This window comes from Phoca vitulina, unplaced genomic scaffold, assembly GCF_004348235.1.
Source record: "Phoca vitulina isolate PV1807 unplaced genomic scaffold, GSC_HSeal_1.0 scaffold58, whole genome shotgun sequence".
Lineage (NCBI taxonomy): Eukaryota > Metazoa > Chordata > Mammalia > Carnivora > Phocidae > Phoca > Phoca vitulina.
Genome location: NW_022589761.1, coordinates 7,615,872 through 7,687,960, shown reverse-complemented (window position 1 = coordinate 7,687,960; position 72,089 = coordinate 7,615,872). Strand labels below are relative to the sequence as shown.

At 38.8% G+C, this 72,089-nt stretch overlaps 2 protein-coding genes across 8 annotated transcripts in view; both read left to right on the top strand.

Annotated features, from left to right (window-relative positions):
- The window catches only part of ZNF875 (zinc finger protein 875), a 26,741-nt gene extending 9,753 nt beyond the window's left edge, over positions 1-16,988 (top strand). The window contains exons 3-5 of one of the 2 annotated variants that reach the window (XM_032390192.1): positions 1,568-1,694; positions 2,169-2,264; positions 13,322-16,988. In XM_032390192.1, coding sequence (XP_032246083.1) covers positions 1,568-1,694; positions 2,169-2,264; positions 13,322-15,003 — 1,905 coding nt within the window. In that variant the 3' untranslated portion in view covers positions 15,004-16,988. Of the gene's footprint in view, positions 1-1,567; positions 1,695-2,168; positions 2,265-13,318 lie in introns of both variants that reach the window. The other variant, XM_032390190.1, reaches the window with a different exon arrangement.
- Positions 16,989-40,723: 23,735 nt separating this feature from the next.
- Positions 40,724-69,039, top strand: ZNF527 (zinc finger protein 527). Of its 6 annotated transcripts, none has more exons than XM_032390240.1 (6): positions 40,724-40,901; positions 42,985-43,087; positions 44,303-44,377; positions 49,369-49,485; positions 50,314-50,409; positions 66,350-69,039. In XM_032390240.1, the coding sequence occupies exons 4-6, from the start codon at positions 49,416-49,418 to the stop codon at positions 67,921-67,923; spliced, it is 1,740 nt and encodes a 579-aa protein (XP_032246131.1). In that variant the 5' UTR covers positions 40,724-40,901; positions 42,985-43,087; positions 44,303-44,377; positions 49,369-49,415; the 3' UTR covers positions 67,924-69,039. The 6 variants fall into 6 exon arrangements, with proteins under 6 accessions (XP_032246131.1, XP_032246126.1, XP_032246130.1 ...); XM_032390235.1 differs by having other exon boundaries at positions 49,369-49,495; XM_032390237.1 differs by lacking the exon at positions 40,724-40,901 and adding an exon at positions 40,906-40,935 and having other exon boundaries at positions 49,369-49,495.
- Positions 69,040-72,089: the final 3,050 nt, after the last annotated feature.

The window sequence follows — 72,089 nt, the reverse complement described above, 5'->3', positions numbered from 1 at the left end:
CCATTTATATTCCCACCCTCCAAAGTATAGCGTTCTAGGTAGCAGAAGGGCATTTGAAACTTTGTTAGGGGAATAATAATAGTAAGTGCACATTCAGTCACCTAAAAATATTTGACTGCTTAGTGTTTGCAGGCTCTGCTTTGGGCACCAGGGCAATAGCAGTGAACAATGCATATAGAACTTTCAGTCTAGTAGGCAGTCAGAAAATAAAAATGAGTAATGCATTATCTAGAGTTAAGGGGGTACATTAAAGCAGCAGAGGGGAATAAGAACCTGAGTGAAAAGAAAGAATTCTAGAACGGCTAGGGAAGTCCTCCCTGAGCACTTACAGTGTGCAACAGTCCTTTGTCTTGAATCCTTACATTTACCAACTTCTCTGATCCTCAGCACAGTCCTATGAGATAAACACTGTGTTTTCTTGGTTCACAGTAGAAACAGAAATGCTGAGAGGTTAGCTAATTGCTGAAGGGTACTCTAGTTGGGGACAGTGTGATTTGAGTCCATAGTCTTTCCAACCACACACTTGCACTCTTCGGGCAGGATCAGGGCAGCTGGAGTGTGAGCAAGGGGGAGGAATGGGTCCTGCTACAAAGTATTGGTGGGTACTCACCCCCCAGAGACTCAGCGGCTTCAAGTAGGTAGAGCATAAATGCTTAGACCAAGTAGTCTCTGATACTCTTCAAGCTCAGTAAGATGATTTTTTTTTACTGTTTAACTTCGTGTGTGTGATGTCTTCCTCTTCTCCCTGCCTAGATTTAAAGCTCCCAATGTGAAGGGACTTGTGTTTTGCTTTCATCCCCGGTAGCAGCTAGCCTAGAATGTTGACAGTAATGGGTGCATAAATGATGCTGGCTGGATAGAGAAAGGAGAATAATGGTCTTTGAACCCTTGGGACTAAGGTCATATAGGAGAAGAAAAAAAAATTGATTTTTCCTCTACGTATTTTGGGTTCATTGGCTGGGGCCTTATAAATTAGACCAACAAAAGACGGAGAAAAGCAAACAGAAGTTTATTAACAGATACACATGGGAGCACTCAGTGATGAGTAACTCAAAGGGGTGGTTAGAACTTGGGCTCATACAGCATCTTAACAAAAGAACAATAACTTTTTAGAGAAGCGACAAGACAAAGGAAAAGCATTTTGAGTTTTGAGGATAGCAAATTGTGGTGGAAGATAAGGGGTAGTTAGTAACGTTTGTTGTGTGGATTCCTTTGGTGCCATCTCCTGGCTGATAAAGGTCTAGAGTTGTTTCCAGAGATTGACTTCCTATTCTTCCCGGTAGAGCCGGGAGGGGAGATACTTTCACAAATTTATGTTCTGCTCTTAGGCAGATAGGGGGAGAGCAGAGAACTTTTCTTGTGTCTCCTTCTTCTCAATGCCTTCAGCCCAAAATAATCCTTATGCCAAAATGGCATAAATTGGAGTGGCATATTCTGCTACCCTTCATTCACAATCCAAAGTAGGGTTTAGAAATATCTACCTCCCACAGGGAAGCCTTTTGATTGCTTATCCTGAGCTGCGAGCAAGGCGCACTCCGGATGAACAGTGCTGTGTTTTGTGTTAAAGGCATTCGTGGCATTCAGGGATGTGGCTGTGGACTTCACCCAGGAGGAGTGGAGGTTGCTGAGCCCAGCTCAGAGGACCCTGCACAGGGAAGTGATGCTGGAGACCTACAATCACCTGGTCTCACTAGGTAAGAATGGTTTCCCTTAGCACTTAAAATCTGCCCCACAGAGTATTTTCTACATATCATGAGGAAAGGCTACCCAGGAAGCAGCTTTGTCCTAGGGTTGGGCTTAGAAACAATAAGCCCCCCCCTCCTCAGGGGAAATCTGGATTTAGTGGAATTGAAAACATGTAGATTTACTCATGTTGCCTTTAACACTGCATTTCCACGCCTCTTTCTCAAGGCTGGGGCTCTCTTTTTGCTTTATCTTGTTTGAAACCTAGGTGATTTTCCTTCACTAAGTGTTAATATGCTGTTTTCCTGACCAGAGTCACCTTTACTTACTCAGCTCTTCTGAGGAGAGTTCACAGTTATAGGTCCTTTGTATCGCCCTTTGGGTTTCCCTACGCATTTTGGCTCTGAGTTAAGAAATGGCCCCTTGAGCCCATAACCAAGAATCTCCTTGTTGTTGTTGTTGTTGTTGTTTTTCCCCATGAGCAGAAATTCCATTTTCCAAACCAAAACTCATTTCTCAGCTGGAGCAAGGGGAAGAGCCCTGGATAAAGGAGAGACAACATCCGCTGGGCCTCTGTCCAGGTGAGTGTGACGCAGGGTAGATGGGACCATCCACAGCTTGGAAGATAGGGAAGGAGGAGGCATCTCTCAGGTACGGGGAAGAAGCTCTTCTCAGGCCTCTTAGGTCATTGGTAAGTCTGCCTGGCATGACCTCCCTTCCAGAATATCATTTTCAGTTGGAGTGGGGGAGCTTTCTTGGTTTCCTTGTTTCTTTCCTCCACCAGGAAGCCTCCCTTCCTTTTACTTGGCTTGCCTTCTTCATCATGTTCAGTCTTTCCTCATTCATGGGCTTCTTTCTCTTCTCTTGATCTTAAAAACTACATCTATCCTATGGACATTAAGTCTGCCACCCTTTAGATACTTTCCAGTTTCCCGTAGGTGAAATGTAATTGATTATTTCTACCTTTCCAATTCCCATAATTTAAAAAATGTGTTACTCAGTAATTAAGATTACAGCAAACTATGAATAATAAAAAAATATGCTCTCATGAGCCAACATCGAAGCTTAAGAAATAAGGCATTACCTAAACAATTGAAGTTCCTATTTCCCCTACCTCCCCATACCATGCCCAAAGGGAACTGTTTTTTCAAAATTAGGGATTTATAAATCTTATGCATGGCCTTTTGCTTTACTTCATATATGTGAATCCCTCAACCATCTACAGTGTTGTTTGACATTTTTAAACTTTCATTAATGTCATCATATTATGTATATCCTCCCGTAGTTTGCTCTCTCCACTGACACTGAGTTTGTAAGATTAACCCATGTTGATATATGTTGTTCTGGTTCATTCATTTTCACTACTATATAGTATTTATTGTATTATATGCATAATTACAATTCATTTATCCATTTTATTTTGTTGGACGTCTATGTTTTTACCAATTCTGGCTATTAAAGAATGCACTGTAGGGGTGCCTGGGTGGCTTGGTTGGTTAAACGTCTGCCTTTGGCTCAGGTCATGATCCCAGGGTCCTGGGAACGAGCCCCGTGTCAGGCTCCCTGCTCAGCAGGGAGTCTGCTTCTCCCTCTCCCTCTGCCCCTTCCCCTGCTCGTGTGCACTCTCTCTCTCTGAAATAAATGAAATCTTAAAAAAATTGTAACTATAAACATTCTAATACATGTGTCCTTGGGCATATAAGCCCTTGTTTCTCTAAGATAGATGCATAGGAGTAGAGTAGCTGAGTCAAAGAGCGTGCACTTGTTCATCCTGCCTAGGTAATGCCAAATTGCTCTCAACAGTTATTTCATTAGTTTGCAAGGCTGCCATAACAAAGAGTTATGTTTCTGACCATCCTTTGGGTATGAAATGGCTTCTCACACCAGTTTTAATTTAATTAGCATTGAGTTTGAGCATCTTTTCCTATGTTCCTAGGTTGATTAGCATTGATGTTCCCTCTTCTGCGAATTTCCTGTTCAGATCTCTAGCCTGCTTTTCTTTTACTTGTTCATTTGTAGAAGTATTTAAATAAATCCTGGAAATGATTCCTTTGTCCATTAAATGTATTATGTCCATCTTCTTCCAATCTGTGGACTGCCTACCTGCTTTATAAAAAGCTGTTTAGGGGTGCCTGGGTGGCTCAGGTGGCTAAGTGTCTGCCTTTGGTTTAGGTCATGATCTCAGGGTACTGAGATCAAGCCCCATGTTGGGCTCCCTGCTCAGCGGGGAGCCTGCTTCTCCCCCTCCTCCCCACTCTGCTCTCTCTCGCTATCTCTGTCACTATCTCTCAAATAAATCTTTTAAAAAATAAATAAAAAGTTGTTTAATTTTGAAATAATTTAAGTCTCAGTTTGTAAAAATAATACAGCAAGTTCCCATCTATTCTTTACCCAGCTTTCTCCAATTTCAAAACCAGGAAGTTGACATTGGTACAATACTATTAAATCCACTACAGACCTTAATCAGATACAGATTTCATCAGTTTTTACATGTACTCTTTTGTTGTTGTTGCATAGTACTGTGAAATTTTGTCACTTACATAGATTGATGTAAGTGCCACCACAGTAAGGATACAGAATGTTCCACCACTAGAAAGAAACTCCTTCATGCTACCCTCCCTCCACCCTTAACCTCTGGCAACCTCTGATCTGTTTCCCATTACTTTCATTTCAAGAGTGTTATGAAATTTACCCAATGTTTTAATGGCCTTTAATAATAATTTCATAAATTTTAATGTGTTTGGATTTGTCAAATTTTTTTGTGTTGTCTGTATGTGTGTCTGTCTGATTTAAGAATTCCTTCCCTCTGTCAAGATCATAAAGACATTATTTAGATTTTCTTCTTTAAATTAAAAAATATTTTTGCTTTTTACAACTTAGGTCTTTAATCTGTCTGGAATTGATTTTGTGTGTGTTGAGAGATATGGGTCTATTTTTATAGATTTCTAAATACGTCACCATCAGACTGGGCCCCATTCATTGAATAATTCATTTTCCCCAATTTTTAATGCCACCTCTCGTATTTTGAATTTCAGTATATGCCTGGATCAATGTCTGAACTCTCTTTTATTCCATTGCTGTATCTGCTTATGCCTACACCAATATCACACTGTTTTAATTTCCTATAGCTTTGTAATAAGTCTTAGTGTCTGGTAGGGTAAGTCTTCCTGTCTTATTCTTGTCTCTGTAGCTTCAGCCCAGTGGGCTTTTATTATCAGCTTGTCAGATTTCATAAAGTCTCCTGTCAGGATTTTGTTGTAGTTGCATTGAATTTATATATTCAATAATATACATATATTAATATATTCATTAATTTAGAGAGAATTGACATCTTTTAGAATATTAAGTCTTTCTCTTAGTGTGGTGTCTTCTTTCACTTATTTATTAATACATCCTTATCACTACCTCTTGCAAGGTTTTATAATTTATAATGTAAATATACATCTTTCTTTAAATTTATACATAGGCTTATTTTTTTTGTTGTTTTGAGAGTTACTTTTATTTTGAGAGTTATGTTTTTAAAAACTAAATTTTTATAATTTTTTGTTAAAATGCAGAACTAAAATTCATTTGATCATAATGAGCATATACCAGCAGCCTTGCTGAATGGTTTAATTAATTCCATAATTTGTCCTGTGTGTGTTCTTTGGAGTTTCATATAGAGACAACTGTTTCATCTGTTTATTTTGCCTTTTTTTTTTTTTTTTTGCTTTGTTCATCATGTCTATTATATTTATTATGTTTGAACTTCTATTTAGTATTTCCTTTCTATTCTTACTTTGGGCTTATTTTACTATTTCTTTCCCAAGTTTTTAAGATGGATGCTTAACATTGTTACTTTTCAGGCTTCCTTCTTTTCTAATATAAGGATTTGAGACTGTACATTTCCTTCTATTCTCTTTTTTTTAAGATTTTATTTTTAAGTAATCTCCACATCCAACATGGGGCTCGAACTTACAACCCCAGGACTAAGAGTCATGTGCTCCACCGATTGAGCCAGCCAGGCGCCCCATTTCCTTCTATTCTTAACACATATTTGGAGCTTCTGTTCCATCTCTGAATCCTAACCCATGGCACCTTGAGCCCATAAGGCTGTGGTATTTCTCCACTGCTGTAGTTGTGTGTGTTGGGAGTGCTTTGTAGCAAGAAAATTCTTACCCCTCCCTTTTTATTGCAGTTTTTTTAGTGTGAACTCTTTACTCCAGCCAGCTTCTAGTCACTTCTGGGTGTTTTCCAGTGGCTTGAAGTAATTATTTATTGTATTTTATCCAGTTTTATCATTGTTTTCTGCAGGGGATTCTTGTGACTAATTCAGTCTGCTGCCATTTTCAGAAGTAAGCTTCATCCTGTATGTTTTTGACTTGACATTTGGAAATTACTTCAAAATTACAGAAAATTTGCAAAAATAAAAATAGTACAAAGGACACCTTTATATCCTCTACATACACACATATGTGGAAAAATATATGGCATATATGTTATTATAAAATGGCATCAGGGGCACCTGGTTGGCTCAGTCGGTAGAGCATGCAACTCTTTTTTTTTTTTTTTTTAAGATTTTTTTAAAAATTTATTTATTGACAGAGAGAGAGAGACAGCTAGAGAGGGAACACAAGCAGGGGGAGTGGGAGAGGGAGAAGCAGGCTTCCCGCTGAGCAGGGAGCCCGATGCGGGGGCTCGATCCCAGGACCCTGGGATCATGACCTGAGCCGAAGGCAGATGCTTAACGACTGAGCCACCCAGGTGCCCCAAAGCATGCAACTCTTGATCTTGGGGTTGTGAGTTTGAGCCCCATGTTGGATGTACTGATTACATAAAAATAAAATCTTTAGGGGTCCTGGGATCAAGCCCTGCATCAGGCTCTTTGCTCAGTGGGGAGCCTGCTTCTCTCTCTCCCTCTGCCTACTGCTCTGCCTACTTGTACTCTCTCTCTCTGTCAAATAAATAAATAAAATCTTAAAAAAAAACACAAAAATCATTAAAAAAAGTAAAATGGCATAATAGCATCACCTATTAATATTTTATATTTGTGTGCTATCTTATATGCATGTTCTCCCTTCTCCTTCCCCCCTCAATATATATGTATATATATTTATGTATATGTATATATGTGTGTGCATATGTTCATATGTGTATGTTTGTTAAAAGGTTTTCTAAGAAGGATAGTAATCTCATATAACCAGAATAGTTATCAACCTCAGTAAATTTAACTTTGATACAGTAATTTTATCTAATATCTACTTACATTATAATTTTGTCAGTAGACGCAATAATATCTTTTTTTTACTCTCCAGAAAACAATCCAGTCCAGGTTTCAGTAGTGCATTTACATGTCATGTCTATTTAATTTCCCTTAATATAGATCATTTCAGTAACCGTTCTTTGTCTTTTATGACACTGATATTTTAGAAATATAGTCTTACAGTTTTGTTTTTTTTTTTTAAGATTTTATTTATTTATTTGACAGAGAGAGAGACAGCGAGAGAGGGAACACAAGCAGGGGGAGTGGGAGAGGGAGAAGCAGGCTTCCCACAGAGCTGGGAGCCCGATGTGGGGCTCGATCCCAGGACCCTGGGATCATGACCTGAGCCGAAGGCAGACGCTTAATGACTGAGCCACCCAGGCGCCCCTAGTCTTACAGTTTTTTAACAACTTCATTGAGATAAAATTTATATACCATAAAATCTAGTTATTGTAAGTGTACAGTTACATTATTTTTGGTAAACGTTTATTGTATGATCGTTACTTCCATTTAACTTTAGAATATTCTGTCATTCCAAAAAGCTCCCTTATGCCCATTTGCATCTGTCCTTCCTCCCATCTGAGCTCTGGGGAACCACTGATAACACTGTCTCTATAGATTTGCTGTTTCTGGACATATTCTATAAATGGTATCGTAAAATATATAGCCTTTTGTATCTGGCGTAATATTTTTGAGGTTCATCCAGGTCATGGCATGTATCAGTAATCCATTTCTTTATTTTCTTTTTTCCTTTTTAAAAATTTTTTTTATTTTTTAATTTTTTTAATTAATTTATTTTTTATGTTATGTTAATCACCATACATTACATCATTAGTTTTTGATGTAGTGTTCCATGATTCATTGTTTGCATGTAACACCCAGTGCTCCATGCAGAACGTGCCCTCTTTAATACCCATCACCAGGCTAACCCATCCCCCCATCCCCCTCCCCTCTAGAACCCTCAGTTTGTTTTTCAGAGTCCATAGTCTCTCATGGTTCGTCTCCCCCTCCGAATCCCCCCACTTCATTTTTCCCTTCCTACTATCTTTTTTTTTTTTTTTTTAACATATAACGTATTATTTGTTTCAGAGGTACAGGTCTGTGATTCATCAGTCTTAACACAATTCACAGTGCTCACCATAGCACATACCCTCCCCAATGTCTATCACCTAGCCACCCCATCCCTCCCACCCCCACCACTCCAGCAACACTCAGTTTGTTTCCTGAGATTAAGAATTCCTCATATCAGTGAGGTCATATGATACATGTCTTTGACTTATTTCGCTTAGCATAATACCCTCTAGTTCCATCCACATTGTTGCAATGGCAAGATTTTGGGTTTTTTTGATGGCTGCATAATACTCCATTGTGTATATACACCACATCTTCTTTATCCATTCATCTATCGATGGACATCTTGGCTCTTTCCATAGTTTGGCTATTGTGGACATTGCTGCTATAAACATTGGGGTGCATGTACCCTTTCAGATCACTACATTTTTATCTTTGGGGTAAATACCCAGTATTGCAATTGGTGGGTCGTATGGTAGCTCTATTTTCAACTTTTTGAGGAACCTCCATACTGTTTTCCAGAGTGGCTGCACCAGCTTGCATTCCCACCAACAGTGTAGGAGGGTTCCCCTTTCTCTGCATCCTCGCCAACATCTGTCGTTTCCTGACTTGTTAATTTTAGCCGTTGTGACTGGTGTGAGGTGGTATCTCATTGAGGTTTTGATTTGGATATCCCTGATGCCAAGCAATGTTGAGCACTTTTTCATGTGTCTTTTGGCCATTTGGATGTCTTTGGAAAAATGTCTGTTCATTCTTCTGCCCATTTCTTGATTGGATTATTTTTTGAGTGTGCACATGTGTTGGGGGGGAGGGAGAGGGAGAGAGAGAATCCCAGGCAGGCTCTGTGCTCAGCACAGAGCCAGAGGCAGGGCCAATCCCATGACCTTGAGATCATGAACTGAGCTGAAATCAAGAGTGGGAAGCTTAACCAACGGAGCCACCTAGGTGGCCTAGTAATCCATTCCTTTTTATTGCCATATAATATTCCATTGTATGGACATAGCACATTTTGTTTACGCATTCAGAGACTGATGGATATATGGGTTGTATCTACTTTTTGGCTATTGTGAATAGTGCTGCTAAGAACAATCATGTACCAGTCTTACTGTGGGCATACATTTTCATTTGGGGGTCGATAAGTAGGTGTAAAATTTCTGGATTGTATGACATGTTTACATTTAACTTTTTAAGAAACTGCAAAATTATTTTCCAAAGTGGCTGTACATTTCTATTAGTATTTCTATTTTACTTTTCTGTTTTCTATTTCTACATTTTCTATTAGCAGTGTGTTTCTCTACATCCTTGTTAGCACTTAGAATTGTCTCTAATTTTGATTACAGACATTCTAGTGGGGTGTGTAGTGGTATTTCATTGTGGTTTTAATTTGCATTTCCCTAGTGACTGATAATATTGATCTTTTTCTTTTTTAAAGATTTTATTTATTTATTAGAGAGAGCATGAGCGGGGGGCGGGGCAGAGGGAGAAGCAGACTCCCTGCTGAGCAGGGAGCCCTATGCGGGACTCAATCCCAGGACCCCAAGATCATGACCTGAGCTGAAGGCAGACACTTAACCAACTGAGCCACCAGGCGCCCTATGTTGATCTTTTTATGTGCTTAGTAACCCTTTGCATATCTTCTTTAAAGAAATAGCTATTCAGTTCTTTTGTCCATTTTTAAATTGGATTGTTTTGTCTTCTTTTTGAGTTATAAGAGTTTTTCATATACTCTAGATACAGTCCTATATCAGATACATGGTTTTCACATACTTTCAACTCTATAAAGTCAAGTTTCAGAAAAAAGACAAGTCTGCGGCTTGTCTTTTCATTCTCTTCATGGTGTCTTTTCAAGCATAAAAGTTTTAAACTTTGGTGATGTCCAACTTAACAAAATTTTAAATGGATTGTGCTTTTGGTGGTGTAACTAAGAACTTTTTGTCTTTTGTTTAGAATGTTTGGTTTGCTCATATTTAATATAATTATTGATATGGTTTAAGTCTGCCATTTTGCTACTTATTTTTTATGTGCTTCATGTTTTTTTATTCCCCTACCTTTTGGGTGTGTGTGTGTATATAATAATAATAATTATTATTATTTATTATATATATAATTTTTGTAGTTATTTTCTTAATTCAGCTCTAGGCATTAAAAATGCATCTAATTTAACATAATCTACATAATTTACAGTTATCATGTTTTATAATAATCTTATGCATTTCAGAGAAATTAAGAGAAGAATGGAGAAAAATATACATATGTAGTCTTTTATATTTACCCACATACTTACCAGTTTTGGTGGTCCTCATTTGTTCCTGTGGATTTGAGTTAATGTCTGGTGTCATTTCTTTTCAGCCTGACAGACTTATTTAGTATTTCCTATAAGGCGTGTTTGCTAGCAACAGATACTCTCTGAGTACTTGTTAATCTGTGAATATCTGTATCAATTTCATTTCTGAAGGATAGTTTCGTGAGAATAGAATTCTTCCTTAGTAGCCTTTTCACCTTTATTTCAGCACCTTGGATAAATCATTCCATACTCCATTGTCTCTGATGAGAAGTTAGCACTAATCATATTGTTTCCTCCTGTGCATGTTGAATCATTTTCCTTTTGCTGCTTTCAAGATGTTCTCTTTTGTCTTTTTTTCTGATAGTGAGCAGTTTGGCTCTGATGTGTCTCTCTGGGGCTCTCTTTATGTTTTTCTTTCTTTTTTTTTTTTTTTAAAGATTTTATTTGAGAGAGAGAAAACACAAGAGTGGGGAGGGGCAAAAAGAGAGGGAGAAGCAGACTCCCCGCTAGGCAGGAAGCCTGATGTGGGGCTCCATTCCAGGACGCCTGGATCATGACCCGAGCTGAAGGCAGACGCTCAACTAACTGAGCCACCCAGGCACCCCTGGAGTATTTTTTTAAAGATTTAAAAAAAATTTTTTTTTAAGATTTTATTTGAGAGAGAGAGTGCACTGCGCACAAGCACAAGTGGTGAGAGAGGCAGAGGGAGAGGGAGAAGCAGACTCCCCGCTGAGCAGGGAGCCCGATGTGGGACTCGATCCCAAGACACTGGGTTCATGACCTGAGCTGGAGGCAGATGCTTAACCAACTGAGCCACCCAGGCACCTTCTTTATGTTTTATGTTTTCTTGCAGTTTGTTGAGCTTCTTGGATTTATAGACTAATGTTTTTCAACAAATTTCAGACTTTTTAGTTATTATTTCTTCAGACATTTTTTTTCTGCTCTTTTCTCTGTCTTCTCTTTCATGCGTTCCCATTACACATAGATTGATTTATCTGATGGTGTCCCACAGGTTTCTGGGGCTCTTTGCTTTACTTCGATCTTTCTTTCACCTGGTTTTTCAGTTTAGGTAATTTCTATTGATTTATCTTCAACTTCATTGTTTCTATTGCAAGCCCAAATATGCTGTTGTATCTTCCTAGTAATTTTGTCATTTCAGTTAATTTACTTTTTAATTCCAGAGTTTCCTTTTTTTCTTTTTAATAATTTTTATTCTTTATTGAGATTTTTCTATTTCTCAAGTTACCATACTTTAAGTTTTTACATGTTGTTTCCTTTAGTTCTTTAAATATATTCATAATATCAGCTTTGAACTCTTTCTTTCCCCCTGTAAATCAACATCTGGGCCACCCAGCAACAGTTTCTATTGTCTGCATTTTTTCCTCAGTATGGGTCACTCTTTTCCTGTTTCTTTGGAAACTGGATATTTTAGTATGTTTTAGCCCCTCTGAGAGCTGATGATGTTTCCTGCCTAGATATTGTTGTTGCCAGTTTTAGTAACTTTTCTAGACTAAATATGTGGAAAAAGTTTTCTCTGTGAAGGTGATGTTTCCGCTTGATTTGTTATTGTATTCTTGTGTTTATTTTTAATCCTGGCTTCCTGATTTCAGCCTTGTGTCTGCAGGGCTTAGTGATCTGCAACAATTGGCAATAGGTTGTGTTCAAAGACTTTGAACCAGTAAGGCTCCCTACCTCTGCCAGTGGATAAATGGGTGGGTTGGGGAGCTCATTCAAATTCAGATAGTTTCCAAGTCTTGTCTGGCTTTTTACTTTCCACTGATCCCTCTAATTTTTCCTCTGTACCTGGTTATAGTCTCTGTGTCAGGCAGGGTTATGTGCATAGCTTGGGCCCCAGCCATCTCCCCTGCTTTTGCAAACAGCCTTCCAGTCAGCCAGGGCTGTGTGGAGAGTTTATCAAGCCCCTCCCTGGCTCTCTCACTTTCAGGTTTTCCCCTGCTGCATTTCTGGATGGTCTACCAGTCTTTTTTTTTCTTCTTCTTGTTCTTCTTTTGGTCCCAACCAAGAAAGACTGCAACCTCAGATAGCAGTCACTTGGTGGCCTTCCCTGTTCGCTTACCACCTAGATCACATTTATTGACAGTTCCACCCAGCATTGGTTTTTCAGCTTCCACTCAAATCAGGTGACTGTCCCCGTAGCAGCAACAGAACTGATGGGTTTTATGACCTGACCTAGTATAACTGCCATAACACCCAAGCTGGGAGATTGGAAGGGTGAGAGCAACTCCAGGCAATCATGCTCCAGATTCCCACTTTCCTTATCCAGAGTTCAGTGTTTTTCATGAATAAATACTTCTTAATGTATTGTATGTGTTGATTGATTTCTGGAAGTAAACTATTTACTCTGTCAAGTATTGTGAAAGTAAGTTTTTGGTATGAGTTTTCTACATTTTTTTTTTTTTAAGATTTTATTTATTTATTTGACAGAGAGAGACACAGCGAGAGAGGGAACACAAGCAGGGGGAGTGGGAGATGGAGAAGCAGGCTCCCCGTGGAGCTGGGAACCCGATGTGGGACTCGATCCCAGGACCCTGGGATCATGACCTGAGCCGAAGGCAGACAGTTAACGACTGAGCCACCCAGGCGCTCCAGAGTTTTCTACATTGCAGTAGGACAAGGGGCCAAAACCTTTTTCTGTAAGGGGCCACCCAGTAAATATTTTAAGCTTCCCAGGTCACATGCAGTCTATTGCCTCATTGGTTTATTTGTTTGTTTGCTTATTTATTTATTTCTCTTTCTTTCTTTGAATCCTTAGAAAGGTAAAATCCATTTTTAGCTGGTGGGCCATACAAAAACAAGTTGCAGGCTGAATTCGGCCTACCTGACAAGTTTGCTAACTCCTGTGATTAAAAATGTAGTGTATAAAGTAAAGTGAAAAATAGCTCTTCTTATAGATGCAAGGATGTCTGAGTGGGAGACAGGTTGTGATATAAACATATTATAAACGACCGATGGGCAAAGCAAAATGGCCCCGGCCACCCTACTTGTGGCTACTCTGACTCAAAATATTCTTTCTTCAGCAGGATCAAAGCTAAACATTCAACCTTGTCCCCACTGCCCACTGGCATTCGCTAGTCAGCAAGGCCTCAGCCAGCATGTGTGGTTCAGTCACCTTCCTCAGCTCTTCTCAAGTTTATGTGCAGGAAACCATCTCCCCCCGGGGAAGCACTATCCAGAAGATCAAAACCAGCAGCAGAAGCAACTCTTTGGTCAAACCTGCTGGAGTGACAAAGCAGAAATTCAAGAGACAGAAGAAGACTCCAAGCCCTTGTTGGGAAGAGTAAGCAAAAGAGGCACTTCAGAGGCGTTGTCCAGCCCACGGCAAGAACAGCCAGTAAGGTCCAAGCAAGACAACACAGCAGTGGACACAGGGCCCAGCCGAGACCAGAGGACAGACCTTGGGGGAACAGACAAAGTGTTGCATGGTGTAGAAGTCTCAGGATTTGGAGCAATCAAATATGGGGAGTTTGGGCTAGGCTTTATGAGGGAGTCAAACCTGCTCAGCCTCCAGAAGATGCACACAGGGGAGACACCTTACATGTACTCCGAGTGGGGACGGAGCTTTAGCAATATGTCAGCCCTCATCAAAAACCAGAGGACACCCTCTGGGGACAAGCCTTATGTGTGCAAGGAATGTGGACGAGGCTTTACCTGGAAGTCAAACCTCATCACACACCAGAGGACACACTCAGGGGAGAAACCTTATGTGTGCAAGGAGTGTGGACGAGGCTTTACTTGGAAGTCAAACCTCTTCACACACCAGAGGACACATTCAGGGGTCAGGCCGTATGTGTGCAAGGAATGTGGGCAGAGCTTCAGCCTGAAGTCCAACCTTATCACACACCAGAGGGCACACTCGGGGGAGAAGCCTTATGTTTGCAGGGAGTGTGGGCATGGCTTTCGCCAGCATTCACATCTCATCAGACATAAGAGGACACATTCGGGAGAGAAGCCCTATGTGTGCAGGGAGTGTGAGCAAAGCTTTAGCCAGAAGTCACACCTTATTAGGCACTTAAGGACACACACAGGAGAGAAGCCCTATGTATGCACAGAATGTGGGCGCCATTTTAGCTGGAAGTCAAACCTCAAGACACACCAGAGGACACACTCAGGGGTTAAACCTTATGTGTGCCTGGAGTGTGGGCAGTGCTTTAGCCTGAAGTCAAACCTCAGCAAACACCAGAGGTCACACACGGGGGAGAAGCCGTTTGTGTGCAGGGAATGTGGGAGGGGCTTTACCAGGAAATCAACCCTTATCACACACCAGAGGACACACTCAGGGGAAAAGCCATTTGTATGCAGGGAGTGTGGGCGAGGCTTCAATGATAAGTCAACCCTCACTTCACACCAGAGAACACATTCAGGGGAAAAGCCTTTCATATGCAGGGAATGTGGCAGAAGGTTTAGCCAGAAGCCAAACCTATTTAGGCACAGGAGGGCACACTCAGGTAGCATACCCTTTGTGTGCAGGGAGTGTGGGCAAGGCTTTTGTGATAAGTTAACTCTCGTCACACACCAGAAGGCACACTCAGGGGGGAAGCCTCACGTGTGCAGGGAGTGTGGGCAAGGCTTCAGCCGGCAGTCACACCTTATTAGACATCAGAGGATACATTCGGGAGAGAAGCCTTATATTTGTAGGAAGTGTGGGCGAGGCTTTAGTCGGAAATCAAACCTCATCAGACATCAGAGGACACACTCGGGATAGAAACCTTGTATGTACGAGTGTAGTGAAATCTTTAACCAAGACTCGTACCTCGTGAGACGCCAGAAGTCACACCTAGGGCTGTGGCTTTAGTAGTAAGTCAGCCATTGCCAGGCACCAAAGTGGAGACATCTTACGTGTGACAGGCGTGTTCACGAGCCTCAGGGTAAGAGTCCACATCTCCAGTCCACACGAAGGAGAACTGCTGGCTCATTTTCAGGAGCTTGGCATTCCCTGATGGGGTTGGTGGGTTGTGGAAGATCTGTCAGGTAACGTGATGGAAGGGGTACTTTTAAGTAGGTTGAAATTAGGGAATGGAGGCTCTTCTAATGTCATTTCCCAAGAATACTTGGACACTCCTTACACAGTAGCCTGGATGTTAGAGAAACAGCAACACTAGAGCTCATCTCTTAATGTCTGCCTTACCTTCTGAGAACAAGAGACTTGACAGAAACCACGGCCGACTTAATCTTGGTTTCCCAGAGCATGACCCAGCAGAGTCAGCTTCAGGGAGAGTTTGGGAAAGGGTGAATTCATGGGATCAGAGATGGTGCATGGGTAGAAGAAGGTTTTATTATGCAAAGAGCTGACTGGTGAGAAAGACTGTGACTATCCTAGCTCTAGGTTTTGGGAAGAAGTATCCATTTTTGCTTGTTTCCTGGGACCGTCTCTGGTTTCCAAGTTGAATCCATACTGAAGATATTTTTATTTACTGGTGTATTTAGACTAGAAATGTATCCTATGCTTTCATGAAGAAAACACACATATACAGAAATAGAAAATGAAATTACTTTCTATTCTTCTTTGAATTACCATACTACATCCCACAGGTAATTCTTTGGTTTAAATCTTTCCAACCATTGTAAAATATATGATTTTTCTGGTTGGGAATACTCTCTTTTTGAGAATGGTGGTGTCCCACAGATTCATGTATAATTCTGAGCCAAGGCCCAATTTTTTTTCACAGAAGTTGACTAAATGATTCTGAGTTTTATTTGGAAAATAGAATTTGAGGAATGGCGGGATATTAAGGACTATATAATAACATGTCTTTTTATCTGTGGACAGATACCTAGAATAGAACCGTATAAAAATAGAAAAACTCACTTGTATATGAGTATTTAGAAAGTGAGGAAGCAGGATTTCAAGTTATTATGAAAATAGCAAGTACAAGATTCAGTGTTTGGGTTATTGGCTCTCAACTGAGGGAAAAAATAAACATAAGTTCCAAAGTCTCAATATCCAAAGTTAGAGTTAGGAAATCACTAGCTCAGATAATATGAGGTACAGAGCTCTTTTTAATTGAATTGAATTTTTTATTTTAAGTAGGCTCCATGCCCAACATGGGGCTTGAACTCACAACCCTGAGATTGAGTCACATGCGCTAGTGACCGAGCCAGCCAGGCACCCCAATGTGTAGGAGTCTTAGTTTTCGTTCAAAATCTAAGTTTCAGTGGAGTGAGAAGAACCTGGTGAAGAATTACGGAATATTATCCTAGATGGAGCTGCTGGTGCGGCTTGCCCTTCTCATTCCTTCCCATGGCAAATCCTGGCCTGCTGCTATTCCTCCTTCTCAATAGAAAAATACTTTGAGAGTTTTAATCTCTTTGCATCTTAGAATTGAATTACTTTTTTCCATAAAATGATGTCACAAAAATAAGGATTCCAAAAGTAAACATGTGTCTTTTTTACTGTTTTATTTTAACTTTAAGAAGAAATATTTCAGTTTTCAATGTAATCAGTCCGTAAATCCAAAAGATCTTGCCTTAAATTATTTAAAATTCTCAACAACAAAAAATAAAGCATTGCTGATATCTGAAGATTCAAAGAGATTCAAAGAGACTCAAACCCGGGGAGGCATTTATATAGAACAGCAACCAAACAGAGACTGGAAATGGTAGAAAGATGCCCTACACTTTGGCCCTACCCAGTCCCCACCTGTACTGATTCTTTTTTTTTTTTTTTAAAGATTTTATTTATTTGACAGAGAGAGACACAACGAGAGAGGGAACACAAGCAGGGGGAGTGGGAGAGGGAGAAGCAGGCTTCCCGCAGAGCAGGGAGCCCGATGTGGGGCTCGATTCCAGGACCCCGGGATCATGACCTGAGCCGAAGGCAGACGCTTAACAACTGACCCACCCAGGGGCCCCCTGTACTGATTCTTAAATCTGCATTAGATCCTCTGCTTAGAACCTCTCAGAAGACAGAATTGGAACAGGCCACCTGAGTTCTCCACTTGGGCCTAGCATTAAAACCTGTGTGCAAGGGTGCCTGGGTGGCTCAGTCGTTGGGCGTCTGCCTTCGGCTCGGGTCATGATCTCAGGGTCCTGGGATCGAGCCCCACGTCGGGCTCCCTGCTCGGCGGGGAGCCTGCTTCTCCCTCTCCCGCTCCCCCTGCTTGTGTTCCCTCTCTCACTCGCTGTCTCTCTCTCTCTGTCAAATAAATAAATAAAATCTTTAAAAAAAATAATAATAATATATTAAAAAAAAAAAAAAAAAAAAACCTGTGTGCAAGTCTGGAAGCTGATTAGGAGGCAAGCACCAGATGGTGTTCATATATGTGAATCTTCAAAATCTTATGGTTTTATTTTTCTTTTTCCAGTCTGTCTGGACTAGCTATCTACCAGTGCCCCATATTTCATATCCTGAGATAGGTAACAGCTCTAGATGTTTAAAACAAACAAAAAGTGCCCGAGCTCAACCACTGCCCATCCTACCACTCCTATGGTTAAGTAATAGACTATACTGCATGAAGAAAAATTTGGAGAAAAGATGATGAACAGTATGAAATAATATCACTTCAAATCCATAAGCCTGTTATGGTCACCATTGAAATCTGTTTCAAAAGGGGGTGGCAGGGGCACCTGGCCGGCTTAGTCAGGTAGAGCATGGGACTCTTGATCTTGGGATTGTGAGTTTGAGCCCCATGTTGGATGTAGAGATTACTTAAAAAAAAAAAAAAAAGTAAAAGAAAAGGGGTGACAGTAACTATTCTGTTTTAACTTATTATGGATTAGTGGTTCTCTAAGTGTGGTCAGAGGATGTTTGGGGGCCCTATTCGGGTGATCTACGTGGTCAAAACAAATTTCATTATAACACTAAGACCTGATTTGCTTTTTTCTCTTGTGCTGAAATTTGCACTAATTGTGCAAAAAGCAGTGGTGGGGAAACTGCTGGGCCTTTAGCTTGAATCAGGACAGTGTTACCAAACTGTACTATAGTTCTTGTGTTCTTTACCACCACACACTTGTGGTAAAAACATGCTAGTTCCACTTAAGAATGTTCTTCATAAAACAGTTAAAATTAGTTTTGTTGAACTTGACCCTGAGTACAAAAATTTTAAATTATACTTTTTTAATTTTGAGATAGTTTTAGATTTACATGCATTTGTAAGAAATTATGTAGAGAGATCCCATGAGCTCTTTGCCCAGTTTACCCCAATGGTAATGTCTTACAAAACTATAATGTTACAACCAGGATATTAAAATTTCTATATATATTCATCTTCTAAGTATTTTATGTGATGAAGAGAGAAAGACACATAAAGTTTTTCTTCATGCTGAAATATCAAGTTGTTTCCAGGAAATGCACTTTTATGATTGTTTGAGTTGTGAGCTGAACTAGCCACCTTTTTATGGGCACCAATTTTACTTGAAAGAGTAACTGACAAATTTTGAATAAGAAGATGAAGACCGGTATATCTGCTAAACATTTTGTCAAAAATGAAGTGATTTATAAAACCTGATAGTAAAGAAAACTGGTAGTAATTTTTGTTAATTTGACTTTCAAACAAAAAAATTAGCCACTGTTAAGCGGCTGCCTTCGGCTCAGGTCATGATCTCAGGGTCCTGGGATCGAGCCCCGCATCAGGCTCCCTGCTCAGTGGGGAGTCTGCTTCTCCCTCTCCATCTGCCTGCCACTCTGCCTGCTTGTGCTCGCTCTCTCTCTGTCAAATAAATAAATTAAATATTTATAAAAAAATAGTGTCTGTCACCATGAACTTGACAGCTTTCTAATACTTAGTCTTTTGTGATGAGATTACTAATGATATTAATGAATGTGATTTTGTAATACCATATAATGAAATATGTCAACATTTGGAAGGTCTGCCTAACTCATTGAACCAGTATTTTCTAAATGATCACTGTGTGATGCTACAAGATCATCTGTGGTGATATTAAAGTATAAGATAGACAAATGGATTTTAATTTAAGAGAAGCTAGGGGTGCCTGGCTTGCTCAGTTGGTGGAGCATGCGGCTCTTGATCTCGGAGTTGTGAGTTCGAGCCCAACCTTGGGGATAGAGTTTACTTAAAAAAAAAAAAAACTGCAAAAAAAAAATTAAAATTAATACCAATCTTAGATAAAGGTCAGATTCCACATTACAGTAACATTTAAGAAGTTACCACTTGTTGATTTTTGGTGTAGTGTCAATAATATTGACAAATATCTGAAAAGGCCATTAGAATACTTCTTCATTTTTAAATTCTGCATGTGTGAGTCCAGATTTTCTTTATCTCGGCAGATTAAATGCAAGAGCACACTGGGATGCCAGGGTGGCTCAGTAAGTTGAGTGTCCAACTCTTGATTTCGGCTCAGGTCATAATCTCAGGGTTCTGAGATCAAGCCCCATGTCAGGCTCCATGCTGGGTGTGGAGCATGCTTGTGATTCTCTCCTTCTGCCCGTCTCGCCACCCCCGTCTTAATAAATAAATAAATAAATAAATAAATAAATAAATAAATAAATGCAAGAGCATATATAAAATACCAGCTGTATTCTGTTACACTTAGGATTAAAGAGATTTTCAAAAATATAAAATAATGCCACTCTTCTCACTGATTTATTTGGTTATTTTTTTTTTTAAGATTTTATTTATTTATTTGAGAGAGAGAATGAGACAGAGAGAGAGAACATGAGAGGGGAGGATCAGAGGGAGAAGCAGACTCCCTGCTGAGCAGGGAGTCCGATGTGGGACTTGATCCCGAGACTCCAGGATCATGACCTGAGCCGAAGGCAGTCGCTTAACCAACTGAGCCACCCAGGCGCCCCTGGTTATTTTTTTTAAGATTGTATTTATTTATTTGACAGAGAGAGACACAGCGAGAGAGGGAACACAAGCAGGGGGAGTGGGAGAGGGAGAAACAGGCTCCCTGCGGAGCTGGGAGCCCGACGCGGGGCTCGATCCCAGGACCCTGGGATCATGACCTGAGCCGAAGGCAGACGCTTAACAACTGAGCCACCCAGGTACCCCTATTTGGTTATTTTTTGGTGGAAAATATTCAAACTCAAGTGGAAGTAAAACACTTTACTTTTCATTTTAAGTGCATTGTTTCTAGATGTTTATGGTCTTGGGGTGCCTGGCTGGCTCAGTATGCAACTCTTGGATTGTGAGTTTGAGCCCCACCTTGGATGTAGAGATTACTTTTAAAAATAAAAATCTTTAAGGGTGCCTGGGTGGCTCATTCGGTTAAGCGTCCGACTCTTGGTTTTGGCTCAGGTCATGATTTCAGGGTCATAGGATTGAGCCCCAAGTCAAGCCCCACATCGCATTCCGTGCACTCAGCACAGAGTCTGCTTGGGATTCTCTCTCCCTTTACCTCTGTGCCTCCCCCTTCTATAACTAACTAAATAACTAACTAAATAAGTAAAATCTTTTTAAAAAATAAAAATCCTTAAAAAAAAGGTTAGGGGTGCCTGCATGGCTCAGTCCGTAGAGCATGTGACTCTTGATCTCAGGGTCATGAGTTTAAGCCCCATGTTGGATATGGAACCTATTTACAAAAAAATAAATAAAAAATGTTTAGATGTTTATGGTCTATATCTCACAGCAAACAATACTTCACATAAATGCCAGGAAAAAAAGTTACACGTTGTAATACTTAACATACTATTAACATCTATGCCTTATATAATTTAAACAAGACACGGGGCATCTGACTGGCTTAGTCAGTGGAGCATGTGACTCTTGATCTCAGGGTCATGAGTTCGGGCCCATGTTGGGTGTAGAGATTACAAAAATAAATAAATAAATAAATAAATAAACTTAAAAAAAATTTAAACTAAGCATAGAAGAAAATTACCAAATAAGCAAAACAAATGCAAAGAAAATGCTTGTTAACACCCACTGACAGATGTAAACCTACAATCTGAAGTATGCTGTTCTATCTGGACACAACACAGACATCTTGGGGAATCTCTATTGCTAGAACTAAATTGTATAATTACTTAATCTCCTCTGTGCCCGTAGCTATGTCTCTTTCTGAATATTCTTGCCAATTATTTTTCTATTTTTTTTATAAAAAAAGCTTTATTCTTTTAATCACATTTTCAATGTGTCTTTTTATTTTATGTTTTATTATTTTCTGTTAATTACTAACCTCTTGAAGCTAATTTTTATTTATTGCTTTTTGAAGCTTATTTAATCATACTTAAGGCTTTTTTAACCCTTTTCCTTTTTTCTTCTGAAAGTCAAGTCAGTTATAATTTTTTTTATTTTTATTTTCTCCTTTAGCCAAGAATTACTATTTCTACAAATGGCTAGATGGATGAGTTCATTTTTAGAATCTCCTAGTGTTTAGTTTTTTTATTTTATAGCTTTATAGTCAATATATTTTGTGATTTCTTCCATTTTAATTCATAAAGTTTAGTTTTAAATCTAATCAAGTTCTGTGAATTTTCATGTTATCTTAAAAAGCAAGTGTTTAACATGTGTATATGTATATTTTAACAATATTATACCAAAATTAACACAAAAGTTTGCAAACTTTGATGTTTTTCTATATAGTTACCTCATCATTCTCTTGTTTTGTGTTGATTATGTCTTTTATTTATTAATTTATATTATGTGCTTAACACATGTAAAATTAGATTTGTAATGTAAATGTAGATATAAGTAATATTAATAGAACAAACACCATTGTATTCACCCCAGCAGAAGAAATTAGCCTTAATTATCTTTAAAAACTTAGCACTTCCATTTCTGTAAGTGGTTATAATAAATAAATTTATGATCATGTTAAGAAACTTTTCTCCAGGGCGCCTGGGTGCCTCAGTTGGTTAAGCGACTGCCTTCAGCTCAGGTCATGATCCTGGAGTCCCGGGATTGAGTCCCACATCGGGCTCCCTGCTCAGCGGGGGATCTGCTTCGCCCTCTGATCCTCTTCCCTCTCGTGCTCTCTGTCTCTCATTCTCTCTCTCTCAAATAAATAAATAAAAATAAAAAATAAAATCTTGAAAAAAAAAAAAACTTTTCTCCAGGTGTTTCCTTCAAAGTTTGCTTAATACATTTCAAAGCTATTTTATTTAGATCTATAGAAATTAATGACATTTCTTTTTTTTAAATTTTATTTTATTATGTTATGTTAATCCCCATACATTACATCATTAGTTTTTGATGTAGTGTTCCATGATTCATTGTTTGTGCATAACACTCAGTGCTCCATGCAGAACATGCCCTCTTTAATACCCATCACCAGGCTAACCCATGCCCCCACCCCCCTCCCGTCTAGAACCCTCAGTTTGTTTCTCAGAGTCCATAGTCTCTCATGGTTCGTCTCCCCCTCGGATTCCCCCCTTCATTTTCCCCTTCCTACTATCTTCTTTTTTTTTTTAACATATAATGTATTATTTGTTTCAGAGGTACAGGTCTGTGATTCAACAGTCCTACACGATTCACAGCGCTCACCATAGCACATACCCTCCCCAATGTCTATCACCCAGCCACCCCATCCCTCCCACCCCCACCACTCCAGCAACACTCAGTTTATTTCCTGAGATTAAGAATTCCTCATATCAGTGCTGAGCGAAATAAGTCAATCAGAGAAAGACATGTATCATATGATCTCACTGATATGAGGAATTAATAACATTTCTTCTTGATGGATTTTCTCTTTTAAAACCATGGAGCAACCTCAAGTCCCATTCAGTGCTTTTAATTAGTCTGTTCTCAATACTGTTTGCATTTGCCTTTTTTGGTAGTATTTGCTTTACTCACTTTTTCATTTTCATCTTGATATTCTTGTTTTGTGAATAGAGTGTCCTATTCAAGTACTGGGAGCCACAGTCAGAACAAGTAAGTAAGAAAGAAATAAAAGACATCTACATTGGAAAGGAGTAAGTAAAACCATCTCTATTTGCAGACATTGGTCTATATATAGAAAATCAAAGTGAACCCACAAAGAAACTACTAATAAACAAATTGAGCAAAGTTATAGAATACAAGATCAACAAACGAAAATCAGTTGTATTTTCATACACCAGCAACGAACCATCTGAAAAGGAGAGTCGGGAAACCATTTCATTAACATCAAAGAGAATAAAATACCAAAGAATAAATTTAATGAAGGAGGTAAAAGACTTGTACACTGAAAACTGCAAAATATTAAAAAAAACCTTTAAGACCACAAAATTTAAGAAGACCTTAGGGCACTTGTGAAGAGCACTGGGTGTTCTATGAAGTGATGAATCACTAAATTCTACTCCTGAAACTAATATTAATTTAGATTTCTAGACTTTAAATATAAGAACAAAAGTTAAAAAGTTATTAGCAAAAAACAGGAATATATGCATGACCTATTTGGCAATAGATTCTTAGATTTGACACCAAAAGTATGAGCAATACAAAATTTAGATACATTGAACTTCATAAAAATTAAAAACAATGTGCAACAAAGGATATTATCAAGAAAGTGAAATGACAATATATAGAGTGGTACAAAATATTGGCAAATCATATATCTGATAAGGGTTTAGTATATTGAATATATAAAGGATTACTACAACTTAGAACAAAATAATGATACAATTTAAAAGTGGGCAGGGGTGCCTAGCTGGCTCAGTAGGTTAGGTCATGTGACTCTTAATCTCTGGGTCCTGAGTTCAAGCCCCATGTTGGGCATAGAGCCTACTAAAAAAAAGGTGGGGGGGCAAAGATTGAGGTTGAATCAGTCACCAGTGGCCAATGATTTCATCAACTGGTCCTATTAATGAAGCCTCCATGAAAACCCAAACAGATGGGGTTCAGAGAGCTTCTGGGTTGGTGAATCCATGGAGATTTGGGAAGACTGGTGCTCAGAGAGAGCATGGAAGCTCCAGGCCCTTTCCTCATACCCTGCTCTATGCATCCCTTCCTTCTGACTGTTCCTGAGTTATATCCTTTCATAATAAATCAGTAGTCTAAGCCAAGATGGAGCTGTACCTGCCTGGGGTGCCATATCAGCAAACTAAAACTTAGATAACTTTTGTGTCCCTGTAAATACTCTATTTGACCAGAAATGCAATCCAGTCAGCTAATCCTCAAATGCCAAGCCAACTCTGGGCCTTCTCACTCCCAACAAGGTTGACTATGTGGCCCCAGCCAATCAGATATTTTCTATTTGTCTCTTCCCTCTTCTTTATTCTTTATCTTATAAAAACTTCTTGCCTTCCAACTCATTTTGTAGTTCCCTGAGACTGCACATGAAGTGTTAAACTTTGTTCCTATCACTAAATAAATAAATAAATAAATAAGTATGGGCCAAGTTCTTGAGTAGACATTTCTCCAAAGAATGGCTAAGAAACACATAAAAAAATGTTCATCATCATTGGTTATTAAGGAAATGCAAATCAAAACCCCAATAAGATACAACTTCACACCCATTAGGATACCTATAATAAACAAATAAAAAAGGAAAGTAACAAGTGTTGGCAAGGACATGGAAAATTGGGAATCTTCATACATTGCTGGTAGCAATGTAACATGGTGCAGTTACTATGGAAAATAATTTGGCAGTTCCTATAAAATGAAACATGCAGTTACCGTATTATCCAGCAAATCCACTTCTGGGTATATACCCAGAAGAAACAGGTACTCAGAACAAAATCTTTCTATTTTATCATTTTATTTTATTTTATTTTCATCATGATAAAAGTACTTTTTAATCCCCATCACCTATATCTCCCTTCCCCCCACCCACCTCCCCTCTGGTAACCATCAGTTTGTTTCCTATAGTTAAGAGTCTGTTTCTTGGTTTGTCTCTCTCTCTTTATTTTCCTTTCCTTATTTGTTTTGTTTCTTAAATTCCACAAATGAGTGAAATCATACGGAATTTGTCTTTCTCTGAATTATTTTGGTTAGCATTATACTCTCCAGCTCCATCCATGTCATTGCAAATGGCAATATTTGCATTGCATTGCATTCCCACCAACAGTACAAGGGGGTTCCTATTTGTCCACATCCTCACCAGCACCTGTTGTTTCTTGTGTTGTTGATTTTAGCCATTCTGACAAGTGTGAGCCTGTATCTCATTATAGTTTTGATTTGCATTTCCCTGGATGATGAGTGATGTTGAGCATCTTTTCATGTGTCTGCTGGCTATCTGCATGTCTTCTTTGGAAAAATGTTTATTCGTGACTTCTGCTCATTTGTTAATTGGATTATTTGTTTTTTGGCTGTTGAGTCATAGAAGTTCTTTATATATTTTGGATACTAACCCTTTATCAGATATGTCATTTGCAAATATCTTCTCCCATTCAGTTGGTTACCTTTTAGTTTTGTTGATCATTTCCTTTGCTATACAGAAACTTTGTATTCTGATGTAGTCCCAATAGTTTATTTTTGCTTTTATTTCCCTTCCCTCAGGAGACATATCTAGAAAAATGTTGCTATGGCCAATGTCAGAGAGATTACTGCCTATGCTCTCTTCAAGGATTTTTATGTTTTAGGTCTCACATTTAGGTCTTTAATTCATTTTTAGTTTATTTTTGTTTATGGTGGAAGAAGGTGATCCAGTTTCATTCTTTTGCATGTGGCTGTCCAGGTTTCCCAGCACCATTTATTGAAGAGACTGTCTTTTTCCTGCTTGCTTTGTCAAAGATCAATTGACCATATTATTGTGGGTTTATTTCTGGGTTTTCTATTCTGTTTCATTGATCTATGTATCTTTTTTTGTGCCAGTACCATACTGTTTTGGTTGCTACAGCTTTGTAATATAACTTGAAGTCTGGAATTTGCAATACCTCCAATTTTGTTTTTCTTTTTCAGGATTCCTTTGGCTATTCAGGTTTTTTCTGATTTCAGACAAATTTTAGGGTTGTTTTTTCAAGTTCTGTGAAAAAATGTTTGATAGGGATTTCATTTATCTGTAGATTGCTTTGGGTAGTATAGACATTTTAACAGTATTAATTCTTTCAATCCATGAGCATAGAATGTCTTTCCATTTCTTTGTGTCATCTTCATTTATTTTTTAAGATTTTATTTATTTAGGGACGCCAGGGTGGCTCAGTCAGTTAAGCGTCTGCCTTTGGCTCTGGTCATGATCCCAGGGTTCTGGGATCGAGTCCTGCTTCAGCCTCCTTGCTCAGCAGGAAGCCTGCTTCTCCCTCTGCCTCCCACTCCCTCTGCTTGTGCTAGCTTGCTCTCTCTCTCTCACAAATAAATTAAGATTTTATTTATTTAGGGGCGCCTGGGTGGCTCAGTCGTTAAGCGTCTGCCTTCGGCTCAGGTCATGATCCCAGGGTCCTGGGATCGAGCCCCGCATCGGGCTCCCTGCTCAGCGGGAAGCCTGCTTCTCCCTCTCCCCCTGCTTGTGTTCCTGCTGTCGCTATCTCTCTCTCTGTCAAAAAAAAAAAAAAAAACTTAAAAAAAAAAAAAAAAAAAAAAAAAAGATTTTATTTATTTATTTGTGAGAGAGAGACAGAGAGAGAGAGGGCACACGAGTGGGGGGGAGGGGCAGAGGGAGAAGCAGGCTCCCTGCTCAGTGGGGCTCAATCCCAAGACCCTGAGATCATGACCTGAGCTGAAGGCAGCTACTTAAACGATTGAGCCACCCAGGCACCCCTCATTTTCAAGTTTTTCATCAATGTTTTATAGTTCTCAGAGTGCAAGTGTTTCACCTCTTTGGTTAAGTTTATTCCTAGGTATTTTATTATTTTTGGTGCAACTGTAAATGAGATTGTTTTCCTAGTTTCTCTTTCCTCTGCTTCATTATTAATTTATCGAAATGCAACAGATTTCTGTACATTGATTTTGTATCTTGCGACATTACTGAATTCATTTATCAGTTCTAGTAGTTTTCTGGTGGAGTCTTTAGAGTTTTCTACATATAATATCATGTCATCTGCAAATAGTGAAAGTTTTACTTCCTCCTGACCAATTTGGATGCCTTTTATTTATTTTTCTTGTCTGTTGCTGTGGCTAGGACATCCAGTACTATGTTGAATAAAAGTGGTAAGAGGGATTAAGGAGTGTATTTGTGATGAGCACTGGGTGTGGTACGGAAGTATTGAATCACTATATTGTATACCTGAAACTAAGATTACACTGTATGTTAACTAACTGGAATTTAAATAAAAATTTTCGTAGAAGTGGTGAGAGTTGACATCTTTGTCTTGTTCTTGACCCTACAGGAAAAGCTCTCAGTTTTTTCCCATTGAGGATGATGTTGGTGTTTCATATAAGGTCTTTATTATGTCAAGTTATGTTCCCTCTAAACCTACTTTGTTGAGGGTTTTTATCATGAATGGATGTTGTACTTTGTCAAATGATTTTTCTGCATCTATTGAAATAATCATACAGTTTTTATCCTTTCTCTTATCCTTTCTCTTCACATTGATTTGCAAATGAATCACCCTGCTTCCTGGGAATAAATCCTTCTTGATTGTGGTGAATGATTTTTTTAAAGTATTGTTAAATTTGATTTGCTAATATTTTATTGAGGGTTTTTGCATTTATGTTCATCTGAGATATTGGCCTATAATTCTCTTTTTTTGTGGTGTCTTTATCTGGTTTTGGTATTAGGGTAATGCTGGCCTCATAGAATGAATTTGGAAGTTTCCTTTCTCTTCTTTTGTTTTGAATATTTTGAGAATAGGTACTAACTCTTCTTTAAATGTTTGGTAGAATTCTCTTGTGAAGCCGTCTGGTCCTGGACTTTTGTTTGTTGGGAGTTTTTTGATTACTGAGTCAATTTCTTTGCTGGTAATTGGTCTGTTCAAACTTTCAATTTCTTCCTGCTTCAGTTTTGGTAGGTTATATGTTTCTAGGAATTTTTCCATTTCTTCTAGTTTGTCCAATTTGTTGCCATATAGTTTTTCATAATATTCTCTTACAGTTGCTTGTATTTCTGTGGTATCGGTTGTTATTTCCCCTCTTTCATTAATTTTGTTTTATTTGAGTCCTTTCTCTTCTTTGATGAGTCTGGCTAGAGGTTTATCAATTTTGTTGATCTTTTCAAATAACCAGCTCCTAGTTTCATTGATCTGTTCTATTGTTTTTTTTTTAGTTTCTGTGTCATTTATTTCTGCTCCAATTTTATAATTTTCTTCCTTCCATTAGTTTTGGGTTTTGTTTGTTCTTCTTTTCTAGCTCCTTTAGGCACAAGGTTAGGTTGTTTATTTGAGATTTTTCTTGCTTCTTGAGGTAGGCCTGTATTGCTATAAACTTCCCCCTCCACACCAGCTTTTGCTGCATCCCAAAGATTTTGGATCATTCGATTTTCATTTTCATTTGTTTCCATGTAATTTTTAAATTCCCTCTTTGATTTCTTGATTTACCCATTTCCTGTTTAGTAGCGTGTTATTTAACCTCCATATAGTTGTCCTTTTTCCAGATTTTTTCTTGTGGCTGATTTCCAGTTTCATAGTGTTGTGGTCAGAAAAATGCATGGTATGACTTCAATCTTTTTGAATTTGTTGAGAGTTGTTTGTGATCTAATATGTGATCTGTTCTGGAGAATGTTTCATGTGCATTTGAAAAGAATGTGTATTCTGCTGTTTTAGGATGGAATGTTCTGGACATACCTATTATATCCATCTGGCCCAGTATGTCATCCAAAGCCACTATTTCCTTATTGATTTTCTGTTTAGATGATCTGTCCATCAATATAAATAGTGTGATAAAGTTCCTTACTATTATTATATTACTATCAGTTACTTCCCTCATGTTTATTATTAATTGTTGTATGTATTTGGGTGCTCCCATGTTGGGTGCATAAATATTTACAATTGTTATATCTCATTATTGCATTGTCCCCTTTATTATTATATAGTGTCCTTCTTTGTTTCTTGTTATAGTCTTTGTTTTAAAGTCTATTTTGTCCAATACAGGTAATGCTACCCCAGCTTTCTTTTGATATCCATTTGCATAATAAATGTTTCCCCATCCCCTCACTTTCAATCTGCATGCATCTTTCAGTCTGAAATGAGTTTCTTGGAGGCAATATATAGATGGGTCTTGTTTTTTTTTCTTAATTTTTCTTTTTTTAAATTATATTTCATTTTATTTAAATTCAATTAATTAAGATATAGTGTATTATTAGTTTCAGAGGTAGAGTTCAGTGATTCATCAGTTGTATGTAACACCCAGTGCTCACTACATCACATGCCCTCCTTAATGCCCATCGCCCAATTACCCCATCCCACTACCCCCCTCCCCTCCAGCAACCCTGTTTGTTTCCTATGATTAAGAGTCTCATGGTTTATCTCCCTCTCTGATTTTATCTTGTTTTATTTTTCCCTCCCTTCCCCTATGCTTCTCTGTTTTGTTTCTTAAATTCCACATATGAGTGAAATCATATAATTATCTTTCTCTGATTGACTTATTTCACTTAGCATGATACCTTCTAGTTCCATCCACGTCATTGCAAATGATAAGATATCATTTTTGATGGCTAAGTAATATCCCATTGTGTGTGCACACACACACACACACACATATATATACACACACATCACATCTTCTTTGCACTTTTTTATTGGGGTTGTTTGATTTTTTTTATTTTTTTAAAGATTTTATTTATTTTTTTGAGAGAGAGCACGAGCAGGGGTCAGAGGGAGAAGCAGGCTCCCCACTGAGCTGGGAGCCTGACGTGGGACTTGATCCTAGGACCCTGGGATCATGACCTGAGCCAAAGGCAGGTGCTTAACCGACTGAGCCACCCAGGTGCCCCTGATTTTTTAGTTATAGGAATTGATTATATATTCTGGTTATAAGTCCTTGCTTGGTAAGAAATGTGTATTTTGAACACTTTCTCCTATCCTGTGGTTTGCTTAATCATTTTCTTAATGGTATCATTGGAAGTTTTTAATCTAATTAAGTCTAATATATCACATTTTTCTTTTTTTGTTATGGCTTTTTTTGTCTTTGCCTAACCCCACGTCATAAATATATTCTCCTATATTTTCATCTAGATATGTTAGGTATCTCAAATTAATTTTTGTGAATGGTGGGATGTAGGGGTTGATTATTTTCTTCTCTTTGGACTATCCAGTTTTTTTTGTACAATCTTTAAAATATTATCCTTTATCTATTGCATTGCTTTTTTGCAGCTAATGGGTGAATTTTTCCTACCTACTTCTCTTTGCCTTTCCCACCTTATTGGGATAGGTAGCTGAACAGACAAAAATAGTATAGCATCCCAAGTGAGCTCTCTAATACTTTTTGTATCTTGATTTTACCATAGACTTCACTCATCATGTGACCATATTGGATTACTGCATAGGATTTTATTTTCCTTGATTTAGGTAAGGTGAAATGTACAATATAAGTATCAGAAAGTCACATTTGTAGAGTGCTTTGGATAGATAACTAAAAAATCAATGTTAGCTATAACAGAAAGTAACTCTTCCCTCTTTCTTTCCATTCTTCTTACCTTCCCTTCTTCCTTCCTTCCTTCATTTATTTTTTTAACCGGGTGGGTGGGTGGGTTGGAATAGTGGATATACTTCAGGGAGGTCCTCTCTATCCTGCTCATATTTTTAAGTTTCTTCTTCTAGAGTACCTCAAATCACTATCATCAGGATTCGGGACCCCTCCCCCCCGAGGGTAATTGTTAATTCAACAATTAACCCCTTGAGTGTGCCACAGGGATAAGATGGGTGTTTTTCACTATAACCCTGAAGATCAAAATACATTTTGGCAACAGAGGCATAGGCAGCACCAAAGACATTTTGTAGGGTCCTTGTGAGCCTTTTTTTTTTTTTAATGAATGTGATCTCAGCATGCCACACAAAAATTGTTCTTGTCTGCATGAGTGACCACCCAATATGTAGGGTATCAGTCTTCCCCCGGAGCACTCTATAGAATGGAAACAAATGCCTGGTTGAGACACACAAACAACAATCAGGTGAATTATGGTACAATCATTCAATGGTATAACGTGCAGCCATTAAAAAAGAATGATGTCAACTCTATTTATGCAAATGAAATAGTCATTAAGATAACAGTAAGTGAAGAAATCAAGGGCAGAATAGTATGGTATCATATGCTGCCATTCAGAGAAAAAAGAACATAAGTATATATTTCAATGAATATTTAAGTATTTATATATGCCTCTGGGAGGAAACTCAAGACACAGGTAACATTATGTTGTGAGCTGCACTCTCTGTTGACAATTGAATATTCCTGCTACCCCATATTATGCTCTCCAGAGGAGAAGCTGTGAATGACATTCCTCAGAACCATCTTTCCATATGGCTCCTAGTTAGAGTGTCAGAGAGACACTTGCACAAGATTTGGAATGTGGAAAAGAAGGGAGAAATTGAGAATTCTGGTTTCTTGAGGGAATCCTGGCTGATAGGTTGTCTCTGAGTGGCGAATTGGGTGACTATGGGATATGAGTATTATATATCCTTTTTATAACTTTTAATTCAGTTTCCTAGATTTGGCCAGTGGGAGCCCCTTTAAAGCTGGCTCCTGTGTCTTTTTGACATGTCTCCTCCCCCAACTTTTTAAAAAGATTTTATTTATTTATTTATTTGAGAGGGAGAGAGAGCACGAGTACGGGAGAAGGGCAGAGGGAGAGGTACAAGTGAGCTCCCTGCTGAGGATGCGGGGCTCAATCCCAGGGCCCTGGGATCATGACCTGAGCCGAAGGCAGTTGCTTAACCAATTGAGCCCCCAGTGCCCCTACCCATCATTCTTTAAGCATCTCCTTAATTTCTCACAGAGAGAAACTGAAGGCTCATTTTGTACTTTTTCCCAGCCTCAGCCCTGGAATTAGCTATTTCTCCAAGAAACTATGGTTACTTTTAGTGGAGAATGATATTAAGAAACCAAGACCTAGGCAAGAATTGTGCTCATTGTTCTTAAGCCATCTCTGCCGACAGAGCTAGAAGATTTATATGTGTGTGTGTATACACACATATCTGTCTATTCCCGGAAAAAAAAAAATCTGTTCATGTGGGTACTTCCAATTTTAATTCAACATCACAGTGTTCATTCTTTTTTTTTCTTTTTTAAAAGATTTTATTTATTTATTTGACAGAGACAAAGCGAGAGAAGGAACATAAGCAGGGGGAGTGGGAGAGGGAGAAGCAGTCTTCCTGCGGAGCAGGGAGCCTGATGTGGGGCTCGATCCCGGGACCCTGGGATCATGACCTGAGCCGAAGGCAGACGCTTAACGACTGAGCCACCCAGGTGCCCCCTCACAGTGTTCATTCTAATCGTCCTTTCCACATCTATAATCCCTTTTCTTATAGTGAGAAACCTGGTTCCCATTATCCATATTTGCTTATTTGCTCAGTCTTAGAATACACATTAAGTAGTTTCAGAATTGCTAATGCATACAACTGTGATAAGCAAACCCATTCACTAGAGTTTATTATTTTTGTAGATCTTTTTGTCTTTGGCCTGAGGACAAATTACTGCATTTGAGAGTTACTCAAGTTAGTTCCTTCTCCCCCCGCCCCCCACCTTCAGTGTGGTTATGTTATTCGTTTGAAATAGAATTAATTTCTGTTTGTATTTAATTTGGGGATTCCCTCCATCTTTGCTGTTGTGAACACATCTTAGGGTATCTCCTATGATTCTCACTCCTAATACCACACTATTGGGTAATACCCTCCCCTTGAGTGTAAGTGGGAGTGTGAGCAACTTCTAACCAACAGAATATGGCAAAGGTTATGTGATTATCACTCTTGTTTTTATGTTAAATTGTATGGCAAATGTGAAGGGATTTTGCAAATGTAATTAAGGTTCCTTAATCAGTTGACTTTGAGTTAAAGGAAAGGTAAATTATCCTAAGTGGGTCCAACTTAATCTGGTAAATCTTTATAAGAAGGCCTCAGTCTTCCCTAAAGTGAGACTCTCAGAAGCAAAGATTTTCTCTTTATTGCTGGCTGAATTCTGTAGCCACAAAGAAACCATTTCTGCGAACTACCTAAAAGAGCTTGGAGGCTAACCCTTTCTTTGTCAAGCCTACCAATGAGACTGCAGCCCAGCTGACACCTTGATTTCAGCTTTGTAAGACCCTGACAGAGAATCCAGCTAAGCTGTGCCCAGATTCCTGACCCACAGAAATTATGAGATAATAAATGGGTCTGTAGTAATTTGTTACATAACAATAAAAAACTATATTTGTTAATTTTATCTATTTATAATATATGTGAAACGCTAACATTTCTAAGAGTCTAAACTACACTAAATAGTTCACTCAGGGAAGTGTAACTCCCTCAATCACTTCTTTTCTCTCCCCTCCCCATATGCTCTTCCTCTTCTGGATTTGAAGTCAAGGCATCAGAATGATGTCTAGCTGTGGGCTAATGTGCCAAAGCCCCAGTAAATAGATGCTGCAAGAATTAGGTTCTGTCCATCAACATGCAGAAGCAGCAATGAAAATTAGGTCAAAAAAAGCTGGGTGGCGCTTGAGAGAAGAAAGAAAGTCATAAATGAATATGCATTTAAATATTTTAGGATAAAACTTAAATGTTTTTAGTATGTATCATTTTTCATGATTTCCCACTAAAACCAAAATTTTGCAATTAACCAATTGCATTTGATAAAAGTTATCCACTATGAAAATAAATGATATAAAATACTTTTGATATAATTGTTTAGCTGTTAGCCAACTGAACTTCTTGCCATGTGGAGAAATAAACACCTTTATTGTAAAAGCCACTTCCAGCTGGGCATTATATAACTTCCAGCTAAAAGCATCTTAATTGAAAAATCCCAAATTCTTACTCCACTACCAACCTTTCCACTGAGCTACACACATGGCTAAGTGCCTACTTGATATCACCTCTTTAACATTCAACAAGTATCTCAAACTTAACATGACCCCACCCCCACTCCCACCCTAGACACCTGCTACATACTCGTTGTTTACTATCTTAGTAAAGGAAACTACCATTCATATAAAAGTTCAGGACAAAAATTTAAGCATTATATTTAATTTTGGTCTTTCTTTCATATTCACATCCAAGCATCAGCCACTCTTGTTACTTCTACACTCAAATTATATCATTTTGACCATTTCTTATTGCCTCTAACATTTACTACCCTAATTCAAAGCACCCTATCTTAACAAGGTCAGTGGTTTCCAAATAGATTGTATACAAGCAAACCCGTGACTGACATTTAGAGACCTGGGTCAACAGTACAAGTGGTCCCCAGCCAGCTCCCTTTTCTTAATCAACTCCACTTCTGTCCCACAACAAAAGGGGCCTCATGTTCACGTGTGGACACCCCAGCTTGTATGTCTAAGCTGTCTAGTCTCACCATGTAGCTAACACTTGGCCACCCTGTACACATAGGCAGCATGTTTGCCTTTCAGAGGGCAGATGAAGGGAGAGAGCTTAAGACACAGAAGAGGCATAGGCTCTGGAAGCAGGCTTGAGGCTACTTGAGTGGAAAATTCTCAGATATCTAGAGCATGGTCTAAAGGAGGTTGTGGGCTTTGGACATGTAGGTATCTTTGCATATCGATTTCTCACCAGGAAGAAAAGGGGCTTGGCCAAAGGAGAGCCGAATGGTGACCCTTTGTATGTTTAATAATTATTAAAATGTTAAATATATTTGTTATTTTGATCGACTGGATACCAAAATTATAATAATGACTGAATTTTTAAAAATCTTATTTTATTTAAATTTAATTAATTAACATATAGTCTATTATTAGTTTCAGATGTAGAGTTTAGTGATTCATCAGTTGCATAAAACACCCAGTGCTCATTACATCACGTGCCCTTTTTTTTTTTTACAAGTTTTTAAAATGATTTTATTTGAGAGAAAGAGAGCGAGTGAGCACAAGCAGGGGGAGGTGCACAGTTACCCCATACCACCACCCACCTCCCCTCCAGCAACCCTCAGTCTGTTTCCTATGATTAAGAGTCTCTTACGGTTTGTCTCCATCTCTGATTTTTCTTATTTTTCCGTCCCTTCCCTTATGATCCTCTGCTTTTTCTTAAATTCCATGTATGAGTGAAACCATATGATAATTCTTTCTCTGACTTATTTCGCTTAGCATGATACCCTCCAGTTCCATCCACGTGGTTGCAAATGGTAAGATTTCATCCTTTTGATGGCTGAGTAATATTCCATTGTGTATATACATATATATATTACATCTTCTTTATATGAATGGATAAATAAATGAATCTTTAAAAAGCTTTTTGACACTTATAGAGTGTTTTGGTCACAGGGAAAAATTAAAATTTCATTTTTGTTGCTGAGAAGTAAAACAAGGTAATTAGTAAAAGACTTTTAAGGATAGGCAATTATTACATTAAGGTAAAATTCAGTGATGAAAGTGGAATGGAAATGATTTCAAGAAAAAGGCCCAGTGCAAGATTTCTAAATTTAAATTTTAAAAAAGCTTGTGTATGTTTAATTAATGATGCTGTAGAAAATATGCTAGAATGGTATCTTTGCATCATTTAAACTTATGAAGAATATCTTGTAGATGTTAATTTAAAAATGTAAAAGGGGAGGGGCGCCTGGGTGGTTTAGTCAGTTAAGCATCTGACTCTATCTCAGCTCAGGTGTTGATCTCAAGTTCATTAGTTCAAGTCCTGCTTTGGGCTCCATGTGGAGCCTACTTTAAAAAAAATGTAAAAGGGGATACATTATTTTTTGAAATTGTTTCAAGGGGAATGTAGCAAAACCTTTCAAAGACCACTGCTCTGATAAAGGAGATCAGGTTTAGTAAATGATGTATCAAAGTGTACCATCACAGACATGTGAGCCTAAGGAGAAGTAAATAAGTTTGACTCCTATCTAATCTGAACTTTTATAAATTGTCACATTTTTGAGTCCCCCAACTGTAAACTGGATAGGAATATTTATTTGTAGTATTGTGAAGAACAAAGGAAATAACATATACAAAGGAAATTACACAGTTCTTGGATCTTATAAGTTACCCATTAAATGTAAATTCTCTTCCCCAGAAATTAGCCATCGGTTTTTTATTTATCTGGATTTGACATTCATGAATTATGGTGTGAGGAGGGTCTTCACTAGCATTAATAGTAGGGTACGGACTCTTTCCAAACGCCTCAGGAAACAGTGCTAAGTAAGCCCTGGTAAAATTGTGCTTTATCCTTCCCTAGGCAGGGTTATAAAAAAATACTCTAGTTTTACATATTCTAGTGTAAAGAATATGGGCGATCAATCAAAATAACTAAGACAAGAAATCATTCTGGGTTTCTTCATTCTCAATTTTATTTATTTTTATTTTTTAAAGATTTTATTTATTTATTTGACAGAGAGATAGAGAGCACAAGTAGGCAGAGAGGCAGGCAGAGGGAGAGGGAGAAACAGGCTCTCCACTGAGCAGGGAGCCCGACATCAATTTTATTTATTTTTAAAGATTTTATTTATTTTAGAGAGAGCGAGCACACAAGTGGGGGGAGGGGCAGAGGGAAAGGGAGAGAATCAAGCCGACTCTGAACTGAGCACAGAGCCCAAAGTGGGGCTCAATCCCATGACTTTGAGATCATGATCTGAGCCAAAACCAAGAGTCGGACTCAACTGACTGAGCCACCCATGCATCCCCTCAATTTTATTTTATTCTCAATTCATAATGGCTGCCTTCAAATAAGAAGAAACTAAAAAAAAAAAACAAAAACAAAACCACATCAAAGAGGGGCACCTACCTGGCTCAGTCAGTAGAGCATGCAATGCTTGGGGTCATGAGTTCAAGCCCCACATTGGGCTTACTATGAAAAAATTTTTCTTAAAAATTAAAAAGTTAGGGTGCCTGGGTGGCTCAGATGGTTAAGCGTCTGCCTTCGGCTCAGGTCATGATCCCAAGGTCCTGGGATCGAGTCCCGCATCGGGCTCCCTGCTCCTTGGGAGCCTGCTTCTCTCTCTCTCTCTCTCTCTGTTTCTCATGAATAAATAAATAAAATCTTTAAAAAAAAAAAAATTAAAAAGTTAAAAAAAACCACATCAAAGATACAGAACAGATTGGTGGTTGCCAGAGATGGGGTAGGGGTGAAGGTGAAATGGGTGAAGGGGGTCAAAAGGTACAAACTTCCAATTATAAAATAAATAAATCATGGGGAGGTAATGTACAGCATAGTGACTATAGTTAATAAAACTATATTGCATATTTGAAAGTTGCTAAGCGTTAAAAGTTCTATCACAAGAAAAAAAGTTTTGTAACTATGTATAGTGATGGATGATAACTAGACTTATTGTGGTGATCATTTCACAATATATACAAGTATTGAATCATTATGTTGTACACCTGAAAATAGTATACTGTATGTCAGTTACATTTCAATTAAAAAAGAGATGACTAATATAGCTAACAGTTTATTTAAAAAAAATCACATACTGTGATTCTCACACTTGTTAGGATATTGAGAACTGTTTTTTGTTTTGTTTTGTTTTGTTTTTAATTTATTTGAGAGAGAGAGAGAGAGCACAAGCAGGAGGAGGGGCTGAGGGAGAGGGAGAAGCAGACACCCCGCTGAGCAGGGAGCCTGTTGCAGGCCTCAATCCCAGGACCCCAGGATCATGACCTGAGCCAAAGGCAGACGCTTAACCGACTGAGCCACCCAGGTGCCCCAGGATATTGAGAACTGTTAAGTCATGGGTGTGATTAGTGGTTCACCATGAAATATTTATATTAGATAACACAAAATTAGAAAACATGTAAATCTGTATTTTTATCAAAATTACAACAAAATAGGTTAAAACATGAGTTCATCCAAATAACTACATATTAAACTAGACAATAGCTATTTCAGAATTTGAATTGCTTTGTTATTAAGATGCATTGTTACTAAATATGCACCATTTTTTGTCATCTAATAGGATTCCTTTATAAGGAATTAGTAACATTGTTAAGACAAGTTTCTGAGAAGAAAAATAAACTTGGAAAATTATACGAATTAATTTATTTTCCAGCAAACTGAAAAATGATCATATGCTAATCATTTCCCTGTCATCATTTCAGCTTCAAACATGCCTTTCTCTATTCTGTGATACTGGAGCTGGAACTCTGACAAAGACATATCCCAGTCTCCCTTGCTACTGTTATAGTTTGCCAATGGAGGCATTAAAGGGAGATTGGAAGGCAGAAAGGGAGAAGGAACTCACTTCCTATTTTCCAGTTCTTTCAGTATCTCTAGCAGCAGAAGAGGGCTATAGCTTGCCTGCAAATTCTTTTTGCTTTCCCAGCACCAGACTACTAAACCCCATTAACGGCCAGGCTGAGACTCCTCTTCAGAGCTCTTAGGTTCTGGTAAATCCATCCCTTTCCCTTTGTTCCCCAAACTCTATGGTATTAGCTGTTTCTTAAGTTACAAATCTGTCCCCTTTTTGCTCTTTCAGTCATTCAACATTGCATAATCAATTTCCTGTAATTTAAATATCCTGTTTGAAATTACCAGTGTAGTTCTGCTTTTTTGATTATATCTTGATGGATATAGTCCTACCACAATTTGTTTTAGCATTGCAACCACTAACTTGGTTGACATACTTTGAGTACTACTTACCTGCTCTGCTGGAGATGATTAGACTCAAACCAGTGTTGGACTTGGTGGTATGAGATAAGAAAAATAAATAAAGGACAAAAAGTCTTCCTACGATCAATTACTGACATATGAAGAGATAGTCATACACATTCAAAGTTTCTCTGAAGGTATACTGTGCCAGTCAAGAAGGGAGTGTAACAGCACTTTAGTATGAAATGTCCCAAGATGATCTCTAACCTGCATTGATAATCAAAACCAGGGAAGAGCTGTTCAATGTACTGGTCAAGTAGCAAACCACAATTATCATCCAAAGAATACTTACCTAGTACATTTCCCCATTAAAGCAAACCAACTATTAAATGTTTGTAGAGTCTTAAAAAAAAAAAAAAAAGTGCTTGCCTTATTCTGTAAGTAACAATGCCCAATTTCACAGAATAAACAGCAAATCACTTCAGCCCTATTAGCCAGACTCCTTTTGTTCAAGACTCTCTGGCTTTAGCTATTAGAGGTCTCTTTGTGTGTGTGTGTGTGCGGGGGGGGGATTGGAGGGATTATTCTCCAAAGATTGGTTCTCATTTCAAGAACTTCCCCCTTGTTTCCACATACCCCTACTTACCAAACTCTTGACTTCAGTACACCTTCCAGATCTTCCAGGGTCTGGGAATGCGGATGAATGTTGCTTTGTTCAGAATTTTAACTGTCAAATACCTTCTCCTTGATCAAATTTTAGTTAGGCTCCTCTGGACCCTCTTCTCAACTATGAGGCTTCAACCTTTGGGTTTCAGTGTTTCTCTTTGCATTACCCGGTTTTAGTAAGAATTCTGTCAACTCAGTTTAGCCAGAGCCCTTGATATCTGACTACTCTTCCAGTCTAATTAAACTCCTCATCCATCCAGGCGGTATCTGATCACCCTGGACTGCCCTCAGCAAGAATTCTGTTGGTCAGTCTAGCAAGAATTTCCCCCTACCCTTGATGTCTCCCCTTAATTTTCCATCCACTGACTGCCCTGCCCCAACTTGCTCTTTGCACATTTTAAACCCTACTTGTTCTTGCTGTATTGGAACTGAGCCCAGTTCTATGTTGAAGTTCCTTCTCCCCTACTGCAGTTGTTCCTGAATAAAATCTTTAAAACAAAAAAAACAAAAAAAAAAACCTCTTTAACTACCATTCAGCTGTGGCTTTCTTTAACATCACTCAGGAGCTCACATTCTTGTCCTCCTGACTGATAGTCTTCTTGAAGCTGGGCCCTAACTGAAGTTGTAAGGTGAAAAGGTGGAAGCATCACCAAGAGAACCCCCGGGGCTCCGGTTATCACATTACAAAGGGCTCTGGTGCAACGAGCGTCTTCCTAACAAACGGAATCTAATTACCCTTCTGTGATATCACATTAGGTCTAAGTAGAGAAAGGATATAAAAACGGAGGTAACAGTGACCCGGCCCATGGCCGGGGCTGAGGGATGGCACAGGCGTGGGAGAACAGTTAATCTGGAGTCAGTCACACACAAAGGCACACAAAGAAACCTCTCCCACCCGCTCCACGCTAAAGGCAGGCCCAGAAACAAGTAAAGCCCCACCGCGTGTCACAGGTAAACTCCTTCGATCTCTGGGGTAAGAACACAAAGAAATCGTCGCCCAAAGTCAGCCACAGTCCCTCTCACAAATCCACAAACACTCTCACATTCTAGGCGTCACACAACGACCCACAATCACGGGACGTGATTTTAAATACAGAAGCTCACTGCACTGACAGAAACCTTTGCTCCGTGGTGCGCAGTCATAAAAGTGTGCAGCGACGGTCACACACAGATCGCCACACCTGAGCATTCAATAACAGTCACGGACGCGCGGAGCTTCACGGTTTCCTCACACACAGGCGGCCACCAGCACTTGAGCGCCCGAGATCTACTAGGGCGGCACACGGCTCTCAGACACCCTCAGCCGCGGACGCCTGCGCAGGCGCGGAGTAGAGGCGGGCCTTGGGGGTCCTCTGGGAAATGTAGTTCAGCAAGGAAGGCCGCGGCGCAAAGCGTTCTGGGACTCGTGGTTCGCGGGGTCGTAAAGAGAAACAGCCGCGTCCAGTCCAGCTGGATGTTTCCCCAGCCGAGTTCGAGGTCCCGCGCGCCTCAGTCCCTGCTCAGCTTCACCCCGCGGGGGATTCTGGGAGGGGACGTCGCGGCTCTCGGGTCGCTGGGCGGGTTTCCAGAGCCCGCGGCGCCGGGAGGTGAGTTGGGCCTGGCTGCGCGCGGGAGCCGGAGGTCAGGACTGGGCTTAGGGTGGACCGGCAGGGACAGGGGTGGGACCGGGGTGGGTGCCTCTGGGGTTACTGTCGAACTAACTATGTAGAGGCCGTGCTGTGACAGAATGTGATCTTGTCTGTCACCGCGTGTGTGCTTATGTGCGACTGTATGTTTCAGGTGTAAAACTGTGTGTGTGTCTCTGCAGGTATAACTGTGTGTTACTGTATATGGGTTTGTGAGAGACTGCGGGTGTGACATTGTGTGTGTCGCAGTCTGAGTGTGTGTGATTATGTTTGACCACTTGTCTCTGTGGATATTACAGTGTTTGTGTGTGACAGCAGGTGTGATTATGTACCTGTGTCCATCTTCTCTCTGCAGGTGTAAATTTGTATGAGTAATGATGACAGGATGTGTGACCTTGTGTGGTATGTCACTGTGTGTGAGATTGCGTGGGACTGTCTCTCTGAGTAATTGTGTGTCATTTATCTTTGCGTTAATTCCACTACATAGGTATTTGACATTACAGATGAGCTTGTGTAACCATGGATAGTGTGTGTGTGTGACTGGGTGAAAATTTGTATGAGTATGTGAGATGGAAAGCTTGACTGTGTGGGACCTAGTGTGTGGTTGTGGGCACAGAAAGATTAAAATTACTTGCCCAAGTTCAGACAGTTAATTAATGACAGAATGGGGTCTCGAACCTAGGCATTTTGGCTCCAGAGTCCTTGCTTTTATTTATTTATTTATTTTTAAATGTTCTATTTATTTATTCATGAGAGTCAGAGAGAGAGAGAGGCAGAGGCAGAGGGAGAAGCAGGCTCCCCGCCTAGCAGGGAGCCCGATGCAGGACTCGATCCCAGGACCCTGGGATCATGACCTGAGCCGAAGGCAGATGCTTAACCATCTGAGCCACCCAGGCGCCCTGAGAGTCCTTGCTTTTAATCACTAAACTCTCTTGATCTTTCCCATATTGTGAGAATGAAAAATGGGGGCCCTGAGTTCTAAGGGTTTTGGAGAGGATTGTCCATGATCTTGGACTAGGAACCTCTAGGATATGGGATCTTGATGTGGGTCTCTTCCTTGTGAGTCACAGGACCCAGTCCAAAGACACTGTAGTGAGACCATCCTCAAATTGACTGCCTCTGGGGGAGGAAAGCTCAATCTGAAACCCAGTCTTTCTCTCCTTAGGCCATGGACTTTGAAATTTTAGATTTGTCTTTGTCAAAACTCTTCCATGTTTGGTGCTCAGAGAGGCTGATCCATGGCTCTTTTTCTTATGTACCAAGTGAGCTAAATTTTGGTTCTGACTTTCTCAGTTAATAAAGAAAAATGTTCTCATTTCCTTTGCAAATGTGTGTATAAAATGTAGGCAGGAACAAGGGTAGCACTTCTCTATGCCAGGAATTGGCTCATGCAGTCTTGACAGTGAGGAAAGAAATGTTCTGAGAGATGGAGTATCTTGCCCAAGGGCATGTAGCCAGTGAGTGAAGGAGTGGAGAGTTAGCATGTGCCTAGGGGTTATATAAAACCCAAGTCTTTAAAATCAGCTTCTTTCAGGGACTGATGTTCATCTCAAACTTGGAAAACATTACCCAAGTGATACACAGCTATTTGCAAACAGAAATTTAAAAGACATTTCTTTTATGCAGATGCTACATAGGGTTCCCAAATGCAGAGAATACTTCATTGATTCTTCTCTCAGGTTGCAAAGGCTTTTATGGACAATTTGAAGCTGCATTGCGCTAAGGAAATAAATTTTTTTTTCTTTTTTTTTTTTAACGATTTTATTTATTTATTTGAGAGAGAGAATGAGAGACAGAGAGCATGAGAGGGAGGAGGGTCAGAGGGAGAAGCAGACTCCCCGCTGAGCAGGGAGCCCGATGCAGGACTCGATCCTGGGACTCCAGGATCATGACCTGAGCCGAAGGCAGTCGCTTAACTGACTGAGCCACCCAGGCGCCCGGAAATAAATTTCTTAAACAGTGAGTTGGCTAGTGCAGAGTAGCCCAGAATTAGGGGGTCATATATCCTAAATTCTAGGTCAAACACAACTATGCTCACTTTCAGAATGAAGAAATGTTGGCTCTGAGGGGACTGTGCAATTTGTTACTGGTTTGTATTAAAAATGAGCAATGCCTGCCTCAAGCTGCATTCCCGTGAAGTAATAAAGGTAATATCTGCCAGCTCTGAAGATGCTTCTCTAGTAAATATATAGCATTGATTCCCCAGGTTATGTTACATATTTCATTCAGACATTGTAGGCTCTTGAAAGAGGACCAGTTTTTGAGTCTCATTGCAGTTTTAACTCTTAATGACTGAGTTAGTTGTTTAAGCTTTTTGAACCTCAGTTTTACTTGTTGGTAAGATGGGGATAATAATACTTATCTTTGCAGTTTTGTGAAGATTAAGTAAAATAATGACATATACAATATATGTAACATTGCCATTTATATTACAGGAGGCACAGCAAGATTTATTTATTCATTTAACAAATATTTTTTGAGCCCCTGCAAAGATTCTGGCATTATTCTAACACCAGAGATACACCAATGAACCAAATGAATCCTAGTTCTATCAGATCCTACACTATTGTTTGGGGAGACAACAATAAAGAGAAAAAAAACATGTCCAATGGTGTCAGATGCTAAGAAGAAAAATAAATCAGGATAAGGGAAAAGAGGAGGGAGGTTCTCTTTAGATAGAATTTTCAGGAAAGTTCCTCTGGTGTGGTGACAACTGAGCACAAATAGGAATGAAGAGAGGGAGTGAGCCATGTCCAGGAAGAAGGAAAAGCAAAGGCAACAGCCTTGAAGAAGGAGTGTGCAGTGTTTGAGGAACTGTAAGAAAACCCCTGTGCCTGGAGTAGGGTGAGCCAAGGGGGATGAGGGTAGGAAATGAAATCTAAGGGGCAGCCAGGTGGCAGATCATAAACCAGCTTGTTGGCCATTTAGATTTTGTTGAGTTTAGGCTACATGTTTTTTTTTATTTTAAAGATTTTATTTATTTATTTGACAGAGAGAGACACAGTGAGAGAGGGAACACAAGCAGGGGGAGTGGGAGAGGGAGAAGCAGGCTCCCCGCTGAGCAGGGAGCCTGATGCGGGGCTCGATCCCAGGACCCCGGGATCATGACCTGAGCCGAAGGCAGACACTCAACCGACTGAGCCACTCAGGCGCCCTAGGGTACATGTTCTTAATATCAGTCAGGACTTCAGGGGTTAAATTCAACTCTGGCCTTTTTGTCAGATCTTGGAAGAGGATAGGGCTGGCCCATGTAAGGAGGCTGTGGAGACCTTAAAAGGACAAGAGTTCTATCTTTGTGAATCTCAGGTCAGCAACATAGGGCTGGTCTGCCATTTTTTTTCCCTTTAATTCTCCCTTCTCAGGACCTTGTTCTCCAAAAGAGAAGATTGAAGAAGGAAGGAAGAATGGCTGTTGGACTTTGTAAAGCCACGTCCCAGGTAAGTTGATGTTTTCACTTTGTTTCCAGAAATTCCACCTCATTTTTAGGGACTTTGGGACCTCAGAGAGTCAGAAATAGCCCAGTGAGCACTCTCCCCACTTCTCTCCCTTAACTATTTCATATGATCTCTCTACAAATCATTTACTATCTTTTTTGCTCAGTGCTGTGCTGAAATATGTGATGGAAAAGAACTATCCTCTTTAGATGGATCATGATTTGTCATGCTGGAGATCAGTGCAAATGAAATAAAGGACAGAGGTGTGATTATTGAGTGTCCTATTAAATAGGGAGGTCCAGGATGGCCTCTCTGAGGAAGTGACATTTAAGCTAAGAAAAGCCTCAGTGAAAGTAGGGGGTTATTAAAGCCAAAAAAAGGGGGCACCTGGGTGGCTCAGTCGTTAAGCGTCTGCCTTCGGCTCAGGTCATGATCCCAGGGTCCTGGGATTGAGTGCCACATCGGGCTCCCTGCTCAGCGGGGAGCCTGCTTCTCCCTCTCCATCTCCCTCTGCCTTTCCCCCTGCTTGTGCTCCCTCTGTCAAATAGGTAAATAAATAAAATCTTTAAAAAAAAGGGAGGAGGAATAGCAAATATGAAGTTGCTGTGGTGGGAAGATGTCTGACGTATTCTGGGAATATCACTGAGCCAGGATCCTTAGAGGGAAATGAGCACTATGAGATCAGAGGAGTAGCTGGGGAACAAGTTGTGTGGGCCCTTGAAACCATGACCAGAACTTTGAGTTTTGTTCTGAGGGTGAAGGAGAGTCATTGGAGTGTTTGTGATTTAATGTGATTTCTATTTTAAAAGGAAAATGGAAAGGAAGTAAGGATGGAGCAGGGAGATCAGTCGGGAGACTACTACAGTAATCCAGGTGGAAGGTGGTAGCTGCCTGGGCCGTGGTGGTGGCATTGGAGCTGGGGGGATTTGGGGTATGTGTTGAAGATAGAAAATACGGGATTTGGCCAGGGACTGGTTGTGGAGTGTGAGAGAAAGAAAGTCAAGGATAACAACAAAGATTTTTGACCTGGGCAACTGTACAAATGACCTTACCATTTACTGAGATGGAAAGACAGGGCAGAATGATGAGATGGGAAGAAAAATTGAGTTCTTGATCTATTAAGTTTGAGAGACCTGTTGGATATCCAAGTGCAAGAGTGATTAGATACCTGGAGTCAGGATTGGAGGTATGCATTGGAGAATCATTAGTATATTTAAAGCTATAGGACAGGATAGGATTATCTGGAGGGTAGGATTGTGAGTGTAGATAGGAAAGATGCCCAAGGACTGAGTTTTGAGGATTCAATATCTAGAGGCTGAGAAGAAGAGGAGGAACCAGCAAAAGAGACCGAGAAGGACTGATGTAGAAGGAAAACCAGAAGAGTATGGGTCCTAGAAGTCAGGAGTACAAAGTGTTTCATAGAGGGTATGATCAACTGAATTAAATTCTTCTGAGAGAGAGTGAGGAAGATGAAGACTGAGAAGTGACCATTGGATTTGGTAACATGGAAGCTACTGATATTCTTGACAAAAGCTACTTGATAGAATGGTTGGGATGAAAGCATTGCAGTGGGGGCACAAGGGAATAGTGGGCCTAAAAGATAGGAATAGAGATGAGTTTAGACCTGTGCTGTCCAATAATGTACACAGTAGCCACATAAGACTGCTGTGAATTAAGACACGCTATAAGTATAAAATCTATACCAGATTTTAAAGATTCAGTACAAAAAAGAATGTAAAGCATCTCATTAATAATTTTTATATTGAGTACATGTTGAAATAACATTTTAGATATAATGGATTAAATATATTAAATTTGCTTCCTTTTTTTTAAGATTTTATTGATTGATTGATTGATTGATTGCAAGAGCACAAGAGCAGGGAGAGGGAGAAGCAGACCCCTTGCAGAGCAGGGAGCCTGACTTGGGGCCTGATCCCAGGATACTGGGATCATGACCTGAGCCAAAGGCAGACACTTAACTGACTGAGCCACCCAGGCAGGCGCCCCTAAATTTACTTATTTCTGCTTACTTTCTTTTTCTTTTTGCAATATAACCTAGTGATTCAGCATGACATTTGGTCTTAAACATCTGTAAAATGGGTTTCATCCTTTTTTTTTTTTAACAAGTTTTACAATGAGATTAAGATAATATCAATAAAATGCTCATTAGGGTGTCTGGCATGTAGTAATTGGTCAATAAATATAGCAGTTATTCTTATTTTGTTTTCATCATTAAATCTATTTACTTTTTAAATGTAGCTACTGAAAAATTTTAATATGAGGTTTACATTGTTTTTTATTGGACATTGCTGATTTAAACAACTCTTTGGAAGAATTTTGTTTTTTGTTTTTTTTTTTTAAAGATTTTATTTATTTATTTGACAGAGACACAAGAGAGAACACAAGCAGGGGGAGTGGGAGAGGGAGAGGGAGAAGCAGGCTTCCCGTGGAGCAGGGAGCCCAATGTGGGGCTCAATCCCTTGACCTGAGCCGAAGGCAAACGCTTAACGACTGAGCCACCCAGGCGCCCCTGGAAGATTTTGTTTTTAAGAGGAGTAGAGAAATAGGACAATAACTACAGTGAGCTTATGGAAGGGAATTTATCTGTCTATTTATAAGATGAAAGATATTACATCAGTTTGTATACTGATAGAAATAATTTAGGAAAGTGAGAAAATACTGATAATATAAGAGATATCTGCTATTTCCCTGATAATTACAAGGGAGAGAGGTGACAGTGTCTTTGTGTGGACAAGTGGAGGGAATGGCCATAGATAGGAGCCTAGAGTTTCATGCATAGTAACAGAGGGAAGACAGAATATATGAATATAGATATAGTTCAGCAAGGACCTGTGGTGAGCAAGATGAGGAAGTTCAAAGTGGGAACAGGGAAGGAATTGGTGGTATTTTGAGAGAGAGGCAGAATCTATGAAATAGTCATGGGAGAACGGGAAAGTGGATTTATTAGGGAAGTGTAGTGGTGCTTTTGTGGAATCTCTGGTCATATCCTAGAAGTACATTGGATCAATGTGTTTATCAGTTAGGGTTCTGGCAAGAAACTCAAAAGGGAACTGTTTCCAAGTTATGAATCAGTATATAGAGAACTGTAAAGGATAGTGCTATACCCTGGGACTTATAATAGTAAAACTTAGACCTGAACCCAGGGATAGAGAGATCTGAGTGGGAGGGCCTCTGACAGGCATTGTGACCTATGATCGAAGGACAGACACCACACAGGGTAGTGCTGCAAGGAGGGTGCCAGGGGAGTAAATATTGTGCTTCACTTGCCTCCCTCCCATCTCCTGCATGTGGCTGAACCCAACTGAAAATGGGGTCAGGTAAGGGAGTCTATTAATACAGTCAATAGAGGTCAGCGTCCCAGGACACAGAGAAGTGTAGAGGGGCACATGGGAGTTATATAACAGTATGTAGTTGTGTGAGGTTTTTTTCTCTAGCCACATTCATCCGTATTTCTGCTATGTGGAATAACCATATTTGTCTTTTTTTTTTTCAATTTGACAAACAGCTATATACTTTTAATTTGAAAGCACAAGCAAAAGAGATTTCCTAGGTAAATATAAAATATAAAAACTAGCTCAGAAAGTAGAAAACTAAATAGACCAATTCTCAAAAAAGAGTTAACATAGCAGGCCTGAAGATGCTGTGTTTAGAAGAATCCACTTGCAAGTTGGCTTTTGGCTGGCATCTGAGATTTTGGCACTAGATCTGTTCTCTGCGCTGATAGATATTTCATGATTTTTAATAAAAAAATGAGACCATAATCTGCAAAATGGAACTCTGCCATTTTAAAAATTGAGTACTCTTCCTTCCTATGGATATATTATAGGAAAGTTTACCATTTATTCACTGAGTGGCAAATATTTACTGTTTACAATGTGACAGGTTTTATATAGACACCAGATATTCATGAGCTTGTAAAACAGATATCCTTCCCCTCATACAGCTTATAGTCCAGTGGTGTAGGCTAAACTGCTTTTTATTTCATTTTATTTTATTTTATTTATTTATTAAAAATATTTTTATGTATTTATTTGACAGAGAGCGAGAGGGAGAGAGCACACAAGCAGGAGCGGCAGGCAGAGGGAGAGGGAAAAGCAGGCTCCCTGCTCAGCAGGGAATGGGGCTCGATTCCAGGACCCTGGGATCATGAACTGGGCTGAAGGCAGACACTTAACCAACTGAACCACCCAGGCGCCCCTTTATTTTTAAAAAGATTTTATTTTATTTATTTTAGAAAGAGAGAGAGCATGAGCAAGGAGAGGGAGAGTAGCAGACTCCCCTCTGAGTGTGAAGCCCTATGTGGGGCTCGATCCCATGACCCTGAGATCATGACCTGAGCCAAAATCAAGAGTCGGATGTTCAACCCATTGTGCCACCCAGGTGCCCCTAAACTTATTTTTTGACATTAAAGTTTTTTTCCAGATTTTTCATATAATCTTCCAGTGAAAATTCTATCTAAATCACTTCACATATACTTCATTATTTCTTCAGGACACATTTTGGCAAGTTTCTCCTTATATATAAAGTCTAAGTTTCAGACCATACCCTTTTGTTAAAGCCCAATTCAAGGCCTTCCCTCACTACTCTGATTCATCCGATATCTCAATTTGGGGAGTATAATGGAATCATTCCTATGAGAATTTATTGGTACGTAGTATATGTAATATAAAATAGCCTTGCTCACATACTTTCATGTTATGAACTCATGTTTCATGTCATAAGCTAATTTTTTTCCTGTATATATGTCTTTTTTTATTCACAAAAATGTGAAATTTTCAAGGGGTGAGTCTATTTCTAATATTTCTCTTTCTCTCAAAATATTTGACAAACCTGGGCATGTACTTGCTCCCCAATAGTTATTTTCCTTGGACCATGTAGAGCTTTGAACTCTGGCAGAATTTCATCTTTTCTGCTAGAACCATGTGGGAGCACTTGGCAAAGGAGATCTTTTTTTTTTTTTTTTTTAATTTCAGGGTCTGGTGACCTTCAGAGATGTGGCTCTAGATTTTTCCCAAGAGGAATGGGAATGGCTGGACCCGTCTCAGAAGGATTTATACAGAGATGTCATGTTGGAGAACTACAGGAACTTGGTATGGCTTGGTAAGGATGTCTCCCCCATAATTCAGAATCTTCCCTCTGGGGTATTTTTGTTTCCTCCATTGGGAATATCTAGGTCATTACTTAAGTGCTTTAGCTGAATTTCTACTTCCTGCTCCCAGGAAATAATTTGAAGTAGTTTCAAAGAGTTAGAAATTAGTAGTTCCCATTGCTGTAGAATGAGGTAGGAATTTGTTAAATTGCAAATTATGGGGTCCCACTCTAGACCTATAGAATCAGAAACTCAGGAAATAGGCCCAGTAGTCTGGGTTTTAATGAGCCCTCCAAATGATTCTGATGCCCATTAAAGTTTGAGAACCACTGTGGTTTCTGATTCAGTAGGTCTGGGTTGAGGCCTAAGACTTTGCATTTCTTTTTTTTTTTTTTTTTTAAAGATTTTATTTATTTGACAGAGAGAGAGCGAGAGCAGGAACACAAGCAGGGGGAGTGGGAGAGGGAGAAGCAGGCTTCCCGCCGAGCAGGGAGCCCGATGTGGGACTCGATCCCGGGACCCCGGGATCATGACCTGAGCCGAAGGCAGACGCTTAACGACTGAGCCACCCAGGCGCCCAAGACTTTGCATTTCTAATAAGATCCTAGGTGGTGGTGCTTCTGCTCTAGCACTTTGAGAACCACTGCTATGGAAGAAGCTTCATCTTCATCCTTCATACAAGCATCATTCCATTCTCTGGCCCTTCCTCTAATTTCTTTTCTTGCCTAATGAACAAGAAATTGAGATTGAGTCCTAGAAAGGCTATAGCAAGTTAATTGTCTCCCTGTTTGTCTCTTTCTTGCTCTCATTTTTCTTCTCCTGTAAACAGGACTCTCCATTTCTAAGCCCAACATGATCTCCTTATTGGAGCAAGGGAAGGAACCTTGGACGGTGGAGAAAGAGATGTCAGATGGTCAGTGTGCTGGTGAGTGACAGGGAACTGGGCAAGGAGGGCTGTTGTAGGGTGTCAGGCCAAGGCCAAGAGGTCATGAGAAGGCTGCCCTGCACTTGAGGAGGCTGCCCTGGGCTTGGCGGGGGTGGGTTTCTCCCTATTGTTATCAAATTACACACTTGTGATTCTTCTGCGTATAACCTGAATCTCAGTCCTTCCCAGCTCTTCTTTCCCCTTTAGGGTCAGAAATATATACATTTCCAGATTAAATTTTAGAGTTTTTATTTTTATCAAAGTTGTCAAACTTATGCATGCACATTGTTTAAAGAATCAGGTAGTTTTACAAGGCTATTCCCTTAAAAAAGGCAGTCTCTTGTCCTCCTCCTCAATTTCCCTCTCCTTAGAAGGATTGACTTTCTTTGCTTTTGCAGCCTTTTTTTTGATGTTTCCTTCATTTCTTTAACAAATATATTTATGTTGCTATTTCTTAATTGTTTTTCCAGGTTTAGTCCTCATCCAATATCTTTTTAAAAAAATAAGAATTTAGTACTTTCTTACCCTGAATAAAATATGTGTGTGCAGGTGCTCACATGTACCTACACACACTTCTCATCTGCCTGTCATAATTTTGATTGAATCACTGTTCAGTGTTTACAATATTATGGCTATTAAGTGCTAGTCACAGCCGTGCTGTGTATATACCAAGATTGCTTTTTCTATGTGATTTTTTATTTTTCCTGGGGTTAATAATTTGGGGGGATTATTTGTTTTTTTTCCCTTAGTTTTCTGTATACATATTCCTAACTCAATTCCCAACTCCCCATCAATTGTCTAAATCTCTTAAGACACTCAGACACATTAAGGTAATCTGTTGATTTTATTGTCTTGGAGAAATCTCTCCCAGAGTCTTCAGATATGCTTCAATCTGGATAAATGGCTCATTACATCTGCTTGCACCCTATTTGGGTTTATCTGCTGTTTTGTCATGATTAGATGGAAGTAATGCATTTTTGGAAAGAGTGGCATGGAAATAACGTTATGTTCCTCTCAGTGCAACATACCAGAGGAGTCATAATATTGATATGTCTTACTATGGATGATAATTTTGATCACTTGGTAAAGGTGGTGTCTGCCTGATTTCTCCATTGTAAAGTTATTTTTCTGTTTGTAATTAATAAATATCTTGGGGGAGATACTTTGAGACTATTCAGTTTCTTCTGAAACTTTTGCCTACTAATTTTAGCATCCATTGGCCCAGTGGGTCTTGTCTGCAACAGTTAATTAATGTGGTGTTGGCCTAATATTGATTTTTCCATTTCCCTTCTTTCTTTATGTATATTAATTAGGATTGTCCTATAGAGAAGAGCTGTTCCTTCTCTATTTATTTATATATTCAATTATCTTTTTATAAATCATGGATTTTAATTTTTCCTGGCTGAGGTAGATCCAATGAATCATTTTTTGCTCAAGTTCTTCTACTTTGCCCATTGGGATCTCCTTCCAGTTGGTTTCTTTGACCTTTTAACATGCTCCCATCCATTTTTGAGCACTTCTTTCCTTCCTGGTTCCTGGTATTCTGGATTCATCTTGTTTTCCTTACCCTAGCCTTGAATCAACTGTTTCTCCTAGGAGCTCTGGTTCCTTTTATTGGGAAATGATGTTTAGAAACCAAGGTCTGGGTGCTATGTGTGCTCATTGCTACTGGGATGTCATTGTTCCTAGGCCCTCACAGCAGATTGAACTGGAAAATATATGTGTGTATACCAATACACACAGGTATACACATTTCTATATTTGTTTCTGCCTTTGTCTTTTTTTTTTTTTTTTTAAGATTTTATTTGACAGAGCGAGAGAGCACAAGCAGGGGGAGTAGCAGAGGGAGAGAGGGAGCAGGCCCCCCGCCAAGCAGGGAGCCCGATGTGGGGCTTGATCCCAGGATCCTGGGATCATGACCTGAGCCGAAGGCAGACGCTTAACCTGACTGAGCCACCCAGGCGCCCCTGCCTCTGTCTTTTTATATATTAAAATTATCAGTTTATTTTGATATCTTGATTTTAGTCCTACTCCCACAGGGTTTATTTTAGTCTTTCTCCTTTACTTATCCATAGTTTCTTTTTCTGACAATGAGAAACAATGTATTTACTTACTTGCTCATTAGTATACACATTAAGTAGTTTCAGAATTTCCAAGCTATTCCTCTGTGAGAAACAAATTTACTAACTAGATTACATTATTTGTATATGGTTCTTTTTGTCTTTAGTCTTACAGTATTCAGTCAAAATACTATTTTCCAAAGTTGCCTAGGTTAGCTCTTTTAGGTTCATTTGTTACTATTTGTATTCTGTTTTGGGTTCCTACCACATCTTGGTTGGTTTTAATTATTTATTTATTTCTGTATCTGAAACATTACTATGCTTTTAAGAATCAGAACTATAGGAAAATATCCTCAGAAATGTGTTAGTGTCTGCTCATCCCCACTATCCTATTTCTGTTCCCTAATTTATTCCTACCCCTTTCTTACCCACTTCTTATAGATTACCAATCTCTTTATTTTCAGGTTTGTCCTTTTTATGTTTCTTTTGTACAGATGAGCCAACATATATGTAGTTTCTTGTATCTCTTTGTATGCTACATAAAGGATAGCATACCATAGATGCTCTTTGCATTTTGCTTTTTTCACTTAACTATAAATACACTCCATATTAGTCATGGAGATCTTCCTCATTTTTTTAACAGCTGCAAAATACTCCATTATCTGGATGTTATGGTAATTTATTCAACTACTCTTTGACATGTGGACTTTTAGGATGTTTGCACTATTTTACAATTAGGACCAGTGCTTCAGTAAATAACCTTGTATGTATGTTTTTTCATATTGTCGAGGATGTATTTTCAGGATAGATTCTTGGATGTAGGATTGCTGAGTAAGTGCATATGTAGTTTTGATAGGAATTGCCAAATTCCCTTCCATAAAGGTTGTAGCAGACTGCTTTCTATATTAGATTTTTATTGCTGCTGTAACAAATTACCACAAATTTACTGGCTGAAAATAACATGAATTTATCATCTTATAGCTCAAGAGGTCAACAGTTGAAAAATGGGTCTAATAGGACTAAAATCAAGATGTCAGCAGCCTGCCTTACTTGTGAATGCCCTAGGGGAGAATCTGTTTCTTGCTTTTTCTGCTTTTTTAAGATCTTTCTTCATCCTTTTATTTTCAATTTTTAAAAATCACTTTTTTTTTAAGATTTTATTTATTTATTTATTTGAGAGCGCGAGAATGAGAGAGTGAGAGAGAGAGCACATGAGAGGGGGGAGGGTCAGAGGGAGAAGCAGACTCCCTGCTGAGCAGGGAGCCCGATGCGGGACTCTATCCCGGGACTCCAGGATCATGACCTGAGCCGAAGGCAGTCGCTTAACCAACTGAGCCACCCAGGCGCCCCTTTAAAAATCACTTTGAAGTGTGGCATTTATATGCAGTATAGAATTGAGTTTTGCTCTGTGAACCAATCTGAATATCATTTTTCAAGTTAATAAGTGAAAGTCCAATTACATTTTTGATATGTTTGGGCTTAATTCTGTATATTGTTTTATATGACATTTTCTGGTTTTTACAGTTTTTATTATTTTTTTTTTAAAGAGAGATTTTTCCATTTTATTTTTATTTTTTTATTATGTTAGTCACCATACAGTTTTTGATATGGTGTTATAACAATGAATCATGGTTTTTACAGTTTTTAAAAAAGACTTTCACTTATCTATTTCCCTAGCCTTTTATTTTGGTCATTTACTACTATAGTTTTTGTAATAACTAGGAAGGTTTTTCTTTTATTCTAGTATTAGAGTGCTCTGTTTCTGTAGACAATATTTATTCCTTCTATTACTTGATTAGTTGGCTTTAAAAACTAACCTTTGATTTTTTACCTATTACAGATGAGTCAGTAAGTAGGCTTGTTTTACCTCCCACCTTCTCTTCCCAAATTTTGTTAGTTGTACACTTTTCATATTGTCAAGGCATATTATACTTACATGCTCTTCTGTCACATTTATCCCAACCTTTCATTTCATCCTCATTCTATAGTTAAATATATTCAGTGCTTTCCACAAGGTCCTTTTGCTGAAATTTCTCTAGATATCTCTCGGTTGGCTGAAGTTTGTCCTCTCGCAGTTTCTTCACAAAGAGTTCACGCCAGGGCGCCTGGGTGGCTCAGTTGGTTAAGCGACTGCCTTTGGCTCAGGTCATGATCCTGGAGTCCCTGGATCGAGTCCCGCAAGGGGCTCCCTGCTCGGCGGGGAGTCTGCTTCTCCCTCTGACCCTCCCCCCTCTCATGTGCTCTCTCTCTCATTCTCTCTCTCTCAAATAAATAAATAAAAAATCTTTAAAAAAAAAAAAAAAAAAAAGAGTTCACGCCAATAATGTCCCCCCAAGTTCTACCTTGTTCATAATTGGCCGCTCTTTGCTAAAGTTTATTGTAGTATAGTATTAATGTTGAATAGTGTTATGAAGAAGTCTGATACCAATTTGATATTTTCCTTTATGTATAATTAGCTTTATATTTTGTTCTGGTCTCCTAGTAGGTTCTTTCTTTAATTTTAAAGTTATTTTGTTAGAGTACATCTCAGTCTTGACCATGTTGGATCACTTTTTCCTGGCACGTGTATTATCTTTCAGGATGGAGAATCAAGTTATTATTTCAGGAAATATTTTTGTTCTTTTTTGTTGACAAAGTTAAGAATATAGGAAAGTAAAGGGAATGATACAACAAATGCCTACCACCCAGAATTGATCATTATTAATATTTTGACATACTTTCATTTTTTGATGAAAGAGATATACTGTCTTAAGCACAAAGTCTGTTTCTCATTCTCAGTTCACTTTCCCTCATCTACCTCTTGCTCTGAGAAGCAACAACAGTCATCAGTCATAAATCATATGTCCTTCCAATTCATTTTTAAGCATATTTTGTAAACATTTATGCATCTGTTTAAAAAAGGGTTTTTATTTTTTCAGAGGTAGTATTCTTTACATTTTGTTCTGCAACTTGCCTGTATTACTCAACATTTTTCTGAGATTTGTCCTTGGTAAATCTGTTATGTAATATAGTTCCATTTTTTAAACTGCTATCTAGTGTTTCATGTTTTGAATTTGCCACATTTTATTTAACTCTTTCCCTACGACTGATGGCCATTTAGATTGTTTCTATTCTTTGCTGTCTCATGTAGTAGCCGGGTATGTTTCTATGTACATGCACATAAGAGTTCGTCAAGGATTTGTAATAAAATTGCTGGAGCATAGGAGTGCACACTTCATTTTACTAGATACTCAAATTGTTCTTGAAAGTGATAGTATCAGTTCATACCTCTAGTAACAATGTCTGCGATTTTCTGTTTCCTTATTCTCTTGATATTCTCCAATTTAAGTTTGTGATACTGCCCTTGATAATTTTTTGCCAGTATGATGGAAGAGAAATGCTCTTGAAATTGTTTTAATTTGCCTAGTAAGACTGAGCATTTTTCCGGAAATGAATTAACTGTTCAGTTTTTCTCTTGTGTGAATTACCTGCTCATATTTTTAACCCATTCTTTGAGCTAAGGTTATTTGTCTTTTTCCTATCAACTTGTAGAACTTCTTTATATATTGAGCATTAATTATTTTTCTATAATGTGTGTTTTTGTTATCTTTTCCCAGACTGTCCCTTGCCTTTTACCTTTGTAGTGCCTTCTCTCACCCAGAAGTTTTTCATGATAGTGTCAAATTCACCCATCTTTTCCATTACTGTTTGTTCTTTACTGTAGTCTTGTTTACTAAATCTTCCCCTAACAGAGGTCATAAAGATATTCTCCTGTATTATTTTTTAATAGTTTTAAGGTTCAGTTTTTCAGTCTTCTCCTATAATCCATCTGGACTTTAATTTTAAAATATGATGTATTAGGCTTTTTTTTTCCACATGGAGTTTTCCCAGTACTGTATATTAATCCATTTCTTCTCTATTGATTGTAATGCCACCTCTGTAATATGCCAAGTCCTTATGTTTGCAAGAATCTTATTTCTGTCCTCTGTTTTTTTGTTCCACTGACCATTTACTTATTCTTAAGCCAGTGCTATGCTGTTTTCCTTACTATATATCTTTATTTCCTTTTCGATGTTTGGTTATTGTTGGTATATAGAAAAAGTATTTATTTGCATATATTCATCATCTGTCTGGGCAGTTTATTGTACTCTCTTACTCAATTGTCTGAGTGTATTAGTCAACATAAAGCTAATTACTTTAACAAAGCCTCAGTGAATAAAAACAATAAAGATTGTTCCTTGTACATGTCACAATCCTGTGTGAGCTTATCTGGGGCTTCTGTTGTGTACTGTCATTCAGATATGCAGTCGTATTTCCTCTGTTGGCTGCATCATCCCTTAGGACTCACCATTGCCTTGAAGTCCTGTGCTGAATCCTCTGAAGCCAGCCAGTGAAAAAGAGAGGGAGGAGATAGAGACAGACAAACACTCAGCACACACACACACACACAAAGATAAAAATGGATGGGGATCTCTAAGGACATTTTTAACGGACTAGTTTGGAAGTAGCATTTGTGACATCTGTTACTTCTGATTGGCCAGAATTCAGTCACTTGGCTGCACAGGAGTCTGGGAGATAGAGATTCCTCTGTACCTAGATGGATAAGGCAAAATTTTTGCTGGATGTAGCGACCTTTCCGTATTTATGTTCCCTCTTACCTTTTCTTGTTTTCAGTTCTACTTTATCAACTACAGTTTCCATATCTATGTTGAACAATTGCTATAACTTTTTTCTTTCTGATATCACAGGACATTTTCAGGTGTTTCACACTAAATGTACCTTTTTTTTTTCCTATTCCTAGCTCTATGTATTGTACCTATGGGTGTATATATTTTAAGCATGAGAGGCTTTTGGATTTTATATATTTTCAGCATCTTTTAAGGCAATTATTTTTTTTCTCTTCTTTTACATTTTTTCTTCCATAAAATTTATAGAAGAAAAATTCTGTAAGAATTTATAGTAAAGATTTCCTATTGCTGAACTATTTTTGTATTTCTGAATTGCATACTTGATCATGTGTATTATTCATTAAATATGCTGCTTGATTCAATTTTTAATATTAAAGAATATTGCCTGTTATCCATGGGGGAGATTGGTCTGTTATAAGGGTAGTGAAATAGATCAGTGGAACAATAGAAAAAGTACAGAAATACACCCGGGTGTATATGAGAACCTAATATTTGATAACAAAGTGGTTTTTAAATTAGTGGTGTGAAGAGATTTTCTTAAAAGTTAAGATAGTATTTGTAGAATACTGAATTTTGGAAAGTCTTTCTTAAAATGACATCAAGACCAGACTCTACAGTGGAAAAATGGGAGATCTGACTTCATAACGTGTTTTCAAAAATTTTATTGAAAGCACTGTAAATGAAGATGACATGTGACAATAAAAAGTGATGACTTGAAAAAAAAAGTGATGATCTGAGGGAAAAAAATACTATAAAGCCTTAATGCCCTAAATTTATAAATGACTTCTATAAACCACTTAAAAGAAAATGCTAGTGCAGGGCGCCTGGGTGGCTCAGTCGTTAAGCGTCTGCCTTCGGCTCAGGTGATGGTCCCAGGGTCCTGGGATTGAGCCCCACATTGGGCTCCATGCTCCGTGGGAAGCCTGCTTCTCCCTCTCCCACTCCCCCTGCTTGTGTTCCCTCTCTCGCTGTCTCTCTCTTTGTCAAATAAATAAAATCTTAAAAAAAAAAATGCTAGTGCGTTTAAAATATGTGTAAAAGATACAAATAAATAATTCACCAAAGAAGAAACCACAAAATACAAAGCTGGTACATATACATGTATGAAAATGCTCTATTTTACAATCAGAAAATTGTAAATTATAAAATAATGAGGTACTCTTTACTTACAGGGGCAAAAATTTTAGAATGATACCAATCAGTGTAGATTAGTTTGAAGACATGTACTTTATGTTCTGGTAGGTATGCAGGTTGATAAAAATTACCTTGGAGGGCAGTTTGACAATGGATATTAATATTTAAAATATTTACATTTAGGGGCACCTGGGTGGCTCAGTCAGTTAAGCAGCTGCCTTCGGCTCAGGTCATGATCCTGGGGTCCTGGGATCGAGCCCCATGTCCGGCTTCCTGCTTGGCGGAGAGCCTGCTTCTCCCTCTCCCTCTGCCTGCCACTCTGCCTACTTGTGCTCTCTATCTATCTGTCAAATAAATAAATAAAATCTTAAAAAAATAAAATAAAATATGTACATTTATAGTTTTATTTAACACTTTTTTTAGAAATGTATCTTATAGAAATATAAAATTACGGGCGCCTGAGTGGCTCAGTTAGTTGAGCGTCCAACTCTTGGTTTTGGCTCAGGTCATAATCTCGGGGTTCTGAGATCGAGCCCCATGTGGGGCTCCTCGCTCAGCGTGGAGTCTGCTTGAGATTCTCTCTGACCCTTCTCCTGTGTCCTCCCCTCCCCCCCTGCTCATGTGTGCATGTGTGTGCTCTTTCTCTCTCAAATAAGTAAATAAAATCTAAAAAAAAAAGAAAATCCTATCCTGTCCTATAGCTTTAAATACACTAATGATTCTCAAATGCATACCTCCAATCCTGACTCCAGGTATCTAATCACTCTTGCACTTGGATATCCAACAGGTCTCTCAAACTTAATAGATCAAGAACTCAATTTTTCTTCCCATCTCATCATTCTGCCCTGTCTTTCCATCTCAGTAAATGGTAAGGTCATTTGTACAGTTGCCCAGGTCAAAAATCTTTGTTGTTATCCTTGACTTTCTTTCTCTCACACTCCACAACCAGTCCCTGGCCAAATCCCGTATTTTCTATCTTCAACACATACCCCAAATCCCCCCAGCTCCAATGCCACCACCACGGCCCAGGCAGCTACCACCTTCCACCTGGATTACTGTAGTAGTCTCCCGACTGATCTCCCTGCTCCACCCTTACTTCCTTTCCATTTTCCTTTTAAAATAGAAATCACATTAAATCACAAACACTCCAATGACTCTCCTTCACCCTCAGAACAAAACTCAAAGTTCTGGTCATGAGTTTCAAGGGCCCACATAACTTGTTCCCCAGCTACTCCTCTGATCTCATAGTGCTCATTTCTCTCTAAGGATCCTGGCTCAGTGATACTCCCAGAATACGTCAGACATCTTCCCACCACAGCAACTTCATATTTGCTATTCCTCCTCCCTTTTTTTTAAAGATTTTATTTATTTACCTATTTGACAGAGGGAGCACAAGCAGGGGGAAAGGCAGAGGGAGATGGAGAGGGAGAAGCAGGCTCCCCGCTGAGCAGGGAGCCAGATGTGGCACTCAATCCCGGGACCCTGGGATCATGACCTGAGCCAAAGGCAGACGCTTAACCGACTGTGCCTCCCAGGCGTCCATTCCTTCTCCTTCTAAAGCTCTTTTCCAGATCTCCACAAAACCTCCCCCCTACTTTCACTGAGGCTTTTCTTTTTTTTTTAAAGATTTTATTTATTTATTTGACAGAGAGAGACATAGTGAGAGAGGGAACACAAGCAGGGGGAGTGGGAGAGGGAGAAGCAGGCTCCCCGCAGAGCAGGGAGCCCGATGTGGGACTCGATCCCAGGACCCTGGGATCATGACCTGAGCCGAAGGCAGTCGCTTAACCAACTGAGCCACCCAGGCGCCCTCACTGTGGCTTTTCTTAGCTTAAATGTCACTTCCTCAGAGAGGCCATCCTGGACCTCCTCCCTATTTAATAGGGCACTCAGTAATCACACCTCTGTCCTTTATTTCATTTGCACTGATCTCCAGCATAACAAATCATGATCCATCTAAAGAGGATAGTTCTTTTCCATCACATATTTCAGCACAGCACTGAGTAAAAAAGATAGTAAATGATTTGTAGAGAGATCATATGAAGTAGTTAAGGGAGAGAAGTGGTGAGAGTGCTCACTGGGCTATTTCTGACTCTCTGAGGTCCCAAAGTCCCTAAAAATGAGGTGGAATTTCAGGCCTGACGAGGGGCTTGATCCCCAGACCCTGAGATCATGACCCAAGCCAAAGGCCTATGCTCAACTGACTGAGCCACCTAGGTGCCCCTGAGTTGTTTTTTATTTGAGTAAACTCCATCATCCTGAACACACCTAGTTGAAGGGAATCTCATGGAAAAAACACATGGAATCTGCATCTAGATTGATATGGAAATGTGCAGTTAAGGACCAGCAGCATTAGGGCTGCTCTATAATATTTTTCCTTTTTTCTTTTTTTAAAGTAATCTCTACACCCAGTGTGGGGCTTGAACTCACGACCCTGCGATCAAGAGTCTCATGCTCTACTGACTGAGCCAGCCAGGCACCCCTTTCCTTTTTCCTTTGAAATAGAAATAATATTGTTAGAAAATATTCAAGCAATTAAAAAATGTATAAAGTAGGAAGTAGACTCTTCTCTCAAGATATCATCTAAAGACCTGTATTGTGCATGGTTGGATCTATATCTTTTTAGAATTTCCCTTGCACAAATACACACACGCAATTTTTATATGCATCTATTTACAACTTGCTTTTTAAAAAAATTTTTAAACTTAGAACATTGTATTGGTTAGGATGTGGGGGAAAAAGGAACCGTAGTCTATTGCCGGTGGGAATGTAAACTGGTACAGCTACTGTGGAAAACAGTGTAGAGATTCCTCAAAAAGTTAAAAATAGAAATACCATATGATCCAATAATTCCACCAGTGAGTATATACCTGAAGAAAACAAAAACACTAACTCAAAAAGATGTATGCACCCATATGTTTATTGCAGCATTATTTATAATAGCCAAGATCTGGAAGCAGCCTAAGTATCCATCGATAGACAAATGGAGAAGTAAGATGTGTATATATACACAATGGAATGTTACCCAGCTATAAAAAGATGAGATTTTGCCATTTGTGACAACACTGATGGACCTCTAGAGGGTACCTGCTAAGTGAAATAAGACTGAGAAAGACAAATACCATATGACTTTACTCATGTGGAATCTAAATAAACAAAACAAATGAATAAACAAAATGCAGAATCAGACCTGTAAATATGGAGAAGAAATTGATGGTTGTGAGAGAGAAGGGGGGGTAAGGGATGAACTACAGAGCTCTTTGTTCTCCTCTGCATCCCATAAATTTGTATGCTTCAGGTGTGTTTCTCTTGACATTTCCCCATAATTAAAGAGAATTTTACAAATCACCTTGGTTGAGACCTTTCATAGGGATTTTAATGAAAGGAAGGTATAAAATGCAATACTTAGGTCATATTACTGGTCCTAGAATTTTTTTCTTTAGAATTTTCTTTTATATTATTGCTCATCTTTTGTCATCCATCCTTTAAAATAATTGAAGTTCAGAGATAAAATCCTTGTGGAGTTCTGATTGAAATTGACCTGATACAAATTAAGTTGGGGTAAGCAAGCATGTGTATGTATGTTTTCCTTTTTGTACAGTTATGTCTTACATTTTTGTTCACTTAAATCTTCTTTGAAAAAAAAACTCCTTTGAAATAATTTCATACCATTTTATAGGACCTTTTCAGTGTTTCTGTACACCATACTACCTTCTGTCTTCCAATTACTTGTATACCAATTATAATCTCCACTCATTGCCTTTACTTCAAATTCTCTTACATTGCCTCACCACTTACAGTCTGGCTCTGCTCCCTCCAATTTGGCTAAATCCAGGTGCCTTTCTTTGTTTTTCTATTCATCAGCTTCCTGAGATTTATAAGATATTTCTGACCACTATTCATTTTCTCTGTTCAAAGCTCTATTCTGTTTCTCTCTCCCTTTAACTGACTGATGCCCCTATTTTTCTGTTTTTTCCTCATTCAACCATAACATCTTTGTCATGTTACTTTGGATCTCTGTCCAGTGACATCTAGTAGAACATTCTGTGATTGTGGATATATTCTATATCTGTGCTTTCCAGTATTGTAGTCACTAGCCACATTTGGCTACTGAGCACTTGAAATATGGCTAGGTATTATTGAGAAACTGAATTAAAATTTTTTTTATTTTAATGAATTTAAATTGCCATATGTGATTAGTGGCTACCATATTGGACAGCATAGCTCTATACAGTTTTTTAAAGATGGAGATCCAGTCTATAAGTCTGTGGGTCATTGTTCAGGCTATTCATGGGAACATGAATTCTGGGCTTTGGCAGTAAACTTTCTTCTTCTTAAGATTTCTCCTTAGGTCCTGTCCTTTTTTCCCAGACTTCCTACTAGAATCTTCTGGGTTTCATGCCAGGAGATTATTTACTTCATCAGGAAATCTTCCAGTTTGTGTACTGCTCATCAGTTCAGCATGTGGGAGACTCTACAGTCTAGTAAGACCTTTTCCTCTTCCAACTTATAATAACTATGCTTACTACTTTCTGTGCAGTTCTGATTGGATTCCAAAGTTCATCATACTTTGATTTTTAATTTCCATCCATTTATAGATTATAATCAGTTGGAAATTACACATCTCTAATTGCCTGGATATATTTTAACCCCAAAGGGTTTACTTCTCCCATTCTTTGTCTTGCCATTTGACCATCAGTCTATTTCATAATCCCTTTTTGGACATAAATGTAATTTCTAAGAGTACTAATGGTGTAAGTATAAGAAAAACTTAATGAAGGGGCGCCTGGGTGGCTCAGTTGGTTAAGCGACTGCCTTCGGCTCAGGTCATGATCCTGGAGTCCCGGGATCGAGTCCCGCATCGGGCTCCCTGCTCAGCAGGGAGTCTGCTTCTCCCTCTGACCCTCCCCCCTCTCATGCTCTCTCTCTCTATCTCATTCTCTCTCTCAAATAAATAAATAAAATCTTTAAAAAAAAAAGAATAACTTAATGAATACATATTAATTTGTTTCATTTTAAAATGTTAAGTGTCACTGAATACATATAATGAAATAGACACTCCTAGATATTTTCTAAATGTATTCTTTTTTTTTTTTTTTAAGATTTTATTTATTTATTTGACAGGGAGAGACACAGCGAGAGAGGGAACACAAGCAGGGGGAGTGGCAGAGGGAGAAGCAGGCTTCCCGCCAAGCAGGGAGCCCGATGTGGGGCTCAATCCCAGGACCCTGAGATCATGACCCGAACCGAAGGCAGACGCTTAACGACTGAGCCACCCAGGCGCCCCTAAATGTATTCTTTATTCTTATACCATACTTGTAAGGTCACCTCATTTTGCCTACTAAGAAACTGACGCTCAAGAGTTGGGTTAATCAATTTGTTAATTTGTTAAAGTTAGAATAGCTAGGTGAAGAAGTAGGTTTTAAACTCACCTATGACCCCAAACCCTGTGTTGTTTCCACTGTGCCACATGGATGCCCATTTGACTCTCTTCCACTTTGCCTGAATCCATAACTTCCCTTTTCCCCTCAATCACTGATATGGGTGAATTGTCTGTCTTCTCCTTTTTGCTGAATGCCACCATAATACCTTAATACCATTGACTTCTAGGTATTTCTGTACTCCAATCATTATGAATATGTCTTCCACATATACAATACTTACTTCCTGCTCTGTACTTTCCCAGGCTATACTCTATACTGTCCCCTGGAGTCCCCTATATGGAATTCCTTCCCCTATAGTATTCATATGCCTACGTACAGAGTATCTTTTTTTCAAAGAGTTTTTGGAGCTCCAGGCATCTCAGAATACCTGAATTTGGAAAATATCTAGTCTTCTCCCATCAGTCTTCTTTTACTCAGCATTACAGTAGGTATTGTATAAAGCTGCCATTTGCCTGGAGTAGAGAAAAGATTTATTCTTGGTAAGAGGGAATGTAGTGGCCCTGGGTGATGAACATAGGAAAGAAGGTTCTAGGAAAGTTGGTGAGGGAACAATGAATTTCTACCAAAAAAAAAAGAACAATAGTGTAGACCTAATAGAGGATAAGTGAACAAATCCCTCTCGGGCCTTGGTTAAGATAGAGCCTGAAGTAAAAGAAAATCCATGGCTGTGCATAGGAGGGATAGGTAGGGATGAGGCTTTCCTTGGGTGGAGGGTGTATTGGAAAGAAGAAAGATACAGATGCATAATGTATTCTTTGCTTTTCAACTTGTGCTGACCTGGCCTGGAGGCAGCTTTTCTTTCAACAGATGGGATGCTGTTATGGAAAAGACTATATCTAATTAACTGAAAAACGCTACCATGTGCAGTTCTAAAATAATCTCCATGCATATCAAAACATGAAAATGAGGAGTGCCTGGGTGGCTTAGTCGGTTAAGCGTCTGACTCTTGATATCAGAGTTGTGAGATCCAGCCCTGGGTCAGGCTCCGTGCCGGGCATGGAGCCTGCTTAAGATTTTCCCTCTCCCTCTCCCCTTCCCCTTCACCCCACCTCATGCTCTCTCTCTCATTCTCTCTCTCTCTAAAAAACAACAACAAAAAACAAAACATGAAAATGACTGTTACTTGAATAATCACTGCATTTTGGAAGCATGATCATAGCCTTGACAATCAAGCTCAGATTCTCCAGGAATTATTCCTTAACTAAATTAGTGAGTTTTGATCTCTGTTTTTCTGACACTTATACTACTAATAATCTGTATCATATTAACTAGTCCTTCATTATGTGTCATATTGAATTTTTGTATGTTCAAGTTTTATCTCCTTCGAGTTTAAAAAAGAGAAGGGGGTGCCTGGGTGGATCAGACAGTTAAGCATCTGACTCTTGATCTCATCTCAGGTCTTGATCTCAGGGTTGTGAGTTTGAGCCCTGTATTGGGCTCCGTGCTGGGTGTGGAGCCTACTTAAAAAAATTTTTTTTAAAAGATTTTTAAAATTTATTTGACAGAAACAGAGAGAGTACAAGCAGGGAGAGGGGCAGGCAGAGGGAGAGGGAGAAGCAGGCTCCCCGCTGAGCAAGGAGCCCGATGCGGGACTTGATCCTAGGACCCTGGGATCATGACCTGAGCTGAAGGCAAACGCTTAACCGACTGAGTCACCCAAGTGCCCCCCATTTCTTTTTTTTTTAATTTGAAAAAGGAGAGAGAATGGCATATAGTTTTCTTGGGGCACCTGGGTGGCTCAGTCGGTTAAGTGTCTGCCTTTGGCTCAGGTCATGATCCTGGAGTCCTGGGCTCGAGCCCCGCGTTGGGCTCCCTGCTCAGTGAGGAGTCTGCTTCTCCTCCTGCCCCTCACCCTGCTTATGTTCTCTCTCTCTCTCACTCTGTCTCTCTCAAATAAATAAATAAAATCTTTAAAAGAAAGTTTTCTTTCCATCTTGTCTCAACCAGTATCCTCTCCTGAAAGTATCATCTATTCTGTAGGCGGCATTTTTCTCTTAATGATGAGCAAAGCTGACCTTCAGATTTCTCCTAGACACTTAACAACAACAACAACAACAAAGCACAATACTTTTGTTCTGGTCCCTGATAAAATCTTAGAAGTTGTTGAGCTTTCTTTCAGCATTCATTCATTTAACAAAATGCTACCATTGTCCTAGGCACTAAATCCAACAGTAAGAAGAACTAGAAGTAAAACATTAATCCCTGCCTTCATGGTGCTTTTAGTCTTAAGAATAGGACTGGACAGTGCAGCGTGCACTTGAGACTTTAAAGACTAGAGGCAGGGAAACTGTGATTATGATCTAGTCAGTTGTTCTCAATTCCTTATCTTCTCAGCATTTAGCTTTGTCTGCATCTTGATACTCTGCATTTTACCTGTATATTAATGTGTTTGATGCCCTACATTTCCCCTATAACCTCCTCCCCATTGCCAACACATATATCTTCCTTTATCAGCTCTCTTCATTCTTTGTTCTTTCTTTGTATTTTTTTCATATTTGCTTGGCCATATTTGAAAGGTGTCAAAACCATGTACTTTCTCCCCTTATTCCTCCAATTAAATTCTTCAGTTTCTTCTATAACAGTTTTCTCCTTGCAGAGGCAAAAAGGACACATTTGCTTTCTTGATATTTTTCAGACTGGGAGTCTTGGTATGAAATCAAGGAATTATCTCCAAAATGGTACATTGATGAAGAGGAAATATCCCAGGGGATGGTAATGGAAAGACTTACAAGTTATGACCTGAAATATTCCAGTTTCAGAGAAGCCTGGAAATATGAGGGTGAATTTGAGCAGCATCAACGAAAGCAGGAGAGGCATTTCAGGCAAGTGACAGCTCTTAAGGAAATCTCTGCTGTGAAAAGAGACAATAAATATAATAATAATGAGAGAAGTGTTCTCTTGAAATCAGTACTTTCAACACAAGAGAGAGTTCCCACAGTAGAGCAAGTACATAAATTTGATATTTATGATAAAATGTTTCCCCCAAATTCCATCCTAATTGAACATAAAAGATTACCTGCTGAGAACGAATCTTTGATAGATAATGAATGTGAAGATTTCAACCAGAATACATACCTTAGTAAAGATATAGGAATTCCTCCTGGGGAGAAACCTTATGAAAGTAATGATTTTTCAAATCTCTTAAGTTTCCACTCATTACTTACTCAACATCAAGCAACTCATTTTGGAAAATTACCGCATGGATTCAATGACTGTGATGATGCCTTTAGCTGTTATTCATTCTTTACTCAACCTCAGAGAATTCACAGTGGAGAGAAACCATTTGTATGCAATGACTGTGGAAAAGCCTTTAGCCATGATTTCTTTCTCAGTGAACATCAAAGAACTCATATTGGAGAGAAACCATATGAATGTAAGGAATGTAACAAAGCTTTCAGACAGAGTGCACACCTTGCTCAACATCAGAGAATCCACACTGGAGAGAAACCTTTTGCGTGCAATGAATGTGGGAAGGCCTTTAGCCGTTATGCCTTCCTTGTTGAACATCAGAGAATTCACACAGGAGAGAAACCATATGAATGTAAGGAATGTAACAAAGCCTTCAGACAGAGTGCACACCTCAATCAGCATCAGAGAATTCACACTGGAGAGAAACCCTATGAATGTAATCAATGTGGAAAAGCCTTCAGCAGACGCATTGCCCTTACTCTGCATCAAAGGATTCATACAGGAGAGAAACCCTTTAAATGTAATGAATGTGGGAAGACTTTTGGCTATCGCTCACACCTTAATCAACATCAGAGAATTCATACAGGTGAAAAGCCTTATGAATGCATCAAATGTGGGAAGTTTTTTAGGACTGACTCACAACTTAATCGACATCATAGAATACATAGTGGAGAGAGACCTTTTGAATGCAGTAAATGTGGGAAAGCCTTCAGTGATGCTTTAGTTCTAATTCATCATAAGAGAAGTCATGCAGGAGAGAAACCCTATGAATGTAACAAATGTGGGAAGGCCTTCAGTTGTGGCTCATACCTTAATCAGCATCAGAGAATTCATACTGGAGAGAAACCCTATGAATGTAATGAATGTGGGAAGGCTTTCCATCAGATCTTGTCCCTTAGGCTACACCAGAGAATTCATGCTGGAGACAAACCCTATAACTGTAATGAGTGTGGGAATAATTTTAGCTGTGCCTCAGCCCTTAGACGACATCAGAAAATTCATAATAGAGAAACTCTCTGATTATAACAAGTATATGAAAGAACATTTAGTCACCACTCAGTCCTTATTAAATAAATCAGTGAATTCTTTGGTTAATGATTCTATGAATGTAGTAAATATGGAAAAGCCTTCAGTTTATGAGCATCCCTTATTTGAAATAGCCTGAATAGTAGACATCTATTACTTTTGGATCTGTTCTATGCCCCATTTGAAACTTACCTCACCCTCAGTGCATATCATTCTGATGAAACTATTAGGGAGAGCAGTGGATTGGTCATAGGCTGGCCACAATTTGGTTAATAAGGGAGTGGCAGATGGCCCTGTTTGGACCACTAGAACCCAAGGGGGGTATTGTTATGGATAGTAAGAAAAGATCATTTTTTTTCCTGGAATTGCAAGTTTCACGGATTTAAAGGATTTTTCAAGGTTCAAAACTCACCAGTAGCTTTTTTGTCACCGCATGAGGAAAGCCTTCCCAAGATCAGTCCAAGACAGAGGAAAATGGAGATAAGAGACAAATCTGATGACATTGTTTGACCTTCTGAATTCAATCATGCCTGAAGTCTATACCATCTTTTACTTTTTAATTTTTGTGATCCAATAAATTTTCTCTTTTTGCTTAATTTGAATTGGATTTTTGCCTCTTGGAATTACAGTTCTGATTCATACACCCTGTGTTTGCTATACATGTGAGAAAGCCTTAATCTTTTACGGCATAATTATCCTGAGAAACCTTTTGCTAAAACAAGTATATGGAAGTTGAATACACAGCCTTCATAAAGTTGAGAGAATTATTACATTTTATTTGTTGATAAAAATTAATTTGGTATTTATTAGACTCATGATAAGGATAGATTTTTAAAAAATTCACCTAGTAAAACTCCTTAACAGGTTTTCCTATAAGGAATTAAAATCATTTGTGGTGGTGACTCACTATAGGCCTTTAAAGAAAGAGTGGCAAGCTAAGAGAATAATGGATCCGTCACATTAATGAATGGCTCCTCATCTTTAAAGGAATTATTTGATTTTCTGTTTTCAGTATGGGTTTAAACATACTGTGTAATAGAATATAATAGAATTGTAAATGAGGTCTTCTTTTGTGGGGAGATTGAAAGCTTGGCTTAAGAAGTTTATGGATAGGGCGCCTGGGTGGCTCAGTTGTTAAGCGTCTGCCTTTGGCTCAGGTCATGATCCCAGGGTCCTGGGATCGGGCCCCGCATTGGGCTCCCTGCTCGGCGGGAAGCCTGCTTCTCCCTCTCCCACTCCCCCTGCTTGTGTTCCCTCTCTCGCTGTGTCTCTCTCTGTCAAATAAATAAATCTTTAAAAAAAAAAAAAAGTTTATGGATAATGGGGCGCCTGGGTGGCTCAGTCTTTAAGCATCTGCCTTCGACTCAGGTTGTGATCCCAGGGTCCTGGGATCTGGCCCCGCATCGGGCTCCCTGCTCGGCGGGAAGCCTGCTTCTCCCTTTCCCACTCCCCTTGCTTGTGTTCCCTCTCTCGCTGTCTCTCTCTCTCTGTCAAATAAATAAATAAAATCTTTAAAGAAAAAAAGAAGTTTATGGATAACTTCTTTGGAACTAGAGATTCAGACAAAGATATTACCAGCAGATAGGATGGGACATTTTCAACTCATGGTAAAAGTAAAACAGTTGGAGCCTAAAATTTTTAGGGCAAAAGTTATGAGTAATGAGGAATATGAGGGTAAAGGGCAGTATATTCCTATTTTATCTGAGTGGATGTAGAGAGGTAAACTGATGATATGGTAATGGTGCCACCTTGAATAGTTAGAATTGTTAGAATCTTGGATATTGTCTGGAAAGCATCTATAAAAACAACAGAACAAAGGAACTAGGAAAGAATAAAGGATTTATATATGTGTGTGGAGTGAAACAATGACTACCACTCTTACAATTTCTTTATTAGTCAATTTATACCTATATTAATACAAATCTGAAAATTTCCTAAATATTAAGACAGAGTGCCTTGAAACTGAAACTGCAGATTAAGTATGACTTAATACTTCAAACCTTGAACAGAAAAAAATATAATGATTATAAAACACTGCAAAACATATTACATCTAACTAAAATGTCACTTGAATATGCTGAAAATCCATGTCATTTCTTTATTCTTTCTTATATTTCCTAGATGTCTAGAAATAGTTATTTTAATAGTAAGAGTTGAATAATAACTTATTTTGGAAAGCTCCCCAAGATTATAGTAAACTTGCCAGGCCTAAAGGAAAAAGAGTAATGACTCAGACCAGTGAAGAGTTTGAGTTATTCACTAATTGATTCTGATCTAAGTACGGCACCTGATTTCTTCCTCTAAGGTGACATAAACCCAAGCCACTGATCAATTCTCTGTTTTTTTCAGTTAAACTTGACTTGTAATGTTGGTAAAATCTTTTACACCCATGCCTTTAGCACAGGTGTTTGTGCTTTACAATCGGGTGTTTCTCACAGTGAGGTATTAAATTTTATTTATCTGCAACTATACAACCCATTGTCTTATTGCGATACAGTGACTTGATCTCTTAGCATTATTAAAAACTTATGCTTATTATTATCTTATAGTTATTAGGGTCATCTAGAGATTTCTTGTCCTAGGAGATGCGGGTTTGAGTTTGTTCAGTTAATTCTTTTCAGGACATGGACTGATTCATTTAGAACACACTGGCAAAACCCTTTCCACTTGGTTATTGAGTATGACCAGTGGTGGTGGAACTGTTGGATTCCTTTTTTAATCTGGTTGTTTATGCTGCTGAACATATCTTTCTGCCTTGTCAGTTTGTGCAATTTTTGCTTGTCATATTTAAAATGTTTCTTTTATATACTCTTGATTAAGCAGGAGGTGTGTGTGTGTTTTATTGAAACATTTTGTGTAGAGTACCTACTGTGTGCCAGGCTTTGTTCTAATGTAGGCATTGGAAATACAATAGTGAACTACACAGACAAAAATCACTGCTTTTTTTTCAATAGAGCTAATTTCTAGTGAGGAAGACCAACAATAAAAAATATGTATAGGAATATATTATGTAAGAGAATAAATTCTAAGGAGAAGATGAAGGAAGAGGTAGGGACAATGTTGATATTTTAGATTGTATGGCCAGGGGAGGAAGCTTCTTTTGAATTTGACTTTTGATTAAAGAGATGAAAAACCTGGGAAAGGTAAGAGATCTGTCTGTACTGTGTATACACACACACACATATACACATTTATATGCTTTATATGCCTCTTGGAAAGGTAATCCATATATATATGAATTATGTATGTGTCCGTATATGTATATTACATATATATTTATATATACACATATATGTAATCCATACATGTAAATATTACACTTTGTACTTACTAAATTCATTCTCGTATGTATCATTCATTCTGTATTTGTGTATTGCATTTTAACATTTTTCTTTTTAGTCTCAGGAATTCATGGCCTTTTACAACTTAACACATTTCAATTAATTATAATGTATATATTGTGATGCTCAAATTGTCAGAATGAGCCCCTGGGGGCCAATTTAGACTGACTCTTTGCTCCCTTCAGCACTGCTCTGACATCTTTGCAAGCATCCTTACTTTCCGGCAATAATAGGATGTTCCAGACCCATCCTCAGTGTTTCTTTGCCCAAATCATGAAGTTAGCTACCTTGCAAGGAATATAGGAAGGGAAAAAACAAACGTATGTATTCGAAAGAGGATATGAAATCAGAAATAGAAGTTTCCCTCTTAAGAAAGGAAATAATTTTTCTCAGTTAAAGGTCTTGCTAGCCAGACTTGCAGTCTAAGAAAGAGTCTAAGATTGGATTTTCCATATACACTGTATTTTTTGTTTTCTATCATTCCTGTTGCTCAAGAGGAAAAAGATAGCTCAACTCCATGGTAGAGCTTACTTTGATAAGTATATATTAAGCTCACACTAATAAGAATTACATATTAATTATCGTTTATAAAACTTGAAGTTGTTTCAGGATTTTTGAAACACTGTGGGTTTTTTTGTTTGTTTGTTTTGTTTTTTGGTGGGCAGCAAAGCAAGGTTTATTGAGCCATGGAAGGTGATAGTACAAAGTCACCGAAGAAGGAGGGGACCAAGAGGGTTGCCCCGAAACACTGTTTTAATAAGTTCAAAATGGCCATTTGAAAGTGGATTATTTAAAGTTGCCTCAACTGAATATAAATGA

What these genes read in the sequence shown, in the direction of transcription:
- ZNF527 (XM_032390235.1), top strand. Translation starts at nt 43,043, where the DNA reads ATGAGCAATGCCTGCCTCAAGCTGCATTCCCGTGAAGTAATAAAG. An exon ending in TTTGTAAAGCCACGTCCCAG is followed by an intron (nt 44,378 to 49,368) that starts GTAAGTTGATGT and finishes TTTTAATTTCAG; the next exon opens with GGTCTGGTGACCTTCAGAGA. An exon ending in GTCAGATGGTCAGTGTGCTG is followed by an intron (nt 50,410 to 66,349) that starts GTGAGTGACAGG and finishes GATATTTTTCAG; the next exon opens with ACTGGGAGTCTTGGTATGAA.